The sequence below is a fragment of the Xiphophorus couchianus genome, chromosome 5, assembly GCF_001444195.1.
Source record: "Xiphophorus couchianus chromosome 5, X_couchianus-1.0, whole genome shotgun sequence".
Lineage (NCBI taxonomy): Eukaryota > Metazoa > Chordata > Actinopteri > Cyprinodontiformes > Poeciliidae > Xiphophorus > Xiphophorus couchianus.
This window is the reverse complement of record NC_040232.1, coordinates 20,566,548-20,638,636: the sequence shown is the minus strand read 5'-3', so window position 1 is coordinate 20,638,636 and position 72,089 is coordinate 20,566,548. Positions and strand designations below refer to the sequence as shown.

At 41.2% G+C, this 72,089-nt stretch overlaps 2 protein-coding genes, 2 long non-coding RNA genes and 1 other non-coding gene across 5 annotated transcripts; 2 read left to right on the top strand and 3 right to left on the bottom strand.

Moving 5' to 3' along the window:
- The first annotated feature begins 25,710 nt into the window (after positions 1-25,710).
- LOC114145018 (uncharacterized) lies at positions 25,711-30,014 on the top strand. Its single transcript, XM_028018339.1, has 6 exons — positions 25,711-25,883; positions 26,000-26,168; positions 26,297-26,650; positions 28,146-28,213; positions 28,800-28,843; positions 29,823-30,014. The coding sequence occupies exons 1-6, from the start codon at positions 25,863-25,865 to the stop codon at positions 29,923-29,925; spliced, it is 759 nt and encodes a 252-aa protein (XP_027874140.1). The 5' UTR covers positions 25,711-25,862; the 3' UTR covers positions 29,926-30,014.
- Positions 30,015-34,344: 4,330 nt separating this feature from the next.
- LOC114145020 (uncharacterized) lies at positions 34,345-35,386 on the bottom strand. The gene is made up of 3 exons (XR_003595594.1): positions 35,125-35,386; positions 34,810-34,986; positions 34,345-34,718 (listed from the first exon to the last, which is right to left on the bottom strand). It is a non-coding gene; the product is annotated as an uncharacterized LOC114145020 (long non-coding RNA).
- A 457-nt stretch (positions 35,387-35,843) lies between these two features.
- On the bottom strand, positions 35,844-38,625 carry LOC114145213 (uncharacterized). Its single transcript, XM_028018684.1, has 6 exons — positions 38,338-38,625; positions 37,925-38,157; positions 36,684-36,862; positions 36,492-36,585; positions 36,066-36,410; positions 35,844-35,963 (listed from the first exon to the last, which is right to left on the bottom strand). The coding sequence occupies exons 1-6, from the start codon at positions 38,453-38,455 to the stop codon at positions 35,844-35,846; spliced, it is 1,089 nt and encodes a 362-aa protein (XP_027874485.1). The 5' UTR covers positions 38,456-38,625.
- Positions 38,626-60,322: 21,697 nt separating this feature from the next.
- On the top strand, positions 60,323-60,394 carry trnad-guc (transfer RNA aspartic acid (anticodon GUC)). Its single transcript has one exon. It is a non-coding gene; the product is annotated as a tRNA-Asp (tRNA).
- A 10,935-nt stretch (positions 60,395-71,329) lies between these two features.
- Positions 71,330-71,918, bottom strand: LOC114144038 (uncharacterized). The gene is made up of 2 exons (XR_003595385.1): positions 71,762-71,918; positions 71,330-71,411 (listed from the first exon to the last, which is right to left on the bottom strand). It is a non-coding gene; the product is annotated as an uncharacterized LOC114144038 (long non-coding RNA).
- Between the last annotated feature and the right edge of the window lie 171 nt (positions 71,919-72,089).

The window sequence follows — 72,089 nt, the reverse complement described above, 5'->3', positions numbered from 1 at the left end:
CCATATAAATACGGACTGTGGCAGAACCACAGTGCTGGTTCTGTTGGACCTCAGTGCAGCTTTTGACACTGTTGACCATGATATATTACTGAATCGACTGGAGAGTTGGGTCGGACTCTCCGGTCCAGTGCTCAACTGGTTTGAATCTTACATAAAGAACAGGGATTTCTTTGTTTCAATTGAAAACTTTTCATCAAAGAGGTCAAAGGTCACATGTGGGGTACCCCAAGGTTCAATCCTAGGACCCCTTTTATTCAATATTTATATGCTCCCACTAACTCAAGTTATAACAGGAAATAATATTAGCTACCATAACTATGCAGATGACACACAGCTCTACATTACGATGTCACCAGGTGACTCGGAGCCCATCCAATCACTGAACAGATGCTTAGAACAGATAAATGTGTGGATGTGCCAAACCTTTCTCCAGTTGAACAGAAACAAAACTGAAGTTATTATTTTTGGACCTAAAGAGAAACGATCTAGAGTCAATGCACAGCTTCAGTTATTACAACTGAAAACCAGGGATCAGGCCCAAAACCTGGGAGTAGTGATGGACTCTGACCTGAACCTCCAGAGCCACATAAAGACAGTTATAAAGTCGGCCTTCTATCACCTGAAGAACATTTCCAGGATTAAAGGACTAATGTCTCAGCCAGATCTAGAGAAACTCATCCATGCGTTCATCTTCAGTCGTATTGATTATTGCAACAGCACTTCACAGGTCTGTCCAACAAATCAATCAAACAGCTGCAGCTGATCCAGAATGCTGCTGCTCGCGTTCTCACTAAAACCAGGAAGATAGAGCACATAACACCAGTTTTAAAGTCCCTACACTGGCTTCCTGTAGCTCAAAGAATAGACTTTAAAATACTGTTGTTAGTTTATAAATCACTGAATGGCTTAGCACCACAATACATTAAAGATCTGCTGTTGTTGTATGAACCTTCCAGACCTCTCAGGTCTTCCAGTTCTGGTCTGCTCTGCATCCCCAGAACCAGAACCAAACGAGGAGAAGCAGCTTTCAGCATCTATGCACCACAAATTTGGAACAAACTTCCAGAAAACTGTAAAACAGCTGAAACACTGACTTCTTTTAAATCTCAACTAAAAACCCACCTGTTTAGAATTGTATTTGAAATGTAATCAATTACAAATTTATTGATGGAACTTGACTTAATGCTTTGTTTTGATTATTGATTCTTGATAGGTATTTTCCTTTCGAACCTAAATAAAAGAAAGAACCACAGACAACGTATATGAATTTTATGTAGAGCTTTTGCAAAAGGAGAAGGCTCTGAGAACTCTTGGGAGAAGGCTCTGAGAACCTTTTCTCCGAGGAATCCACAGAGCATTCTGGGCTGCCCTTACAACGGCTCCTGTTTTTATTGTCAAATAAGGACAGGCAAGGGGGCAGTAAGGAAAAACAACCGAGGTCGTAAAGCTTCTAACCCAAACATCTAACAACCCAGGTCCAGATGTGATATCTGATCAAAGGTCTGAGCCCGGTTCAAATCTCGGTCAATACTGTCAAGAAAACAAAATACGACTGCTCACAGGTGGTTACTAAATTAGGGGGTGTTCTTGCAAAAGGGTTTAAAGTCTGAGAAACTCAGTGTTATCTATTTCTTGTAAAGTTGAACAGACAGTAGTGACCTCCAGGTCATTTAAAGAAGAGAACACTTTAAACAGAAAATCACAAAGATCTATAGACTTAATGTGAACTAGAGTACGAAAATAAAATGATAATACTAAAAAATCTCTAACAATTCTATGTTGCATTGTGTTTCTGTGTTTGTAATGATGTAAAGCACTTTGAAATGCCTTGCTGCTGAAATGTGCTATAGAAATAAAATTTTATTGATTGATTGAACGGCCTTACAGGTCACTTCGCCACGCCCACCTGCTCCATCAAAGCTGGTCGGGGTTGGAATCCACAACACACCAACATGTCTTCTGTCTCTGGTCACAGTTTCATGTTGATTTGGTCAAAGGGGTAAGATAGCGACTGTTCACAGTAAAATATGACACTTCCTGTTCTCAGGGGGCGTGGCCTAAGTGATGTCATCATTTGACCATAGGGTATTGTAGGACACCCGATGACCATCAATCACTGAAAGTTTGGTACCTCTATATGTTTTTGTGTAGGAGATATAACAGTTTCGTGTTTCATGGCGAGTAGGTGAACTTTGACCCCTGCTAACCCCCCTTCGGCATGCTCAAAAACTCACCGTTTTGATAATTTTTAATTGGCCATGCCTTATGATCAGACTGACTGAGTTTGAAGCCAATCAATCGAAATCCCTAGGAGGAGTTCGATCAAATACGAAGGATGTAAACATCAAAAATGGGGTCAAAATCAGAACTTCAATCCAAAATGGCCAACTTTCTGTGATACTTGCACTATGATATTAAATGTAAATTCTGAGCATTTTGTTGAGCTCTACAAGTGTCCTAAATTTCATGTTACTAGGTGGCGTTGTGGAGTCGTTTTTTTCCTATTTTTGCAATGACCTTAAAGTACATAAATTTTAAACAGGCTTGACATGTCCGCCAAGTTTTTTTGAGTTTTTGAATATGCTAAAAAGCCCCCAAAAAGGGTCCTCTTTAGGGGGGCAGAATAATAATAAACAGTACAAAAACAATAGGCCTTCGCAGCACTTTGCTGCTCGGGCCTAATTATTGCCATCCTGTCCCCCTGGACAGGTTTTTGAGGAGGAATGCTGAGATGTGGATATCTTGGTGTTGCTTGGCTGAGAGACTCTGGAAGTCCGTGGTGATCCGGGAGGAGGTCTGCTTTGATGGAGGTCTGCGGGCCAGCATCGGAATGATGTCACCGGAGATGTTGGTGCAGGAAACAGACGTTGTCTTTGCTTCTGAAAGGGATTCCTTTCTCATGTAGAGAGCATTGAAGACGAGCGACAACCCAGAACCTGAGGCCTCGACGAGTTGAGAAGCCTGCGGTGGAGCGCTGGGATGTGTTGGTGTTGTTTGGCAGGGTGACTCCGGAAGGCGGCGGTGGCCCACCTGTAAGCGGTCTATGGCCATGGGACTGGAATGGAAGGATGAACCTCGGACGGATGTTGAAATGACACCAATGAGGTGCAAGACAGAGCTCAAGTACCGAAGATGACAGTGCGCAGGCGTTTGCGACTTGGTGCTTGACAAATTACTGGAAGAGGAGAATATTCGGCAGCAGAGTATTGAAGATCGTCTGAATCAGAAGGGTAGAGCTGAATAGCCACGTCGCATTCCGTGGTGAGTTGAATTTAAAGATTTGAAATCGTAGCAAAATTCCGAGTCGATTGCTGAGTTGGATTCCGCTAGTGAGAAACAAGATGGCGAGCCGTAACCCAGGAACCCTGTAACTGCCGTCTAGCAGGAGCTACACCCCTCTGCTGGACATTGCAAATCATCCAAACTGGTATGACCTGCCCATGTTTTCCTGTTGACAAAACAGTGGATTCAGAGAATTGGGATTAACCCTTCAGGATCATCAGAGAGAAAAGACATTGATTTGAAGCACAAGTTATTCGGTCTTTTGCTGGATTGTTTCTGTTGCGTTTTATTGTTTTTCTTTTCTAGAACCACATTCAATATCCATTGTTAGTGTGTGGAATGTAAAATTGTCTGTTGGGTTATAACAGAAACAAGAAATGGTTAAAACAGGAAATTAAAAACCCATAACTTCTTAAAAGAACTCTAAATAACTAAATTAGATTTAAAAAAGATTAAACAACCAAACTGTAAATTAAATAGATTAACAGCATCAACTTGAACTTAAATAGAACTATAACCTAGGTTAAAATAAGTAGTTTCCTTTAATACCTAATGTTGGAGCTATTTATTCTTTATTTCTTTATGCATCTGAATTTTGTTAGTTTATTTTTTACATTTCTAGTTTTTTGTATTATTTGCAGGTTAATAATTGTCAATTCTATTTATCTTTTGTTTTTATTATTTGTTCTTATTTATTTGATTTCTGAAGACAGGAAGTGTGGTGGATCAATCCACTTTCTATAAGTGTAGGGGCCTGGTAAAGACAAGCAGGCATTTGGGTTTGGGGCCTATGGTTTTTACCAGAGCACCAGTGCAACAGGGCACCAGAGACAGAAGTAGATAGGAGTAACAAAGGAAAGTTTGAATGTTATAAGTGTTTTGCTGAAAAGGAAAATAAAAGCAACCAAGAAAATCAAGAAGTTTGGACATGAAACTTTTTGTGCCTGCGTGAAGAATCTGGACCCCAGTACCTCATAGTGGCGGATGGAACTTTTTATTGGATGTTTGGTTTGACAAACAATCGCCACTACACCTAACATTAGGTTTAAATTTCAAACAGGGATTAAGTATTCTGAAAGAACAGGGAAACTATTTTGGATTAAATTTTGTCTCATTGTACAGTACGTCAACTGTTTGCAATATTGTTGTTTCTTTTTTTTCCAACAAATAATAAGCCGGCAGTTTAAACGTATTTCCTGGTCTGTGGTCATTAATACACTTGCACATTTCTCTACTCCCATAGCCGAACCTAGCACTAGTCTGATTGTCTGTTTTATTAACTGTACACACATCAGAGTGTTACACAGGTCTGTGAGGTCAGGTGTTTTTCCCCCATCATGAAGAAGCTCCTGCGCTTCCATTAAATGGAGAAAATAATTTTTGATGCAGTGTGGCTTTTATTTTGTTAGCAAGCACGTGTTACCTGATAGTTGGCATTTAGGCCAGAGTTTGTGTCAGTGCAAGAGACAACACATCAGTCTGGCTTTCTGCATGCTCAAACAAATCCTTATGTTAGGATCTGCAAAGGTTCAACAGGTGTCGCTGCCTGCACTCTGACACTAAGAGTGTCTATAGAAAGTGTTCATTCCCCTTAATATTTTACGCTTTTTAGTGTAAAAGCATTAAAATGGTAAAACATCCAAGGAAGTGAATACTTTCTAAAGGTAATCCATACAGCCAATCAGCTTCCTGACCATATGAGCTCTCTCCATTAACCTACACTGAACTCTAGGGTTTCTTACAGTGATATAATCACTGTAAGCTTTTCAAACTGAAATAGACAAACAACAGAAGATGTTTAAATGAATTTTTGTAAACAGTCTGCTCACCCTGTCTGTCGTCTTCAAGTGACAATGAACAAAAGCATATTCTGTTTTTAAACTATACACTGATTCTCTCTATAACATATTACTATTACTGCCAAAATGAAATCTCCAATGCAAGCTATGTGGTAAAATGTTATTTTATTTTTTATTATTATGCTTTAATTTAGTATTAATCATACCTTTGTCCAAAACAACAAAATACCTGGTTCCTCAAAGGTCTCCTCTCACAATGGATTTCAACCAAACCTATAGAGATATCCTTTGCAAAACCTTCACTTCTCATCCCCTTATAGTGGCAGTGTGTTGGCCTGGGCCTTACAGTCATGGCCAAAAGTATTGAGAATGACACAAATATTATATTTTCACATGATCTGCTGCCCTCTGGTTTTCATGTGTGTATGTCAGATGTTGTCATCACATACAGAAATACAATTGCAATTATATTATGAGTAACAAAAGCTTTTAATGACAGTTAGAATGAGTTAATGCAGCAAGTCAATATTTGCGGTGTTGACCCCTCTTCTTCAGGACCTCTGCAATTCTCCCTGGCATGCTCTCAATCAATTTCTGGACCAAATCCTGACTGATAGCAGTCCATTCTTGCACAATCAATGCTTGCATTTTGTCAGAATTCCTAGGTTTTTGTTTGTCCACCCATCTCTTGATGATTGACCACAAGTTTTCAATGGGATTAAGATCAGGGGAGTTTCCAGGCCATGGACCCAAAATCTCTATGTTTTGCTCCCTGAGCCAGTTAGATATCACCTTTGCTTTATGGCAAGGTGTTCCATCATGCTGGAAAAGGCATTGTTCATCACCAAACTGCTCTTGGACGGTTGGGAGAAGTTGCTCTCGGAATGGTTTCAGGATGCTTTACAGTTGGCATGAGACAAGACTGGTGGTAGCGCTCACCTCGTCTTCTCCGAACAAGCTGTTTTCCAGATGTCCCAAACAATTGGAAAAGGGATTCATCAGAGAAAATAGCTTTACCCCAGTCCTCAGCAGTCCACTCCCTGTACCTTTTGCAGAATATCAGTCTGTCCCTGATGTTTTTCCTGGAGAGAAGTGGCTTCTTTGCTGCCCTCCTTGAGACCAGGCCTTGCTCCAAGAGTCTCCGCCTCACAGTGCGTGCAGATGCACTCACACCTGCCTGCTGGTAGCCCGATCCCGCAGCTGAAATACTTTTAAGAGACGGTCCTGGTGCTTGCTGGTCTTTCTTGGGCGCCCTGGAGCCTTTTTGGCAACAATGGAACCTCTCTCCTTGAAGTTCTTGATGATGCGATAGATTGTTGACTGAGGTGCAATCTTTCTAGCTGCGATTTTCTTTCCTGTTAGGCCATTTTTGTGCAGTGCAATGATGACAGCATGTGTTTCTTTCGAGGTAACCATGGTTCACAGAAGAGAAACAATGATGCCAAGCACCAGCCTCTTTTTAAGGTGTCCAGTGGTGTCATTCTTACTTAATCATGACAGATTGATCTCCAGTCCTGTCCTCATCACCACCCACACCTGTGTTAATGGAGCAATCACTGAAACAATGTTAGCTGGTCCTTTTAAGGCAGGGCTGCAATGAAGTTGAAATGTGTTTTGGGGGATAAAGTTTATTTTCTAGGCAAATATTGACTTTGCAATTAATTGCTGTTATGCTGATCACTCTTTATAACATTCTGGAGTATATGCAAATTGCCGTTATAAAAACTGAAGCAGTAGACTTTGTAAATATTAACATTTGAATCATTCTCAAAACATTTGGCCATGACTGTACACTGTTTGCTAATCATTTGTTGCATGCAACAGCTAATAATGAGTGAATCAGTCTGAAACACAGGGCCGGAAAAGGCAGACAGTATGTCAGTGTCGTTCCCTTTTAGCCTGCAGATCAGACAGCATGTAACACAAAGTGACAGGCAAAGCCGACTCCAGAAATCAAAGCCTCCTTTAGCTTCAACATGCTGTGAATGGAACTGTTTGAGTGGCTTAGAAAAACTTCAAAGCTGAGGAAGAGGGGAACTTTTTTAATTTCAGATAAGGCCCTGGAGCTGAATGTGAACTGCTGGAATTGTACAAGTTCACATCTTAATCGACATGACCAGTTGAATTGGACGAATGAAGAGCTCATCTTCAGACTCCTGTTTTACTTCCTCCCTACTCCTACTTCACTCTCATTTTTTGGCAAAGTTGTAAAAACAAAACCTTTGACGAGATCTCAACATTTTGAGAGTCTGACTAGGTTAGCACTCTCTTAGCAAAGCGGCAGCAGTATCATTAGCTTTTTTGACTTCAGCATTTTGCTGCTGTTATCAAGGAAATATTTCTCCTAATTTGGCTTCCATATGCATAAAAAGCAGCATCTGTCACATGCTTTCTCCCATCCTCACCTTGTTCTCTCCTCACATGAGCTGAAGGTCTGTCTTATTTAGGAGCAAAAAGGCCACAGTAACACAAACACACTAGCACACACTTCACTAGCATATCTTTGGAGATTTTCCCAAGACAAGCTTACAGAGGTTTGCAGAGATGTTGATCATCGTGCAATCTAGAGTTTTACCAGATAACTTTTTTCTATTAGGTTTTGGATATTTTGGGGTTACAGGAAGTTTATGACCATGAATCTGTATACTGTCACTTCAAGCATCTTTTCAAAACAAAAGTCAAACAGAGGAGTTCTGACAATGAACCACCATGCTATGTTATTAGCATGATGTTTATTACATCAACTTCATGCTATGATGTTTATACTTTCCACCAGAGACTGCTGGCTGGGAGATCTGTCAGATGCAGAGTTCAAGGATTTACCCTCACTGCACACACATACACACATTCTTCATGGCTATAAACATACACCCCCACACTCACAGCCTTCACTGGCCCTCCATTCTTATGTTGTCTATATGTTGCTTTATATGGGCAGAGGTTTTCTGCAACTCTTCACTGTGTCTCTTTGTACACAGTGTGGGATGTGACTTTTTTTCCTCATCCTTCCTAATGTTATAATTTTTGTCTTATTAAAGGGTGGCACCCTTTAATAAGTGCAGGCTGCAGCCTCAGGCACCTGTCTATATGTCATGACTGAAGTGTTGGTTTGTGTGTTGTTCTTGGACGGGTTGTACTGAAATGTAAATTTCCCTCTGGGATTCATCAGGGCTGTGACAGTACTACGGTGGTCCTGAGGTGCAAACCACTTCAACATTAACATAGCACAATTACATATTGTAAAAATTAACAAAACACAACAACATTACGAAGCACAATTACACATTCAAAAACACAACATTAATGAAGCACTACAAAATTAACAAAACAAAAAGGGTATGTCCCAGTTGGAGACCTGAGAGATTGCTAATTGGACGACAGTGCTTTTGAAGAGGAAGTTATCGCTTGAGCGGGTCAGCCCGTTGTTGTGATACGTTATACCATCCGTCATATTGAAAGTGGCTTATCTAGCAGCAAGCTAATACAAGTAAATAGACCGAACTTCGTAAAGTGCCGTTCTGCAAAGTATTTCAAATTAATGAATGCCACTAACACAGTCTCTCACATATTATTATATATAGGAATAAAAAAAAACAAAGGGCAACGTTTCAAACTTTTTGATGTGATTATTTAATTGTTTTGGGGCACAATAATTACATTTGATTGATATAGCAGCAAACCGCTGTTATATCAAACAAATTATTTTAATCTACATAAATTATTGAAACATCTTACAGGCAACTTACGTACCTTAAAGTAACCATGTTTGACCACAGACAAACAGCGATTTTTCTTGCGAACTTCTAGGTAACCATGGCAACAATAGGCAAAAGGCAAAAGTGGCCCTCACAGGTTTCTCATTGCTTCTCCCTCTTTAGAAAAGCTACACAGTAAAAAAAAACCACACCTATTTAAGACACCCACCATGGATTGCACTGTATCAGTAGAACAAGAAATAAGTACTGAATTAACACACTATGTTTATCTAGTTTGATGTTATCCTAAAGTTTATAACTGAATATTAGAACATTGCCTTCCTCAGGCCTCAGACTGGCCCTTGATGACCTGCACCAGATGCTCTGATGTTCCAGAAAAAATGTCCGGAGAGGAATCAACTGACTCACATTTCCTTAATCAGAAACAAAGATTTTGAAATGTTAACAGCATTAAAAGAGGATTGAATGATTCTTGTGTAACCAACAGAGGCTGACACACACTCCATTTATTACTGTTATACACTGATATTCACTGATGCATAAACAACCAATACATCTCATGTATCCATAATAAGAGCAGCAGAGAATCTGGCACTGACGTCATCCCCCAGTCTATTGCTTCCCTCCTACTGCTCTGTCTTCCCAGTCTTCTGGAGAACTGCTACTGGCCATGCAAAGGAGACAATGTGTGGTCTTTTCCAAATATTTTTACTGCATCGGGCTATTCTAGTAGCTCTTTGAGTTCGGAAGATGTGGCCATCTGTTGGCATCAGCCTGCAGCCCTCTCCTGGATCTCATTATGTTGGTGTGGTGCTGAATCTCAAACCAATGCCATACTGCTTACAGGAGCAACCACTGAGCCATGGTATTCACTGGCCCAGCCCACAAACTGTGGGACTGAGCATACATATACCATGTACACACACTCAGTTATTGGACTTAAGATCACTTTAATATTTAACTCCTGCTGTTAATTATGTTTTTTAAACACTCAGCTCTGATTATAAATAAGCTCATTTACAAGTTCATTTTGAATCTCATTTAACACACACAGACCTCTGAAGATAAAAAGTAGGCTTTCTGCTGCTGAGCTGCTGGGAGAACATCACTGCTGTTCTATGGCTTCTCTCAAACTGTAGCAGCAAAAAGATCTGGGGTTCAATTCCCGACCCAGGGTCTTTCTGCATGGAGTTTGAATGTACTCATGCATAATTGTTTGTCCTTTCAGTCTCCGTTTTGCCCTGTGATCTCTGGATTATTTTTGTCCCCTTGTTTTACAGGACAGTTTTTATGATAAGGAATCATAAATACTCTCAAAAACTCCTCATAACTTCATATATCAACATAATTTTCTTTGTATATTAATTGCCAGTCTTACTTCCTGGAATATTCTATATCGTGTTAATAAAATCCTATGTATCTTTATGTTTATTTGGATTTAATAAGTTGATATTAATGTCATCACCAACAAACACAATCCTATCTTTCACATTAGTAAGGTGTTCCTCTATCCCAAGGGTGGGCAATCCAGGTCCATGAGGGCCAGTGTAGTGCAACCTGGAGATGTCTCCCTGGTCCAACACACTTCAGTCAAATAGCTGAATCACCTCCTCAGTGCAGTCAGGTTGTCCAGATTTCTGCTAATGACCTCAATATTTGACTCAGGTGTGTTGAAGGAGAGATAAATCTAGAATTTCCAGGACACTGACCCTCAAGGCCTGGATTTGCCCAGCCCTGCTCTGTCCAATTTTTAAATAGGCTTATGCCAGAATATGGTGTTCTACAGACACAGCTTATGGCTATATTTTTTTGTTTTTCCCTATTTATATCAATTGTAATTGTGCACATTATCTACAAGAGTTGATGTCTGTTCCATCATTATAATTCACGTCCACATACATGGCTACACTACCACCCTTTGTTTATTCTGTTCATGCAAATCAATTCATAACTAGATATATCAAAATCCATGTCCTTATCACCATTTATCCATGTTTTTGATATTAATGAAGAGGTGTGTGAGCAGGTTTAAGTAACCCTTGCTCTTAGGAAAATTTGCATACAAAATTCTGCTGATAAAATAATTAATATTTTGTCTTCAGTTGTTAAAGTATTGTTAAATTGCTCAGCTGTATAATATTGAGAGTCGTTGATATGCAGGAGAAAATTATTTTCTGGGTAAATGTCGTATAAAATCATATTAAATGAACAAATGACTAAATGCTATGATATTACATGATTTACTGTCACATTATGCTTTTCTGTCCGTACGTTCTGTACCATGACCTGGGTCTGGATTGACATGATGTTTGTTTGACTGGAATTTGAGAAAAAGTATGCAACTATTATACTGCACTGAGTGAGAAGAACTGATACTGAACTGTCAATGAGATCTACAAGGTTACTCAGTTGCTTCTTATTCAGGCTATCAATTCCATAAAGTGGTTTGGCTGAACATGCAGTTTCAGGAAGTGATAGTTAACTTTGGCTAGTGAAAGTTAACTTTGGCTCAACCTCAATTTACAACTGTTTAATTTTTGTCAATCGGAAATATTTACCTTCAAACAAATTAAATGTGTTATGGAAGAAATCAATATTAGTGACTAATCTATTTGAACATGCCATGATAATTCTGAAGGTATTTACCAAAATAAAGGAGATATACCTTTTCATTCCAAAGAAAAAGGTACCAACACTAGTGGAAGTCTGTAAATTCTCAGTGTGAGACAAATAATTTAGTATCTAACTAGGAGGCAAAAGCACTGACATACTTGTTCATTATTTCTTCTGTTTAACATAATCCATCCATCCATCCATTTTCTTCCATTTTATCTGGGGTCGGGTTGCAGGGGTAGCAGCTTCAAAAGGGAGGCCCAGACTTCCCTCTCCCTAGCCACTTCTTCCAGCTCCTCCAGGGGAATCCCAAGGCGTTTCCAGGCCAGCTGAGAAACATAGTCCCTCCAGCATGTCCTGGGTCTTCCCCGGGGCCTCCTCCCAGTGGGACGTGCCCGGAACACCTCACCAGGGAGGCGTCCAGGAGGCATCCTGACCAGATGCCCGAGCCACCTCAACTGGTTCCTCTCGACGTGAAGGAGCAGTGGCTCTACTCTGAGTCCCTCCCGGATGACTGAGCTTCTCACCTTATCTCTAAGGGAGAGCCCAGATACCCTATGGAGAAAACCCATTTTGGCCGCTTGTATCTGCGATCTTGTTCTTTTGGTCATGACCCAAAGCTCATGACAATAGATGAGGGTGGGAACGTAGGATCGATCGGTAAATCTAGAGCTTCGCTTTTTGACTCGGCTCTTTCTTCACCACAGCAGATGCTGCGCCAATCCGCCTGTCAATCTCCCGCTCCCTTCTTCCCTCATTCATGAACAAGATCCTGAGATACTTGAACTCCTCCACTTGGGGCGGGACACCCCCCTGACCCAGAAAAGGCACTCTACCCTTTTCCGGCTCAAGACCATGGCCTTGGATTTGGAGGCACTGATCCTCGTCCCTGGCCGCTTCACACTTGGCTGCAAACTGCTCCAACGAGAGCTGAAGATCACGACCTGATGAAACCAATAGGACCACATCATCCGCAAAAAGCATAGATGCAATCTATGGACACATTGTGACTGCGCTGCATTTGATAAAGTCTGTCATATAACGTATTAATGAGAAAAAAAGAGTCGCGGTGATCTGTATTTGTCTGTGTTTAGTTTAATTCAAATAAAAATCTGTTTCCCCTGTCTGATAACTGTTTTATTCTTACTTACACCTTAAAATATTTTTAACATTTAGGATATTCTAGTAAAATGATTAGTGCATACATCTAAAGCTTTTCATTTTATACAGGTAGGATGTTCAGATGAAGATCTTCTTGTGGTTTTATCATGTATATAAATTGTTCCAATGCTAAGTTAACCATAACTCCTAAGTTCCACTTCAGTCCCGTCACTCAAATAATGTTATCCAATATATTTAACATTAACACAACCCGCTATAGTTTTCTATTTGTAAACATGACGGTAGCAGTTTTGTATGCGTAGCTATCTATCCGTGCTACAGAAGAAAAATCTGACGAGGTAGCACTAATAGTCAGATAGTCATCAGAACATACTGAGTGTTTTCTATTAAATTGAGTATTGTAATTTTGATTACAAGTTTATTTTTTTTTCTTCTTATTATTATTATTATTTTTTTTTTTTTTTTTTTAGTTTAAGAGTTTATTTGAGTTAGAAGTAATTGCATTTTTTTTTGCTTGTTTGAACTTTCTGAGAGCGTAGACTGTGGCTTTAAAAGCAGGGCTCTACTCTACAGGGAGTCAGTCTGTGGTTAAACTCCTGAGAAGTCACGCTGAAGGTGATGGACTCTTACATAGAAGGTACTGCTGTTTGTCTGATTTTAACCTGGCTTGGATGTCCTTTGTGTATGGTATGTTCTGCACCTGCCATATTTGTTCATGTGAAGAAAAGCATAATAAATTTCACTGTAGTGATCTCCGGCCTTGGCCAGTCATTTGTGGTTGTCCAAGTCATAATAGCACCCCGTCACACTTTACTTGGTCATGTAAAATTTAATATTCAGTGTGTCCAAGAATGTAGAAAATTACACAATCAGATTGAGTGTCCTGTTCTAGCTACCGTAAAACTAACTTAGTATTACTTAGCATTACAACATCTCTGCATGTTGCTTCTCTGCATCTCTGCTTAAAAGTGGACCATAAGTTCTCACTCTTAAATGCCACAGAGAGCCCAGAGACGCACAGACAGCGTGAGTCGAGTCGGTCGCTTGACACAGTGTGGGAGTTAGCTTGAGGTCTGGATGGACAACAGGTAAAGGCGTCACCTGACCGGACCTGGGAGCAGACACTGGGTCCTGTGGGGGCCAGCTGGTCCATGTCCGAAAAAGATCTGAACCTGACTGAAGGCCAGACCGAGGGGCAGAATATATGTTTATTTTCTGAATACCAAAGTTAACTGGTTTGACAAGTCTTAGAGGCTGAAAATTGGAGATATGGATATTATTATAAAGGAAAAATATGTTCTTAATTGAAACAACAGGCAGCTTTTCTCACAGAAGAAAAACCTAAAACTGTTGTATGCAGTTAGTTTAGCAATGCAGAGCTCTTCATAACTGCAGATGTAATGGAGAAACACAGATGGGAAGGAATAGAAAAGGTATGACTGACCAAACAAAAGCAGAGGCACACTCAGAGAAAACGGGATGAGGTAGAGTAGAGAAGGAAAAGGGAGGCAGCAATGCAGCAGCAGCTGCAGACCTGTTTGCCTGAGAGAGGCTTTTAATCAGCAGAGAGAGCACCGGCGAATTGGATAAAATGTTATCTTGGAGTTGAAAAAGTGGAGGTGGAATTTATGGTACATTATGTTTCCACCATAAACAAGTGCTCTATAAAATTTTGCTCACAGAAGTCATTCATCAAATACAGCTCAAAGAGATCGTTTCTTTTCCTCTTTCCTTTACACTCTAGCTGGAACCATGCCCAGACCTATTTGGGCCCCAAAAGCACAGAGTGCTACAAAAAGTTAATGGCAAAAAATAACACTATTCCATTGTTCCATTTGTGTTTCCCTTTTTTATCTGCTTTACGCATTCTATTTCTTGCCTGAGTTAGCTTCACTGCACACACCTGTGGAAGAAGCAAAGCAAAGAACTGATGAAGTCAAATATGAGCATTTCTACAGAAGCTTGTTAGAATGACAAAGATTAATGTGGTGTTGGTAAATATGGACATGAGATTAACCAAACATTGTGTGCTTGTTGTGTAAATATTTATAAGAGATATTTACAGGCTTTATATGTCTCATGGTGATATGTGTCCCATACACCTGGCAGAGCCTGGTGTATGGAATCTGTCACAAAAAAGCAAACATATTACAGCATGGAGCCATAACAGAGCCAAGCAGAGACCTTTGGAGGGGCGAGGGCTCAAAGTTAAACAGGGGCACATTGAACAAGATCTTAAAACACCATACAACAACAAAGAAACAACGCATATTAATCAAGAATCTAATATTTAATCGGATAATCAATCTCATGTACTTCTTGCTAAATGAGCTAATAGCAAAGAAACAACTGTACTAACTTTCCTTCATGACATTTTGTTCTAGTTGTAACTTTGTAGACTTTGATTTGTGACAATCAACCACACAGACTCACAGCACTAAGACCCGCCTTCTGGCTCTGATTGGTTGTTTCTAGTTAGCACTGGGAGAAGGCAGAGGAACTCCATTATTTTCACAGATTTTCTATCTTATGCCATACTGTCATGACATAGTGATAGTTTCAAGAAATATTAAAAAAATATTTTTCAGAAATGTTACAGCTGCAGTATGTTATTGGGAACATACTGCAGCTTTAATAATTGCAAATGATAAAAAAATAATCTACAGCACATTTTAAAATGATTAAATATACACAAACATGCAAAAGGCATCTGATTTCAGTTATTTTATCAGAGTTCTGAGGCTGCAGATTGAACCCAGGTTCATGACCAACATTTTCAGCATAGAAATAAAATAGGATAGGATGATGCTTTCTACTGTATTCGTCATGTAGGAGGAAAAGCTACTCACAGAACATGAAACTGCATAGTAATAAGCTGCAGTTCTCTATGACTTGCTATCAGGAGTTGATTAAGTCTCCCATCTCCAAATGCACCACAAAGACTTTATCTCCCGTCCTTCTTGACCAGCACTCTTTATTAATAGCTCCAGTGCATAAACATTCTGGGCTTCTATTTCAGCCTTTATTCTGTTTTATTCTTTTCCCTTTCTTGAATTTCCAGCCAGTTTTGATTTCCTGTGGTCTTGAGTGAAGGTCACCTCCTGAGCGAGTCATCTTTTATGAAGCTCTGGCAGTAAACGGCAGAGCCTCAGAAACAAGATGTGGCGATAGCAGGTTTAATGCAGAGAATGTTCAACATTAAAGATGGGTTTTCATGGTGGTCTGATGCAAGACAGCTACCATTCACAGTCTGTTATTTCCAGTTAACCTTGAAGACTGCAGCTAAAGAGAAGCAGCTGTGGTTTTCTCTTTGTAGACAAAAAGAAATCTCATTTCCTGTGGCCCAGGCCCAAAGGAACATTAATTTTCACCATTTGTTTCCTCCTTCATCACCAGTTTTGCTTACTTTCATGGTAGCACTCTTTTTACAGCTGAGGAACTATTGGGAACATGTGCTTTGGATATAAAAATCAGGCTCGACATAATGAATGTGATGGTCAGGAGGTACAGAGAACACACAGAAAAAACGTGTTGCTGGTTGAATTGTGAAATCATTAAACTCAGTGGGTCTGCTGAAGGGGAAAAGCTGCAAAACAAACTGCTTTTACCTCCACACTTGGCCTTTCTGTGCTGATGCAAATTTATTAAATCAATTCATGGATCTGAATTGAATTTTTTTACTTCAACTCTTTGGTTGCTAAGAAAATTGAAAAGCACTTTGATAGTGAAGTGGAAAAGAAATACAATACATGCACACACCGCAAGGTAGGTGACCCAGCAGCCAGCCTGAGTTTTACAGGAAGTGGTATACCTTCTATACCACTAACTTCAAAACTCTACGTATTCTTATTTGGAAAGTGATGAAGCCTCTGATTTATATCTGCAAATTGTTACCAAGATTTCATTTATTTCACTTCAAGAGAGATCTCCTGTTCTCACCGGTGTGAATAATACATTCCTTAGCCTCTTCAATTCTCATTCATCCTCAGTTATCTCGTCCAGCTAATACTTGTCATGATCTGTGTTTTTCTGTGTTTATTTAGAGTCTTCTGTGTCCTTAAGTCTCTTCGTTGTCCTGTCGTCCCCTTGATTGTTCCCAGGTGTGTCTCGTTTCTATGATTACCCTCCCAAGTATTTAACTCCACCTGTGTTCTTTGTTCGTCGTCGGGTCCTCGTCAATGTTAGTCTCTTCGTGTTCAGTGTATGTGACTGCTGCTCGTTGTTGGACTAAGTTATTTTCATTAAAACGTCATAATTCTTCATACCTGGGTCCGCTGCATCTGCCTCACCACCTCACACCGCACCGCTTCCTGAGAGAAGGACCCGACCAGACCGAAAGGTGAGGCTGCTATGATGGACCAAGCTGGAGTGAGGTTACCGCCTAAAGGGCAGGGCGGCCCGTGGCGGAGGTCCGGAAGGGAGGACAGGGAGCTGGCGGAGGCTCTCGCCGACTTGCAGCGGGAGCTTTTCCGGGGGACGAGACTGGTGTTGGCACCCCCCGGATACGGCCCCCGTCGATTCCTCAGTCCGGGAGGTCAGCGACGTGAGCCGCCGGCAGATCCGGCCCCTCGTCGTTTTCCTGAACCGCCACCTCCGTGACCAGCTCACAGACGGCGACGTGAGCCGCCGGCAGATCCGGCCCCTCGTCACTTTCCTGAGCCGCCACCTCCGCTACCAGCTCACAGACGGCGACGTGAGCCGCCGGCAGATCCGGCCCCTCGTCACTTTCCTGAGCCGCCACCTCCGCTACCAGCTCACAGACGGCGACGTGAGCCGCCGGCAGATCCGGCCCCTCGTCACCTTCCTGAGCCGCCACCGCCGCAGCCGGTTCCCAGGTTTCGCTCCGGTCCGCCGCCGCAGCCGGTTCCCAGGCTTCGCTCCGGCCCGCGGCCGGTTCCCAGGCTTCGCTCCGGCCCGCGGCCGGTTCCCAGGCTTCGCTCCGGCCCGCCGCCGCGGCCGGTTCCCAGGCTTCGTCCCGGCTCACCTCCGCAGCCGGTTCCCAGGCTTCGTCCCGGCTCGCCTCCGCAGCCGGTTCCCAGGCTTCGTCCCGGTTCGCCGCCGCAGCCGGTTCCCAGGCTTCGCTCCGGCTCACCTCCGCAGCCGGTTCCCAGGCTTCGTCCCGGCTCACCTCCGCAGCCGGTTCCCAGGCTTTGCTCCGGCCCGCCCCCGCAGCCGGCCCCGAGGCTCCGCCCCTGTGTTCCTCCAGAGACTCCCTGTGTTCCTACCCAGACTCCCTGCGTTCCTACCGAGACCTTGACCCCCTGCGCACCTTCCGAGACCCCGACTCCCGAGACCCTCTACGTTCCTTCCGAGACCCCAACTCTCTACGTTCCTTTCGAGACCCCGACGCCCGAGACCCTCTACGTTCCCTCCGAGACCCCGACGCCCGAGACCCTCTACGTTCCTTCCGAGACCCCCGGCGTTCCGACTCAGACTCCCTGTGTTCCTCCAGAGACCCAGACCCCCTGCGTTCCCTCTGAGACCCAGACCCCCTGCGTTCCACCCGAGACCCATTGTGCTCCGACCGAGACCCCCTGTGCTCCGACCGAGACCCCATGTTCTCCACCAGAGACCCTGCCTCGGGGGGCTCGTCGTCGCCGTCTGTGGGTGGCCCCCGGGGCTCATCATCGCCACCTCCAGGGCCGCGGACGGCCGCTGGACCGCCTCCTGGGGTCCCGCCTCCGGGGTTCCCGCCTGCAGCGCCGCGGACGGCCGCCGGACTGCCCGGGGTTCCCGCCTCCAGCGCCGCGGACGGCCGCCGGACCACCTCCGTGGTTCCCGCCGCCGCGGACGACCGCCAGACCACCTCCGTGGTTCCCGCCTCCTTTGCCTCCGCCCACCCTGTGGGTTCTTTTTTGTTGTTTAAGGACTCTTGGCCCTTGTTTTTCCGCCCACGATGGTGGGTTGTTTTTTGTTAGTTTGGACTCTGGCCCGCCGTCCGGCACCCCTCCACCCACCCTTGTTGGGTTTTTTGGTTGTTTTTTTTTTCTTGGGCGTCTGGTAGCCGCCCTTGAGGGGGGGGTACTGTCATGATCTGTGTTTTTCTGTGTTTATTTAGAGTCTTCTGTGTCCTTAAGTCTCTTCGTTGTCCTGTCGTCCCCTTGATTGTTCCCAGGTGTGTCTCGTTTCTATGATTACCCTCCCAAGTATTTAACTCCACCTGTGTTCTTTGTTCGTCGTCGGGTCCTCGTCAATGTTAGTCTCTTCGTGTTCAGTGTATGTGACTGCTGCTCGTTGTTGGACTAAGTTATTTTCATTAAAACGTCATAATTCTTCATACCTGGGTCCGCTGCATCTGCCTCACCACCTCACACCGCACCGCTTCCTGAGAGAAGGACCCGACCAGACCGAAAGGTGAGGCTGCTATGATGGACCAAGCTGGAGTGAGGTTACCGCCTAAAGGGCAGGGCGGCCCGTGGCGGAGGTCCGGCAGGGAGGACAGGGAGCTGGCGGAGGCTCTCGCCGACTTGCAGCGGGAGCTTTTCCGGGGGACGAGACTGGTGTTGGCACCCCCCGGATACGGCCCCCGTCGATTCCTCAGTCCGGGAGGTCAGCGACGTGAGCCACCGGCAGATCCGGCCCCTCGTCGTTTTCCTGAACCGCCACCTCCGTGACCAGCTCACAGACGGCGACGTGAGCCGCCGGCAGATCCGGCCCCTCGTCACTTTCCTGAGCCGCCACCTCCGCTACCAGCTCACAGACGGCGACGTGAGCCGCCGGCAGATCCGGCCCCTCGTCACCTTCCTGAGCCGCCACCGCCGCAGCCGGTTCCCAGGTTTCGCTCCGGTCCGCCGCCGCAGCCGGTTCCCAGGCTTCGCTCCGGCCCGCGGCCGGTTCCCAGGCTTCGCTCCGGCCCGCGGCCGGTTCCCAGGCTTCGCTCCGGCCCGCGGCCGGTTCCCAGGCTTCGCTCCGGCCCGCCGCCGCGGCCGGTTCCCAGGCTTCATCCCGGCTCACCTCCGCAGCCGGTTCCCAGGCTTCGTCCCGGCTCGCCTCCGCAGCCGGTTCCCAGGCTTCGTCCCGGTTCACCGCCGCAGCCGGTTCCCAGGCTTCGCTCCGGCTCACCTCCGCAGCCGGTTCCCAGGCTTCGTCCCGGCTCACCTCCGCAGCCGGTTCCCAGGCTTTGCTCTGGCCCGCCCCCGCAGCCGGCCCCGAGGCTCCGCCCCTGTGTTCCTCCAGAGACTCCCTGTGTTCCTACCCAGACTCCCTGCGTTCCTACCGAGACCTTGACCCCCTGCGCACCTTCCGAGACCCCGACTCCCGAGACCCTCTACGTTCCTTCCGAGACCCCGACTCTCTACGTTCCTTTCGAGACCCCGACGCCCGAGACCCTCTACGTTCCCTCCGAGACCCCGACGCCCGAGACCCTCTACGTTCCTCCCGAGACCCCCGGCGTTCCGACTCAGACTCCCTGTGTTCCTCCAGAGACCCAGACCCCCTGCGTTCCCTCTGAGACCCAGACCCCCTGCGTTCCACCCGAGACCCTGACCCTCTGTGCTCCGACCGAGACCCCCTGTGCTCCGACCGAGACCCCATGTTCTCCACCAGAGACCCTGCCTCGGGGGGCTCGTCGTCGCCGTCTGTGGGTGGCCCCCGGGGCTCATCATCGCCACCTCCAGGGCCGCGGACGGCCGCTGGACCGCCTCCTGGGGTCCCGCCTCCGGGGTTCCCGCCTGCAGCGCCGCGGACGGCCGCCGGACCGCCCGGGGTTCCCGCCTCCAGCGCCGCGGACGGCCGCCGGACCACCTCCGTGGTTCCCGCCGCCGCGGACGACCGCCAGACCACCTCCGTGGTTCCCGCCTCCTTTGCCTCCGCCCACCCTGTGGGTTCTTTTTTGTTGTTTAAGGACTCTTGGCCCTTGTTTTTCCGCCCACGATGGTGGGTTGTTTTTTGTTAGTTTGGACTCTGGCCCGCCGTCCGGCACCCCTCCACCCACCCTTGTTGGGTTTTTTGGTTGTTTTTTTTTTCTTGGGCGTCTGGTAGCCGCCCTTGAGGGGGGGGTACTGTCATGATCTGTGTTTTTCTGTGTTTATTTAGAGTTTTCTGTGTCCTTAAGTCTCTTCGTTGTCCTGTCGTCCCCTTGATTGTTCCCAGGTGTGTCTCGTTTCTATGATTACCCTCCCAAGTATTTAACTCCACCTGTGTTCTTTGTTCGTCGTCGGGTCCTCGTCAATGTTAGTCTCTTCGTGTTCAGTGTATGTGACTGCTGCTCGTTGTTGGACTAAGTTATTTTCATTAAAACGTCATAATTCTTCATACCTGGGTCCGCTGCATCTGCCTCACCACCTCACACCGCACCGCTTCCTGACAATACTGTCACCCTGGCTGTACAAAGACAAAAGGATAACACTCGTGGTGTGTGACTTATCTTCATCTTATACAATTTTAGTAGTGTCAGTGAGAATTTTAAAAGGGAGTGGAGAAATAACAAACCAGCAAATTTGGTTTACACTCAACCTGCTCGTAAGGTGTGGAAATACGCGTGCACGTAAAGTGATCATTATAAACCAGGAAAGACTAAAGTGTTTTTCCACAAACAAGAGATGTGATATTTAAATACAAGTAATATTATTTGTATTTATAATACAAATAATATGTTATATTATTTGTATTATATAATACAAATAATATGCAATATTATTTGTAATAATTTACCTTTTGCTACAGACATGCCTGTGGCAATCATTATCAGGCTTTAACAGTTTTGCAAATGCTTTTATTTTGGTGCTCTGCCACAACATTTGAACTTACCCGAGTTTGTCACAACATTTTTTTTAAACTATAGTACAGTACATAGCACATGGGATTGTATTTCTATAAAAAGAATATGTCATGAAGTCGGAGATTACCTTTGTGTTATTTGGAGCTGCCACATTCCATCATCACCCTCTCACTCTTTTTACCGAACTTAACAAATACCTTCTGTACCACTTCCTGTAAAATTCACCATGTCTGCCTACCGTACTAATCTTACTCAAGAAAACAATCCTCATAAACTGGACCTCAAATAATTGGGAAATAGCAGCAGTTTATTAATTAGACCTTATTAACTAAATATCAATGGAAAATTGGACAAAACACAACCTTTAAAGTAGAATTACTTGGGAGAAATGTGACTATTTTAAACACTACATCTTTGCAGTTATCCTGAGTTTCACTGGTGTGAGTGTGTGGTTGTCTGTTCAGTGTCTCATTTGGTCAAGACAGAGGGGATCTTTTCTTCAAGCTAATCTAGGATGATATTCTTAGAAAAGTTAAAAAATCCATCCATCCATCCATTTTCCGTTCACCCTTGTCCCTAATGGGGTCGGGAGGGTTGCTGGTGCCCATCTCCAGCTACGTTCCGGGCGAGAGGCGGGGTACACCCTGGACAGGTCGCCAGTCTGTCGCAGAAGTTAAAAAATTTCTAATAAATTTTATTGAATTTAAAATTATAATTGCAAACATTTTTGTAGTATAAAGTCTTTTGAGAATAAAAAAAAGAAAATGCTTTCTCTGTGCAAGGAGTGAATGATTTGGTGTGAAATGGCAGGAGAAAAAAACAAGTAATTCATAACTCACAAAGACCAATCAGGAAGTGTGTATATGTCACAGATTTTTAGCCACACACACCTCAGATTTCCACTTCGTATTTGTTAAACAAAAAAAGGCAAATTGAAAAGTTTATCAAAATTCTACAAAAGCCTGTTCAGAGTATCTACACTCAATGTTGAGCTGTAGTGATTGTTGGCTTCCCCGGATCTGAGAATCAAGCAGCTCAAGCAACAGGATGTTCACTTATATGGAGTGATAGGAATGTCAGAAACTAAACATCACAGCATAATAAAAACATGACAGCTTGCTTTTTCTCCTTGCTTTTCCTCTCAGTTGATCTGAATGGGTGATGGGTAGAGTAGCCACCACCCATTTACATAAAGGATATCAATTTATTTTCCTCAAACACGTGGTGATGACAGTGATGGCTGTTAATGTCACAGCTGCTGTTGTGCAGTTACCACTCGCACCTGATCATCATCCTCCTGATCTCCAGCTGCTGCCATATAAGGACGGAACTCTCCCTGCACGGCGTCAGATTGTTGTGAAACCCTCAGCGGTAACACCTTCAGACCTGCTACTGAGACTTGAGCTGACTGCCCAGAATCTAACCTGTCTGTCTGTCTCTCCCTCAGCGATCCCTCTCCTGTCCCTGATCCTCTCTGTTGGAAAAGGACCTCCTGGCTTCGACCCCCCCGGCCTGTCTGACCGGATACCCGTTTTCGACCTGGGCTCTGGACCCGCGGGCTCGGATCCCCTCTTTGCCCGGCCCGAAGATCAGGGGCCGCCTGATCCTGATTTGATTCCCTGGTTCTGACCCTAGCCTGTCTGACTAAGAGTTTGTCGACCTCCCAATAAATACCTGGTTGTAATTTTCTGTTCAGTCCCTGTGTCCATCAGTGCCTGAGCCTGACAGTTAATTTCATTTAAATCACAGAATTGAAATGAATGCTGCTGTGTGATTGTTGTGAGAGAGAGACCAACGCATTTCTGTTTCACTAGAATTGAAAATTGTCTGGGCTTGTGGGTTCTGCAAAGAGGAATACATCTGCTGAATATAACTTATGAAACTCTTGATGTTACTCATTACTACTACGAAGTAATTCTTTCTAAATGACTATTTTAACCTTCTTTTGTTTTAACTAACTCTTCCAGCATTCCCAGGTCAGACCAGACACATCATCAATCAAACCTGGCACTTCCTCTGGGTCTCCTCACTACCCTGGACTAAGTGAAACACAATGTTTCGGTCAATGGATGGTTGGGCTAACTCTCCAAAAAAACGTATTGGTCAACCTGCATCTTCCATCATTCATAGTACTGCTGACATCGCTCATGTTATAAAAGACAGTCGTAGGAAACAACTTCAGTATTCCTGGCTGTGTCGATCTTCTTCAACTGTGAAGCATTGGGGCAGCTGGCGGTGAACAATGAACCTGCTTCTGGTTCTTCTTGTTAAAGGAAAATTCTTCCTCTACACTGTTGTGACAGCCATGCTTGATATAACGGAATTCAATAGAGATATTTTTTGTGCGAAAGTATTTTTGCCTCGTATGAAGATAAATGCCAAACATAATTAAAATCACCTGGCTTTAAAATAAAGACTCCACGAATCAAATAAGGGTTTTAAAAAAATCTCACACTGGGCTATGGTTATTCTGCTACAGGTGTAGAATAATCTAGTCCAGGTTTCAAGAGTTTAAGTATTTTAGTTTCTAAGCTGGGTTGGTTTCTAGTGTGGTCCACATGTAAAAAACGGTTCTGAAATAGCCTTCTATTGGACTTTCACAAGTCAAATAAAAGTTTACTTCTGAGTTTTGTCTGGTTCTCAGTACCAGACAAATCTCAAACTGGGTTTGATTAGTGCCATGATCGTTGTAGAGCAACCTAGTCCAGGTTTGATGAATATAAGTTTGCTAATATTTAAATTAAAGCAGATTAAAGATGTTGAAGTGAAATTGCTCTTTAACCATTTCCAGAGTCAGGAGATTAAATCTGAAGCCAACTTCAGCTTTGTATCTCTCTATATCTGTGGTTCTAAAATGCAATCTCCGGCTGATTTTTTCCCAATCAAATTATCAATGTCTGCTCAGCTGAACACCTTACAGAAGCAGTGGTATTACTGAACAATATTTTGGCTTCAACAGGGACGATCTGGACCCTGTCATATGCAGCAGCAGCCACTTACAGAGACATTGAAAATGTTTACTTATTCATTTCTGTTCACAGTACCAGACCAGTCGGGAGTGAGAACGTGTTGTGAATGCTGTACGGCTCCCTAAACGTCCAAAACCGACGATCTAGGAACAAATAAGATGACGAGTCTGTTCTATTTTTGTAAAAGGCACACAATTCGTGCATAGCAGATGTATTTGTAGGTTTTTAACAATTTAGTTAATTTTACTTCAGTTTTAAAAGATCCTCCGGTTCTCTGAAGCCGCGATTTTATCTACATTTCTGTTTATTTTTTAACAGCAGACACGAATTACACCAGTTTCACTGATTTCATCGTAACTTCATGATTGTAAAGGACATAATATTCTAATTTTTACACAATAATAAAAAAAGTAAGGAATACGTATGTTATTTGGAGTTTATGAGGTTACAGATAATACCGGCATACACCTCCGAAGTCGTTTGCAGTCCATTAATAATTAAAAAAAAAATTTAATAAAAATGTTTAAAAAGAGTGAGGGTGCATTTCCTTTTGTGATTACATGCCAGACGGTTCTGTAAACGTTTGATTAAAATAAAAATAAGGACAGATTCCACCCGTCCATAAATCTAAGAAGAAGAAGAATAAGAAGAAGCTGACGTCATCGCATGCGACATTGGACCCCGGTGAGTACAAACCTGAATCTGTCAGAAATGGTTTTGTATTATAAAACAAAAGAAAATACTACAGAATGTGATTGCAGTTGTAGGACTTAATGGTAGTAGGACTGTGCCGCGAATGGTTGAAGACATTTGGACACGTTTGTAACATGTATTTTTTTAATTTTTGTTGCCGCTAGCTACATTAGCTAGCTACATTAGCTAGCTACATTAGCTAGCTACATTAGGCAAGCTACATTAGCTAGCTACATTAGCTAGCTACATTAGCCTCTTGGAGCCCAGATAGTTCAGCTGAACCTGCACTTAATACATTTAATTAGCCATGATAGAGTCACAGAATTGTTTGTTGTATAATTTGAGGGTTGCTATAACAACCCTAGGCTGTGATGATCCTAAAGGTTTTCTGAATACACTGATTGCAGCTAGGTCATGCATTTGAATTAAAAACGAACTTGGGTCATTACAGCCAAAGTTCTCTCCACCTGTCTACGTTGAAATAAATAACTTCCGAAATCTGAACATTTATTTTGTTTTTATGTCAACAGGTTCTTCTTTGAGATATTCATCTGACATACATTTCTGCTCATTCATAGCACCCACAAAAGGCACTTTTAAGAGCCACGTTTGTCATATCTCTTCATCATCTTTTTTGTCATATCTCTTCGTCATCTTTGTGTTCTTAATTTGTCTATTGTTCTTCACGTAATTTGTCAACAGTTCTGTTTGTTTGTTTGTCCATCATAAGTCTTTGCATTCTATTTTGGTCTTTGTCAGTGTTTTTTAAGTATGACACGCCCCAAATTCAGGCCATGCGCCATGTCAAACGCCCAATCAGGCAAACAGAAAAAGTTGTGTCGCCTGCCACCAGAGTCTTTACACCAAAAAAAAAATAAAAGAAAAGTTTCAGACATTCAATGATCAGTGGAGGGAAACAGTTTTAAAAAACAGAAATGTTTCCCGCATAATGGATTCTGCGGAAATTGCAGTAAGTAGAAAATTTTAGACTGAAAAAGTTCTGTTAATGAGCAAAATGATGAAAAACAACTGCTCTAATAGGATGGTGCGTTTTAGTAACTTGTAACATGTTCTTATCAATTGCAGGTTCGCAAACTTCATGCTTTAGGCTATAAGCCTATTTTATTTTTTGCTAAGGAAGATAAGTCTTCAAGCAAGTGGGTAGCAGATGTAATTACTCTTTTGGAGCCCACTGCTACTACAAATAATTTTCTTGAGAAGATTCAAAGGGCTTATGAATTTCTCCTCCCTGAAGGTAATGCATGTACGTGTGTGAGAGTGTGTGTACTTCTGTAGTGCATTATATCAAGTCCACAGAAAGCGAGCAAGATATGTGTCTATAGATATTTATTTCTGTTTTCTGTAAAATTACGTCTTTCCTAGCCACGTCTGTACCAGTGCAGCCCGACACCTCCACGGAACAGCAGGTTTTTTCACCCAAAGAGCAGTGGGCTGATGAAAAAGCTGAGAACCTGGTCTATGAACCAACAGAGACCATAGCTGAGGAAGAGCCTGTGATTGTGCTTGATCTGGTTCCTGTTTCTCCTCCTATTGTTCCTTCTTCTCCGGCTTTCCAGAAGAAGAAAAGAGCCAGAAGCACCTCTCCACCTGCCCCTCCTCCTACTCTGCCATCTGTCTCTCCCATAGACCAGCCAAATCAACATTCATATGAATCGCCTGCTGCCCATGCCATCTCGTTACGTCAGGGTGGCCTATTTGAAAATAAGAAGAGAAAGGGTAAGTTTTGTTTTCCTTAGTCCTGTGACTATTTCTTTTACATCCATCCATTTTCTTACACCAGGGGTCGGTAGGGCTGCTGGTGCCTATTTCCAGCAAGAGGCGGGGGTCACCCTGGACAGGTTGCCAGTCTGTCACAGGGCAACACAGAGACAGACAGGACACACAGCCATACACACAGACACTCACACCTAGAGAGAATTTAGAAAGACCAAAAAACCTGACAGTCATGTTTTTGGACTGTGGGAGGAAACCGGAGAACCCAGAGAGAACCCACCTTGCACAGGGAGAACATGCAAACTCCGTGCAGAAAGACCCCGGGCCGGGAATTGAACCCAGAACCTTCTTGCTGCAAGGCAATAGCTCTACCAACTGTGCCACTGTGCATTTAACGTACATTTTTGTTATACTAACCTCAAATTCTGAAACAACAATAATGCTTGTCTTGGCCTTGTTTGTGAACCTTTGGACAAGTACACAGTATTTGTTTTAAGTTTAACTAACTGCCCTGAAAGCATAACCCAAGCCTTTTGAAATTTGACACAAGTGAGCAGAGGGAAAAGACACGACTGGAGATGGAGATTAACAAAGATAGAGGCAAAGCTTATCCACTTTGTTGCTATCTTCGTACATTTTGTTCATACTCCTCTACAGACATTTTGTCAAAACAGCTAGTGATATGTGTAGCCACTCTTTTTTGTGTGTTTGAGACTCTTAAGTCAACATTGCTCTGCGGCCTTGCTGTAGCCTGTCTGGCCGGAGCAAGCAGCATAGATTGCTTTGATTCCCCCTCGCTTCTAGAAAGACTTGCAGTATAACAGTTGTCTGTCCTGCAGAATACCTGTGGCAGTAATCAGAGCAGAGCAGACCCATTCCAATTTAGTCAATATTACAAATAAATCACACATTTGTAAAGCAGAATGATGCTATCATCAATACTCATCACAATGCTTAATACTCCATACTCACTCACAACTCAACCACAACCACCGTGTGGGGCAGTGGGGCTGAGTGAGACGGTCATATACCAGAATGAGTCCTGAGTGACATGGTTATAGTATTATTTCATATTTTTGTGTTAATGACTTTCACTGTAACTATTAGGAAAACCCAACTACCGACTTAAGGAGTCAAGCACTAAAACAAAATTCTCACAGACACAGAAAACCTTGATAGACAGTTTATAAGCAACAAAAACTTGTTTTGGGTTTAGTTACACTTTAAGTATTAGTTTTTCCATTTCTGTGGCCACTCTAAAGTAGTTAAATATTAAAAATATTTAACTACTATATATTAAAAATATTTAACTACTAATAATATAATATCAACCTCTGACCTAATTTGAGAAAATGTGTAAATCCATGTAAAGAAGAGTAAAGTTTAGAAGGTTTATAAAATATGAGTCACCATACTAGTTTTCATTTTTCAGTGTACACTCTGACTTTAATTCTTATTTTGTGTTTCTAATTTTTTTTTTTCTTTTTTTCTCATTAAGGTTGCCGGAAATGTAGCAGACAAAAGGTGTTCCTGTTTGACTCAATCACTGGGCATAGGACTAATGCGGTAAGACTTGAAGTGTTACTAATGTACCCTCTCAAAGTTTATCTCCACCCCAGTCAAACATGCCAAGATACACTGAGAGACATTGCCTGTGTGGAGATGAATAGATGGGGGGAGGGGTGATAAGTGGGACTGTGGTATGCAAAAATGAGCACAGTTGTTTACTTATAAACCTTGTGGTTACATTTACTGACATTCCAGACTCCTTTTCTTTCTTTCTATTTGTCTATTGTTTTCTAAGGACAAAGAAGGGCATTACAATAGGAATCAGTAGTACTTATACCACATAAGTCACAACATCTCTGGTATTGCAGAGCGAAACAAATTCACACAAAAAAGTCAGTATTTGCACAGAAACATAGAAGCATAGAGATAGAACTCCAAATAACGAAATTAGGCCTTTTATCATAAAAGAAATGCTGATTTGGGAGTTATATCGTCTTTCTAAAGGAAACCCATGACCACTTATCATCCTTCAATAACATGTAAAAACCGCTTCCACACTTAAGTATTTTAGAAACAATTTATGAATATGTTGTGTGATGATTGCTTTAATTAATGCATTTCTCTTGTTTTATGTGGTGTCTAGGGCAAAGAGGAAGTAAAAATTCATTGGTTGCCCTGCTCTGCTTGGTGAGAAGTGTTTCTTTGCACTTATTAGAAATATTATTTTGCTATTTCAGGGGGAAGTATAATGGAAAATCAACTTTTGGAGCTGTATATCATGTTATAATGTCATCAAGCTTTCTGTGGCCTTTTGCCACAAAAGCTTTTCCTTGGCTTTTCAGTCTCTAGCTGAGATAGTGCCCTACAAAGCATACATCCCACATGCAACCTCTCAAAGCTAGTGGCAACAACAATTAGCAAACACCTGGTGGAACAGCCCCTCTGCTGAGCTCATGTGAGGGATCTTCTCAGGCCAACTCTACTAAGAATGGCTGTAAACTGCTTGGAGGAGTGATGTTGTGATGACATCCTGAAGGCAGAGTGTCAGAAGAGCAGGCGCTTCTTAAAGAAACAATGACCCATTTTCAAAGGGGTTTATTTGTATCTCCAATAGCCATTGCCTTAAACATGGCTATTCTTCCTGGGATCCATAATTTAAAGTGTGCAAATGGCAAAGTGACATTTCTTTTAAGTCATTTTTGATAGAATACCTATCAAACATGTTGCCTTCATTTTTTATAATAACTGAAGGTAACAGACTTACTTTATTATATTATGAAAAGGCACTATGGTCCTATAAATTATTTAATACTGTGCCTTTTATAATTCATACAAGCTGGAAATTAAATCTGAAACGGTCACTTTCTTTGTGTTTTATTTTTTTTAGACTTTTCTAAAAAACTAAAGCACTATGAGAGATTTTTCTTGTTTGTGTAATGGTAAAAAATGACTGTGCAGTCAGTTTGTCATTGGATACTTAATGATAATTCAAGATAATATTGTATCTTTGGGACACAACAAGATGTATGTACTAGCTGTTAATTGGGGGGGATTTAGGCAGGGAAAAGTCTTTGGCTACACAACCTCTCTTTTAGAAAGAGAAAATTGTCAACTTTACTGCACAAAAAATCCACCACTTGATTTTATTGTTGTTGATCTTTTCTAGCGGGAAAATCTGGGATGACACCTGGGCACCTGCAAGTGAATTCACACATGTTGCTGTCCCCCAAGAGCTTCTTCCTTCAGACAGCAAACAAGTCCTTCCATGATGTTGCTCTTTCTTTTTTTGTGTTACAAAGTTGTAATTTCCATTTTTCTATAACTGCAGTTTGACTATATTAAAAAGTTTTCTGTGTAATATTGTTTTCGGCTTATTTTGGGCTGTTTATTGACACGTCTTTGTCATGTTCTGTAAAAGACTGAGTGATGCTGGTTGAGTCACTGCATGAACAAGTTATTTTGCCTGTATTGAGGCTTCAAATTTTGAACAGGATTGTTTGTACATTTTGGCTTGTAATAGTTGACCTAATGTCTTAAATCCTTTAAACATTTGTTTTTGAGTGTTTTGAAGGTTGATGTGGATGTACAAAGTATAGTCTATTAAAATAGAAAAAAAATGTATAAATATAACTTAATTTAAATATAACTAATTGGAAGTTGTTTCATGCCAATAAGCATGAAAATTTCAACAATTCAACATCACCTTTTTTGTGTCATGTATTTTGTCAATCGAGATTGTATTTGTGAAATGCTATAATAAAATTGCTTTCAAATGCAGTGAAATTACTTTTTAACACAGCAACTTTAAGTGAAGTTACTGATGAAGAACATGATAAAATACATTTTAATGTCCAGATCAACTGACTATATAACACCAACACATTTTAATAAAATTATGTCACAAATGCCATGCACATGTTGAAGAACACACATACAAATATATATATATACACTGCTCAAAAAAATAAAGGGAACACTTAAACAACACAATATAACTCCAAGTAAATCAAACTTCTGTGAAATCAAACTGTCCACTTAGGAAGCAACACTGATTGACAATCAATTTCACCTGCTGTTGTGCAAATGGAATAGACAACAGGTGGAAATTATTGGCAATTAGCAAGACACACTCAATAAAGGAGTGATTCTGCAGTTGGGACCACAGACCACTTCTCAGTACCTATGCTGTCTGGCTGATGTTTTGGTCAGTTTTGAATGTTGGTGGTGCTTTCACACTCGTGGTAGCATGAGACGGACTCCACAACCCACACAAGTGGCTCAGGTAGTGCAGCTCATCCAGGATGGCACATCAATGCGAGCTGTGGCAAGAAGGTTTGCTGTGTCTGTCAGCGTAGTGTCCAGAGGCTGGAGGCGCTACCAGGAGCCAGGCCAGTACACCAGGAGATGTGGAGGAGGCCGTAGGAGGGCAACAACCCAGCAGCAGGACCGCTACCTCCACCTTTGTGCAAAAAGGAACAGGAGGAGCACTGCCAGAGCCCTGCAAAATGACCTCCAGCAGGCCACAAATGTGCATGTGTCTGCACAAACGGTTAGAAACCGACTCCATGAGGATGGTATGAGGGCCCGACGTCCACAGATGGGGGTTGTGCTCACAGCCCAACACCGTGCAGGACGCTTGGCATTTGCCAGAGAACACCAGGATTGGCAAATTCGCCACTGGCGCCTTGTGCTCTTCACAGATGAAAGCAGGTTCACACTGAGCACATGTGACAGACGTGACAGAGTCTGGAGACGCCGTGGAGAGCGGTCTGCTGCCTTCAACATCCTTCAGCATGAGCGGTTTGGCAGTGGGTCAGTAATGGTGTGGGGTTGCATTTCTTTGGAGGGCCGCACAGCCCTCCATGTGCTCACCAGAGGTAGCCTGACTGCCATTAGGTACTGAGATGAGATCCTCAGACCCCTTGTGAGACCATATGCTGGTGCGGTTGGCCCTGGGTTCCTCCTAATGCAGGACAATGCTAGACCTCATGTGGCTGGAGTGTGTCAGCAGTTCCTGCAAGATGAAGGCATTGAAGCTATGGACTGGCCAGCCCGTTCCCCAGACCTGAATCAGATTGAGCACATCTGGGACATCATGTCTCGCTCCATCCACCAACACGTTGCACCACAGATTGTCCAGGAGTTGGCGGATGCTTTAGTCCAGGTCTGGGAGGAGATCCCTCAGGAGACCATCCGCCACCTCATCAGGAGCATGCCCAGGTGTTGTAGGGAGGTCATACAGGCACGTGGAGGCCACACACAATACTGAGCCTCATTTTGACTTGTTTTAAGGACATTATATTAAAGTTGGATCAGCGTGTAGTGTTATTTCACTTTAATTTTGTGTGTGGCTCCAAATCCAGGCCTCCATTGGTTAATAAATTTGATTTCCATTGATGATTTTTGTGTGATTTTGTTGTCAGCACATTCAACTTTGTACAGAACAAAGTATTCAATGAGAATATTTCTTTCATTCAGATCTAGGATGTGTTATTTGAGTGTTCCCTTTATTTTTTTGAGCAGTGTATATATATATATATAAACTAAACCTGTAATGTATATATAAATCATTTATATCTATATCTTGATATATATATATTCCAGAACTGATCTGTCAATACCAAAGAAGTGCTTTTTTTAAGTACTGGATGTTGCTGGCTACATTTCCTTAGATGATCCAACGTGAAACAGTCTAAATAAAGCTGTTTAGACTGAAGTACCTTGACGAGAAACCTGTTTCAGACCTGATCTTCCATAATGTTTTATTATAAACCATACAAAATATTTCTGAAGCATCACAGCTCCGCATAGTTAGTTCTAGAATTCTTGTACGGCTGATCGGCAGGAATTTGAAATGGAATCCAGCCATTATACGGCAGACCGAGTAAAAGAAGAAAGGAACACATCGAGCTCCATCAACACATTGTACCTTACAGGATTATCTCGGGGGAGAAAGGGCACAAATGATGTTTGACAACCTTATTTGTCAGTTGTGAAATAAGGTCAAGTTAGTGGTCAACGAAACACTCTGAAATGTTCCCTCAAAATGTAGTTAAAATATGCGTATGTTACAGAAAGAGTCATAATGGGATTTATAAAAAAATTTTTAAGTTTGCCCTTCTCAGTGACTGACAAGCCGGCTGCCGTTAGAGGTTGGTCAAGTTTCCCCTATGTATTGTCTTGAAGGCATGACGCCAGGTTAAACTGTACAACTGATTGGTTTCCTCCACACTTGCAGAAGTGTGTGAAGCTATGTTATGTTACTTATGTGTTTCATAGATAGAGGATTAGCCAGCTGACTTTGAGGAAGGAAAGAAATTAAAGCATAGATGTGGGTAAGACAGTAACAAGTGCAGTGCGCTGGACAATAAATGCGCACACAGCTCCACCGTTACGCTCAAATTAATCACACATCAAATGACAAACGCCAAATAAATAAATAGTTACACTACTTACGCTAATGGTAGTCTAAAAATCTAAACCAGTAAAAACTTAATTGAGATAATATGTCGGGTCCCCCCGGCCCCCGACCAAGGACAGAGTGCAGTTCACTGGTTTCTTATCCAGACTGTCGTAATGCGCACCTGAGCACTTGGTGCGTTGACATTTTCCACTTAATGAACAGAGAACAATTGCGGAGCTCACCATCAATCAGTATAAGAAAAATATTTGTCAGACTATAATTTGTGATCGGGACGCTGGAGCAGGCGCTTTGTAGCGTCTAGCGCAGTTGATGCGCTTCTGCGAGAATTTTCTCCTGCAGAGAGGAGTGTGTGCGGCATCAGGTCTTATCGACTTCTGATTACTTCATTTGGTGAAATGTTACCCGATTTCAAAAACGTTCTCACTGTACAGAAAAAGATAAATGTTCAGCTTGATGACTAGATTCTGTTACAGAAATTAATCCTGTTAGTTCTATGTATGCAATTATAATTAATTTTCAAATGTCCTTAAGGGGTACCTAAAAGCTGAAAAACGTATTTCTTAAAACCACTTTTTGTTATGTTTGTCCAAAATTTTAATGTGCTTCATTACTGGCTTTTTATCAACTAGTGGATTCAGAACATATCCTACTTAGTAAAGTGTCCACTAAGCTAGATGCTTTTTAGTTTATAAAGTCATGCTTGATGAATTTCTTGTATAAATGTATGTAATTAAAATCAGAACCATGAGTACTGCATTAAAATATCACATTGATATGTACTGAAACTTTGCAACTCATTTCTTTTTAATACAGAAATTGACAGAAAAATTGAACAGAATTCAAGTGACCACAGACAACGAAGTGTTCCACCACTATACACTGTGTGTTTATTGAATTAAAAAATAAGTCAGAGCTGCACATGTTAATAAAAAAAGAAAAGAAAAGTATAATATCCAAAAAGATGTCTTGGTTAGTGCAGAACCACTGCGACTGCTTAATGTAGTGTTGTAGCCATTTTTAAACTGCTAAACATAAGCACAACTGCTATTACTCCATTTGAAGTAAAAGTAGTAACTAAAATGATTAACTACAGTAAAATTACTCTTACTATTATCTGGAAATACAGTAGATTTGGAGAAACATAATGAAAAAGAAACAAAATGAATGACATGCCTGCGCAAGTAATCACAGCCCTAGTAAGACCTTTTAGAAAGTAAAAAGGCACAAACATATTAACTACTTTAAAAAAAGAATCACCAAAATAAAACACTGCCAATTTGGAAACATGAAAGCACAAGAACAAATTTAAACAGAATTGTGTCTCTTTGTGACTTATGAGCAAACATACTTTACTTGTGACATATTGGTCAATCCAGAAGGAGCCGAATACTGTCACGCTAGTGTAGATCTTTGTCAGCAGTATATGCACAAATGATTACAGACTATTATCAGAAGCTTCCGAGTCACTACCAAAGTCGTCATCAGAAGTATCATCAAAACTAACACTTTCTGCTCCTGACAAAGTCTGTAGATAATGTTCTCTTGCCTGCAGTTTCATTTGTTTTAAGTGCTGTAGCTCTCTGAGGATGATGCTCTGGAGACCTCTTAGAGCTTCATCAGTTAGGGAACAGGACGAACCTTTAAAATTGAACATAAGTAAAAATAACAATTAATAGAAAATTTAGATGTTTTAACTCTTGATAGGTTTATACATTACTTAAAAACATACTTTTAAATTTGCCGCTCGATAACAGGCGGGGAAGCTCCTTTAGAGCATCTTCATAGGATGACAGAGATTTCCAATGACGGTCCATCTCTCCTACGAGGATCCTCTTTTCCTCTTCCAGTCTCTTTACTGTCATAATGCCATCGAATGCCCTCCTTTTTGTGGCAAGACTGACAGAGTCTGAAATGCATTTAGGAAAAAGACAAATTAACTCAGTTTGAATTTGTAATAAAGTTTAGGTCAACACCTGGAGTATCTAGCCACATTATCTGTCAGGTATGATGACAGTATAAAATGTATTAGTGTATGTTTATTTACCACTGTCTGATTGCTGCCATGGCAATGTTGTGTCACCGGACAGGATCTCTTCTAAAGATAATGCTTCTGTGCCTGTAACAGTCTTGTAGTTTTCTAAAGCCAATGCTAAGATGTTTTTCTCCTGTCTTATTTTGCGACGAGCCTTGGCACGAGCTTTGTTTCCGTCTATGTCTTTATAAAGACGCTGAGATCGCCTTTTGATGCTCGCAGCCAGAACCTCAATTCTGCCTGCCAAGGAGTCCGGATCAGTTGTGCTAGATGTTGCTGATGATGATAAATAAGAGAAATGCAGTTAACATAGAAGTACTTTTGGAACTTCCTCTAATTTTTGAACTCTAATAGCCCACCTTAATATCATGGACCCAGTCATCAAGTTGACTGTCAGTCACCAAAAGCTCAATTTTTAAGGACTCCAAGTTCTGATGTTGTTTTTGAAGAGCTTTTGTGGCCTGCATTGTCAATTTCAAAGAAATAAAAAAAAATCAGATCACAGCATGGAATTATAGGAATTAACAAACATCAACAGTTTCACTGTTTCACTACCTTCTGATATCGACGGGTTAGTGAGGTGGCCAAGTTGTCAAGTTTTTGCTGATTCCAGCGCATGGCCATAAGAGTCAGCATGTCTGTCCGTTCTGCAAACAGAAAGAGGCCCACAATAGTAGAGTTTTCCTTTATCGTAATTAGTTAAAATTTCAGGAAAGAAATCTTTGGTCTTCTCACCAGCTTTTGACATGTTTTGTCGTAACAGCAATCCTTGAGAGAAATGCATTGCACTGCTCAACTTCTTCCCCTAGAGTCAAGCCAGCACCATCTTGATATGCTCCACTCCACTTAGCCTAAATAAAAGCATGCACGCACAAACAATATCAACTGAGTCAACGATGTTCATGCAGTTATGTTCTAGCAAGGTTATTCCATGTCTAGTCAGTTTTCCTTACCTCACATTTGAAGTCATGGGCTTTGGCATGGAACACGGAGAGGAATGGCTTCATTTGAAGCAGGTGTTGGAGCTCAGGACAGCTTTTTGATACTTTCTCAAGATATGGCCAGTACTTGCATGTTACATCCATGCAAAAAAATGTGATCCGTCTGTTGGCCAGCCTTTGCTGCAAGTACAAGGGGTATGCAAATATCTCACCCCTATACATGTTCAGAGCACAAAGTAGCACCCCATGTCTGCACACCGCTAGCTCCAATCCCTCCTCGTCCAGTTTGCTGCTGGATCTGTGAGAGGTCTCTCTGGCTGCTGACCATTGCCCACCACAGACACCTCTTCCAGAAGTCTAGAATGCATAAAATTAAGTCAGGCACGCCGTCAGGCTAAAAGGTTACTGTCGTTATACATTTATAATCTGCAGTCTTACATGTTTGGTTGATTTGTGTATATAGTCCACAAATTGTCCTACGTCTTCATCCTTGGCTATGAACAGGTCCTGAAATAGGGCCTGTTCCTCCGATCTGAAAAAAAAAAGCACTTAATAGGTGTTATGGTCCACAGGTGGTGAACATCACTAACTTATACAAAGAATTGTTATATTGAACACATTTTACAATACCTTGCTGCATTCTTGAAACGGTAATGCTTGCGGTTTCCATCCACTGAAACTGCAAGCATATCCGGGGTACAAGCTTGACACTTGAAGGGATCCTTCCTTAACATTTTATCCAACTCATATCTTATAGCTTCCCACTCAAAAAAACTTTTCGGGAAGCTGTCAGCTGATATCTTTCCTGTCTGATTTAAAATTAGAGACAAATAATAATAAAAAAAAACTAAAGAAAGGACATAGTTGTCCAAATCCCAGGTATCAGGATATGTGTTCTTCAAGTTTTAGGTGTGTCTCTGGCACAAAACATCTCATTCAATAAATTTTGATGTTACTACATATGATCTGAATGCTGAATGAATGAGGTGGTACCTCAGCCATTTGATTCAAGTGTGTTTAACCAGTTACATCAAAAGGTTGAAGAACATAACTACTGTTACATGCTCGTACTTTGCTTCCGCCTCCTCATTGTTTATTTTTGTTTTATTGTTGGCACCTTTGACGGTTCACCCTTGGGGGGCGGGGCTTAGCCAGCCCAGGTGTTTTAGTTGGGCTGGTGGCGCACCTGAAAAATGATGAGTAATGGTGGCGTGTGTGAGGCTGCGGTAGCATCGGAGTTCGACAAAGAAAAAATTGATTAAAACGGTGCGGGAAGGCTCTGGGAAAAGAGTACCTTCACCTCGGGACGGATCCACCCAGAGGGGAGCGTCGGAAGTTTTGGCCGGGAGGAAGTTTATCTTCGTTTGTTTGGATTTGTTTATTTATTTTTTTTTCTGTTTTGAAAACCGGCTGGACGCTAGGAATTTAAGCACCGGGGAAGTTACACGCCTGCCAAGACCAACCACCATTGAAATCACCAGAGGTGCGGATGTTTTAAGGAAAAGAGAAAAGAAAACTATATATATATATCTACATATTTAAAGACAAAGAAAACATAAAAACTATTAAACAAAACGCCTGACGTATGAGGAATCGCGAGGGCTGGCCTTCTCCATGGATGAGTTCTGGATTGAGGAACGTAACGTTTAAGGTAAGCCCCACCACACTGTGTGTTCCGTCAGGTGCCCTTTTGTTTCTTTTTCTCGGTTTCTTTTGGTTGGAAAACATTACGCACTTAATGTTGCGGCCCCTCTCTCCCGTAATCTGTATAAAGGAACTAAGAACGAGCCAGGGTGAGGGTAGCGGGTCGTAACACTACTCAAGAATTAAGTCAGATGGCCCTTATGGGATATGTACGTCAAAGTACTCACACGGCCAAAGCGGACGGTTCGTTGGTCTAACATGTTAAGAAATGCTTGACAGGAGAGACCTGGTGCTGCCATCTTCATTTCTTCAAATGTAAAAAGCACATCAGTTGCATATAGAGTGGAAAAGTGAAGGGTAGCTGGCCAGTAATCAGTTAAATTTAGATCATGTACTCCACATGTCCAACTAGCCTCACATCCCTCACACCTCAGCTCTGGCATGCTGAGATCATAACGACCTAAAACACCAAAAAAATGTAAAAGTTGTAATACTTAATTATTTTAGTGTCAGGTTGACATTGTGTCACAAACAATTCCTTGTAGTCAGCAAACAAACATACTTAATATTTAAATTTTGCTAACATTGGTTTTTATTATGTTTTGATTTTGATTCATGAAAAAAATAAAGTTATTCATACCATTGATTGTGACGACAGTGACAGCCTTTCCTGCTTTGATCCTCAAACACTCTGATGGACAATCACAAATTCTAACTGGGATCTCCACAGGTACGAATCGTGCTAAAGAGGTTGACATGTTTAAAATATGAATTCACCTAAACTGTATTAACACATTGTAACTAATATATGCAGAACCAGATGACCTAAAAACCAGAACATTCAAAATACAGTCAAAAGTTAACAGTAAGAAAAACACTCTGAGGAGTGTTTAAACAGTACAAATAAAAAGCTTAATTAATACCTTGAACTTACCATCATGGCAAAGAGTTGTATTTAAAACATAGGTAGTTGGAGGCAATGGCTGGAAGAACCCAGCTATGATGGTTTCTCTGTTGTGAAAGACATGTTTGGTGTGCATCATCACATCACATTTTTCACAAAAGAAGGGGTGTGGTAGGCAATCACGACACCGAAGTGCAGATGGATTATTTCCACAATGCTGGCATAAGTGTGCTGACACACTTTGCTGAGCTGCCATGGTGTTAACCAGACGGGGTCTTTCTGCTTTCCAACTCTCTGAAAAAAGGCTTTTTCTTCTGCTCCAGTTTGTGGAAGCCAGAGGAGGTTATGGCACTACTGGTTGACCTGCAGCATCATTCAGTGAGCTCTGGAGTTCTTGTAGAAAAGACTCTTTTAAAAAATAAAAACATTTTTTACATATTAGAAACGTATGGCACATAGAAGATGCTTAGAAGAAATACAATAAGATCTACTACAGACATACCAACAGTCTCTGGAGCAAAGGCAACTTCACAATGAATGTTAGAGGGTTGAGAGGGACAGCTGGTCTTCCGACGGTGGGGCGCTTTAAAAATAAAATAAACAAATATAAAAGTAAGGAGTATATCTAACATCTTACTTAAAGCAACATTTCGAACTACAATTTCAATTTAATAACTGTATTACATTCCCATATCTTAAGATTAAAATTTGTAGTAGAAACCGGTTCCTACCGGTAACTAAAAAATTAAGAAAGTAATTTATACTGTCAGACAAATGGAGGAACAACACGTTTGTTTGTAACCTTTTGTAACAAGGTATGTCTCTAAATACATATACATCAACTGCTGGAAATACATTCACTCTGTTTCAACTGCATTCTACTGAATGTCAAAACAGAAAAAATCCTCACTTAAATAACTAACATGTTCTATGTTGTGGAGTCATTTCTATTCAGCATACTATTACCGTATAATTGAAAATAATTATGTGCTGGGGAAAGTTATCAATCCTCTAAGAAATAGTGATTTGTTTCAAAAAGCAGATAAATATCAACATTATAGATGTAAAAACAAACAGAATAAATTACTTGGTTAAAAAAATATATATTGCCAAAATATCAAGTAATGAATGCATTAATTTAGTGATATATGTGTCAAAAATGTGTCATATATGTATATATGTGTCATATCTACATACATGTTTTAAAAGAAGTACTTACTCTTACGTAATTGATTTCTTGTTGATCTAGGCCTCTTATATAGTATGTTTCCATCTTTGTCCCTTTTTCTCCACCTTACTGTGGGTTTAGGGATCTGCGTAGGTACTTGATCTTTGTCTTTCTTCAGATCAACAAGTAAGTCATCAAGTTTTTGAAGCTCAACATTTATTTTATGCTGATGTATCGCAGCATCCAGGACCATTAATGGATCAGGGATGTTTGAGACACTCATGGTAATGGACAAATAAACAAACAAACAAAACAAACAAACAGAACTGTTGACAAATTACGTGAAGAACGATAGACAAATTAAGAACACAAAGATGACGAAGAGATATGACAAAAAAGATGACTCAGAGATTTGACAAACGTGGCTCTTAAAAGTGCCTTTTGTGGGTGCTATGAATGAGCAGAAATGTATGTCAGATGAATATCTCAAAGAAGAACCTGTTGACATAAAAACAAAATAAATGTTCAGATTTCGGAAGTTATTTATTTCAACGTAGACAGGTGGAGAGAACTTTGGCTGTAATGACCCAAGTTCGTTTTTAATTCAAATGCATGACCTAGCTGCAATCAGTGTATTCAGAAAACCTTTAGGATCATCACAGCCTAGGGTTGTTATAGCAACCCTCAAATTATACAACAAACAATTCTGTGACTCTATCATGGCTAATTAAATGTATTAAGTGCAAGTTCAGCTGAACTCTCTGGGCTCCAAGAGGCTAATGTAGCTAGCTAATGTAGCTAGCTAATGTAGCTAGCTAATGTAGCTAGCGGCAACAAAAATTAAAAAAATACATGTTACAAACGTGTCCAAATGTCTTCAACCATTCGCGGCACAGTCCTACTACCATTAAGTCCTACAACTGCAATCACATTCTGTAGTATTTTCTTTTGTTTTATAATACAAAACCATTTCTGACAGATTCAGGTTTGTACTCACCGGGGTCCGTCGCATGCGATGACGTCAGCTTCTTCTTCTTCTTCTTAGATTTATGGACGGGTACGCCATCTCACATCTCAAAATGAACAAATCCCCTGGAATTGATGGCCTGAGTGCTGAGTTTTACAAACACTTTTTGTTCGACCTCGCTCCCTTTCTTTTGCAAGTTTTTAATGAAAGTATAGAAAACGGTTCGCTCCCTACAACCCTTACTCAGGGTTTAACCACTCTGATACCAAAACCAAGAAAAGACCCTTTACTTCTAGATAATTGGCGTCCCATTTGTCTTCTTAACAATGATTACAAAATTTTTGCTTTAGTTGTAGCTAAAAGATTAAAATCTGTCCTTCATTCAATTATTGATGAAACTCAATCCGGTTTTATGAAAAATAGGCATATCACAAATAATATAAGGTTTGTTTTGGATATTTTAGATTATCCTGATCTTGTTTGTGATAATGGTTTTATTTTATTTCTAGACTTTTATAAGGCTTTTGATACGGTCGAACATGAGTTTATTTTTCAGAGTCTAAATAAATTTGGGTTTGGGAAATTCTTTACTTCTGTTGTTAAAACCTTATATCAAAACAACAACAGCTCCATCAAATTAAGAAACGGCTCCTCTCCTAGATTCAACCTCTGCAGAGGAATCAGACAAGGCTGTCCCGTCTCCCCATATTTGTTCCTTTTAGTGGCTCAACTTCTGGCCGATCATATTAAAACTGGTCCTTTAAAAGGAATCACTGTTGCTGATAGAGTGGTTACTTTAACACAACTGGCAGATGACACTACTTTATTTTTAAAAGACCAGAGTCAAATCTCTTTAGCTATTAAGGAGATTGGTACTTTCTCCAAAGCTTCAGGTCTTTCTCTTAACCTTAAAAAATGTGAGATAATGGCCATTAAGGACTGTTCTATAGCCTCAATTGAAGCTATACCAGTTAGGAATGAGGTTATTTATTTAGGTATAAACATCACGAAGGATCAAATAAAAAGAAGCTCCCTAAACTTCGACCCGCTAATTCAAAAGACTAAAAAAAGACTTAATCAATGGCTAGTTAGAGATCTTTCTTTGCGTGGCCGTATTCTGCTTCCAAAGGCTGAAGGCCTCTCCAGACTAATTTATGCTGCACAGTCATTAGACATTGACAATAAAAATGAGAAGGAAATTGACAAACTGCTATTCAACTTCATATGGAAAAATAAGACTCACTATATTAAAAAATCTACTCTAATGAATTCATATGAAAACGGAGGACTTAACTGCTTATCTTTCTCTATCTTAAATAATACGTTTAAAATAAATTGGATCCGTAATTTTTTTAATTCTCCAGCGTCTTTCTGGAATATTATACCTTTTCATATTTTTTCCAAATTTGGTGGTCTAAAGTTCTTTCTAATTTGTAATTTTGATATAACGAAACTACCAATTAAACTCTCTAATTTTCATCGGCAGGCTCTTTTATCATGGTTACTCATCTACAAGCATAACTTCTCTCCTCACCGATACTTTATTTGGAATAATAAGGACATTCTATATAAGAGGAAAACTATATTTTTTGATTCTTGGTTTAATAATAACATTGTTTTGGTTGACCAATTGTTCAACAATGATGGTCTGTTGTTGACTTATGAAGAATTTCTCTGTAAGTTCAGTTTTTCTGTCTCTCCTGGAGAATATGCCAATGTTTTTGGTGCCGTTTCTACAAAGATCTGTATGTTATTTCGGCAGAAGCCGAGAATCCTTGATCACTCTCCCATTTTATCTCCCATAAATTCTCCTGTTGGCAAAAATTTGTTTGAGTCCTTTTCCTTGTAACAATAATAAGTCAATCAGATCCCTGTTTCTGAAGGACGTGACCTCTACTCCTGTGGTCGTTCATTATTGGAATCGCTTTCATATTACTGTGTCTTGGAAATTTATCTGGCTGCTCCCTAATCTCTTTCTTCTCTCTAACAAGATAAAGGAAGTTTCTTTTAAACTCATTCACCGAATCTACCCCGTTAAAGTCTATTTAAAGAAATTCAATTCTAACATTGATGTGAACTGTTCCTTCTGTGTTGTTTGCCCAGAATCGGTGACTCATTTGTTCTGGTTGTGCCCTCATTCTAAAATATTTTGGCAACATTTTTGTAACTTTGTTGATTCCAAAATTTCAGCAGGCTTTCAGTTATATTGGGAAAATGTCTTATTTGGATTTCAACAAAATGGAGGAATGAGTGTAAAGAGTCTCCTTATCAATTTACTAATTATTAAGGCTAAATTTCACCTACATAAATGCAAATTTTTGAAGAAAAAACCAAATTTTTTAGTTTTTTTGATCGAACTTAAACATTATTTATCAACAATTCAATCCTCCACTAATCAAAAAGCAGAATCAACAATACGGGCTTGTAATCAACTTGGAATTTTGGATTATCTTTTATGTTAATGCACTGACATTTGGCACACGTATCACAATTTGTGCTATTTCCTGTATACATACTTATATTTATTGTCGTTTTCTTATCTTCTTGCTTTATTTTATGCTCCCCCTGGTAAATTATTGTTATCTTCCTGAGATTTGTTCACAGTACAATTGTATTGTTGTTTATTACAATAAATAAAGTCTAAAAAAAAAAAAAAAAAAAAAAGATTTATGGACGGGTGGAATCTGTCCTTATTTTTATTTTAATCAAACGTTTACAGAACCGTCTGGCATGTAATCACAAAAGGAAATGCACCCTCACTCTTCTTAAACATTTTTATTACATTTTTTATTTAATTATTAATGGACTGCAAACGACTTCGGAGGTGCATGCCGGTATTATCTGTAACCTCAAACTCCAAATAACATATGTATTCCTTTCTTTTTTTATTATTGTGTAAAAATTAGAATATTATGTCCTTTACAATCATGAAGTTACGATGAAATCAGTGAAACTGGTGTAATTCGTGTCTGCTGTTAAAAAATAAACAGAAATGTAGATAAAATCGCGGCTTCAGAGAACCGGAGGATCTTTTAAAACTGAAGTAAAATTAACTAAATTGTTAAAAACCTACAAATACATCTGCTATGCACGAATTGTGTGCCTTTTACAAAAATAGAACAGACTCGTCATCTTATTTGTTCCTAGATCGTCGGTTTTGGACGCTTAGGGAGCCGTACAGCATTCAATGAGAGAACCCTTCTCGTCAATTATTGACGCGTACCACGCGTCAATATGTGACGCTGAGGGAACCTGCCCAAGCGTCAATATATGACGAGTCGGGAGTGAGAACGTGTTGACCAGACAACTACGAATTTGGCAGTTATTAAATTACAGTAAAACCTGTTTGCTCCAAGTCATTTTTTCTTCTTGTACCACTGGAATACATAGAAAACTGAAAAAGCCTTAAGTTGATCAACTGCAGTTATATTGTTGAGCTTTATTTCTGTAGAAGAAAGAAGATTTTACTTCTCCTTTCTGAAATAGCAGTTTCGTTTCATTGGTACAGTAATCAGAATATCTGAGGTGAAAACCTCTCCATCATGAAGTTATGTAGACATTCTGTCTCTTTTAAAGTCTTCCAGTGCAGTTCTTTTGCAGTATTTTCAGAGCACTCCCACATTATTATTTACTATAACCTAGCAGTGTATGTTCACTGGTGTGTCACTGGTTCAGGAAATTACAAACAAATTGTCAACAGGAGAACAAATATGCCCCAGCTCAAATTTTCATAAGGCTGATGTATGAGAGCAGATGCCATTCCTCTCACTTTGCCACTTTATAGATGTACTGACTACTTTATCTCTTATAATATAGGCCCATTTAAAGCAGCATGAAAATGACATTTCCATTACTGAGCTCCCACTGCTGCTATCAGGCCAAAGTGCTAAAAAAGCCCAGCCAATTAACTAGGGAGCACTACAAGGTTTGCGCATTCAAACAGCTCTCCTTGAGAGATGAGGAACCCTGAATGAAAGCGCTTATGAAATGTCAAAAAAGTGAGGCCCTCTATCATTTCAACAAAAACCTCCCCAGAGCTTTCTGTACCATGTTGCTCTCTACTTTTAGTAAACAGGAAGTGCATTTTCATATTGTGTTACAAAATAAAACCCTGACTTAAAGGACATATTTCATTGTATTCTGGGAAAACATGACAACAAAATGTGGGTAATCAAATTCAACCTTGAAATGGGAACTGATGATTATTTTTCATCTCAGCAAACTATATCAGTGCCCCTGAAATAGCATCCTGCATGGAGTCCACATTCAGACCGCAATCAGCATTTCTTGACTTATTCTCAAGAATAATATTAATATAATATTCTTGAAATATTGAACATTTATTCATTTTACACATTTGTACCACGCCCTGGGTCTACTTTTTACATAGATACTGTTCGGGTCAATTTGACCCAGAAGTCAAGTTGAAGTGAAAAAAAAGATTAAAAAATGTACAATTCTATATGTTTCCTTGCAGCTATGAACCAAATTTCACCACACACACACAAACACAACACACCACTCACACACATGCACCCCCACACAAACCCAGTTTCCCACTATTCTCTTTATTTCACTAGAAAACTGCGAGAAAGCAGGTGTTCATACAACTTTTGACGGGAATCTTTTCTGTTCTCGTGGACAAACTTCACCCAGTGGAGGAAAACATAAATACAGTACTTTCTGCCTGACTCATTTATCTTCATTTTAATCAGCGGGTCAATTTGACCCTGAACAGTATGTGTGTCTACATACAATATTTAGAACATCATATTGAAATCTGTTTTTATAATTCTCTCTTGATAATTTGAACACAAGAGTCTGTGATTGCAAAGGGACAGGTCAACCTTTCCTTCCAAGAAGGTGTGCAGCTGCAGGCCAGGTATTGCCCTAATAACAGCATGTACGATTTATGATCCTGGATAAGATTTGCTAAAGCTCTTGTCTATTTAGCATGCCAAGCTGGAAAAAAGATCAGTCTGTGCTTTTGTCCAAAGATTAAAGGATTACTTCTCAAACATACATCAAATAATCCAAGCAACACTCCAGGTATGTTTATAATGAGGGAGTAACATTATAACATGCTGTAAAACTCATACTACTTTTCCATTAAAGTTTTCTCTTCGTGAAGGACTGGGGAAGCTTCAGCAGAACAGTTTCAATGGTTTTTGCAATTTTGCTGACAAATGTTGTTGTAAGCACAAACAATATTTTCTCAATAAATGGAGAACCTCTGCTTCTTTTCTATTCTTTTCTTTTCTTTTTAAGAGAATTTTAGTTAGTGTGGAAGCAAACAATGCCAGCAAAAGGTCTCTAAAAACGGTTCCATGAAAAAAGAAAAAACAGAAGACTTCTATTTAATTTTTACTTTTCTGACTTTAATTAGACATTATGTATATTTAAGCTGTAATAAAACTAAAATATTATATATTTGATATTTTCATAATAATGCATTATTACAATGATTCTATTTGGTAGATTTGTTTACAGTGTTTGGTTCATTTATGTTAATTAATTAAAAGTTTGATTAATGTTGCCTACTTTTATAATCAGACAAATGCTTAAAATTAGGCAAACATTAAAAATGTATCATTACATACAAAAAATTTATCATTTGCAAAGTCAACCTAAAATATGATGCTACAGATGACTAAGAGCAGTTTGGGAGCCCAGAGAGCAGGCAGTGAAAAGACAGACTGAGGGCCTCCATCAGAGAATGTCTGTCTGTCCCATGAAGACGGAATCAAGGTAGGCACAAAAATGCATCCACTGGGTCCTTTATGTTTATGTATATCATCGTCATAATAATGTATAGATGAATAAATCTGGCATTCAGTTTTAAATTGCATATTTTCTGTTTGACTCTGTGGAGGTTCCTCCCTAGATTTCCCAGTGTATTTATTTCAATGTTTTCACACAATACATTTATAATTTAACTCTTTTTGTGTTTATTGCATTAGGTTGTTTACTATTATGGGTGCACACATTTAGTAAACTCCTTTTGTTTATTTGAATTATTAACTACTTTGTTTTGCTGAGTTTGAAGGACTGGCTGAGTGAGAGGACTGGTTGAAAGGCAAACCAGGAAGTGGAACAAACCATCAGGCTGCTGGAAACAGGGGATTTGATGTTAAAGAACCTGCCTCTCTCTCTATTAATATCATAAGTCCTTAAACACTTTTGGTGTTAGGTTGTTTTGTTTTTATAGTTGTTTTGTAGTCAAAATGTGTTGGTTTAAATTACTTATTTATGTTTATGCATTGTTTGTCTTTGTCTCATTTCCCACCCCTCGTTGTTTGTGTAGGCTAGCCTTTGTGTATAAATTCCCCTGTTTGTTCATTGTGTGAGGTCAGTTTTTGGTTTGTTATCCTGAGTTAGGTATGCCTTAGTTGATTTCTGTTGGGCCCATTTTGTTATATATTTTTTAGATTTGCTGTTGAAAGGCTTTTGTTAAATCTTTTTTTGAAAAATAAATAGAAAATATTTTTTCATATATGCCTTTGTCCTTGTGCCTTACTGGTCGGACCGTAACAGACTCTTAATTCATGCCACTATATTTTTGGCCATCAGGTTGTCTTTGAGTGTTAATCTCTTCTTTGGAATGCCTATTCTCAAGCCTTATTTGCATTACTAAAAGCTTCTAACATTGTTTTTGTTGCAACAGCTTAATAGCTCACAACTAGCTCAAAGCTTGTGGTGAAATCAGAAATGGATCCTAAATTGAAATTGTGTTTTTCATTATTGCTTCACATACCCAATACAGATGGAAAGAGGTTACAGCAAATGTCACTTATTGTTTCCACTATGTGGCTTTTTTCCTCTAACACACTTCATTAAAGCTTTATTTGTTTGAGAGATGCAATCTTTGTGTTTTGAGCACTGTTTTCTCAGTCTATGGAATGGATGCACTGGGGGGGCTCTGCCAGCTGCTCACAATAAATGAGATGTGGCATGGCAATCTGTGGTAAAAGACTCGGGTCATAATAAGTGCCCTCATACATAAATTACCTAGTTAAGGCATAACTAATCACAGAGACACAAGGCGGCACCCTTTGATGATGCGTATGTGCATTACTGTTGCAATAACTAAGATTGGCATCCATAACAAAACTTTATTGATGAAGCTTACATTTGCATCCATAAATAAAACATCCAACTAGTTTCTCTAAGGAAAACAAGAATTGTGGGAAACATTTGTTTGTAAAGAGGTCAAATATCAAAAACGATACATATTAAGGTCATTTCTTATAACTCCTAAAGTACATATTTTCTTTTGTGTTAAAATAAAAGATTATTTCTAAGACCATCATGGCCTTTTTCAGTGTTCTCTCCCTAAATGTGCGTTCTTGCTCAAAGGACAAGCTTCAAGTTTTGGAAAAGGGTACTTCCATTTTACCAACAAAAAATAAAATGTAAATTGGTTCCAAATATTGCACCCTGAAACTGAATAACAGATATCAGTTCACGCTTCCTCCACACAGATGCAAACTAAGTGCTTCCTCTTTTGTTTCTAAAGCTGTAACCATTAACAAGAAATGAAACCAGCTTCATATAGCATATGATGAAAACCCACACATGAAATGTGCATGTAGACATGTAGGTGAAGATTTTGTCTGTAAAAGGATTGTGAGGATGTCTTAAAATAAGGTTTTGTGAGAAGAAATTAAGAGTTATCTTGCTTGCATTAGATAGCATTTCTGGTGCTGGAAACAGAATCAACTGGCCAGAGAGATCTCAGGACAAAGGGATCTTGTTAAAGCAATTTCAATATCAAAAATCTCATGGTGATTTATACAGACAATGCTTTATGTTTATCAAATTCAGGTTCATGTTGGCCAAGCTTCTAAATATTGAGTTTACTTTAACAGCCACCTCGTTAGGATCAGCACTTCTCTCATAGTGGAGGATGGTTGTTTACAGAGCAGATCACTTCCAGTAAGCTTCATTAAGTTGAACTGGTGCATTACATATATTACAGACAAACATTAGAGACTGGCTAACATTTAAAAGTTTAACAGAGTCCACGCTTCCAGGAAGTGGAGTCATTTGAATCATTTTTCAACAGCAGAGCTTCCAGATCTTCTGTACAAAGCAATTAAAGTGTAGAACAAGAGGGTGGTTTTACCAGCCTAATGTTATGAAGCGAAATGACATCAGTTATATAGCGGTTCTCAAAGACGCATTACAATGAAATCAGTCATTCCCATTCACGTACACATTGGCACACTGATAGCAAGCCACTGAATTGTAGCTACAGCTGCCCTCTGGCAGTCTGACAGCAGTGAGGTCTTCATTTTGCACAATCAACTCTTCTGACCAGCTCCAGCAGGCTAGGAGGGTGAAGTGTCTTGCCCAAGGACACAACAAATATAGAGGCGGGTGAATCAAACAGGCGGATTGCAAGGCCAACTCCTACAATAGTCACCACAATCACAGTGTTGGAGTAAACCTGCTGAGAAAAATTTTTATTTTGTGTTGATCATTAAAAAAAAAGGTCATAAATGTTAAACAACAGGACAAACTAGAGGACAATATGCCATTAGTGTGACATTGATGGATTCAGTTCTGATTCCCAGAATCTGCTGTTAAAACCCTAGAACCAGAAACAACAAACACTGATGTAGAATACATCTTACTGCAGAATCACTCCTCCATGCCTCACTGTAGACATGTACACTTGTTCCTTATTGTTGAAATTGTCAAAACTTAAAGACAAAAAAAAAATAAAACTACAAGTTTTAAAGAAATTTGACACTGTGCATTCTGTAGAAAGCTGCATAAACTGGATCAGAATTTACACAATCACTTCCAGAATACAGTGAGACAAACTGGAGCTACTGTATATCTCATTATATTTTGTTTTTGTCCCACTCTGTGTTTTACTTTTTAATTTCTTCAATATTCACACTGCTGAATTTTGCATTTTGCTATGGATTTAGCTTTCGTAAAGTTGGCTGTTTGAGTACACACGCACCCCACACCCCGACGGCCACGCACACAACAGAATGAGCAAATTCTCAAGGTAGCCCTATCACATGCATCGACATTAGAATCTTTGCCTGAGTGTTGCAGATGAAATGGAGAGGGTGCATTGTGTGTGCAGGGTAAGGAAGATGATGTGAGTGGAGGCTGCAGTAACAGCCTGACAGTGCAGCTTAGAGCGAGCCCTGGGGTGCTTGGCAGCTCCTCAATAGAAGTGTCAGACTGGCTTATGAGGAGGTTTTACCTCCACTCTCATTCGGTAAATGTCCACACTCCATCGAGGAAGCGCAAAAAACACAGATGTACTTAAGTCTACCAAGTGTGACAGTGACAATGACATTTTTCTCTGCTGCTCACACAGAGCTATTCTATTCTGATGAGACACTTTTTATGCATTCCAGTCATAAATTATGCAACACTGAAAACTTATCAAGAACTTATTAAGCTAAACTATAAATGTGTAACCACTACTTAACCGAATACACAATAACCTCAGTAGTAAAGTTACTTATGCTCTAGGGTCACACAGGAGGATGACTGCAAATAAGTTTTAACAAGTCAAGTCTCTGGGTCAGGGGGGGTGTCCTGCCCCAAGTGGAGGAGTTCAAGTATCTCGGGATCTTGTTCACGAATGGGGGAAGAAGGGAGCGGGAGATCGACAGGCGGATTGGCGCAGCGTCTGCCGTTAAGCGGGCGCTTCACCAGTCCGTCGTGGTGAAGAGAGAGCTGAGCCAAAAAGCGAAGCTCTCGATTTACCCGTCGATCTACGTTCCCACCCTCATCTATGGTCATGAGCTTTGGGTCATGACCGAAAGAACGAGATCGCAGATACAAGCGGCCGAAATGGGTTTTCTCCGTAGGGTGGCTGGGCTCTCCCTTAGAGATAGGGTGAGAAACTCAGTCATCCGGGAGGGATTCAGCGTAGAGCCGCTGCTCCTTCACATTGAGAGGAGCCAGTTGAGGTGGCTCGGGCATCTGGTCAGGATGCCTCCTGGACGCCTCCCTGGTGAGGTGTTCTGGGCACGTCCCACCAGGAGGAGGCCCTGGGGAAGACCCAGGACATGCTGGAGGGACTATGTTTCTCGGCTGGCCTGGGAACGTCCCGGGATTGCCCCGGAAGAGCTGGAAGAAGTGGCCAGGGAGAGGGAAGTCTGGGCCTCCCTTCTGAAGCTGCTACCCCCGCGACCCGACCCCGGATAAGCGGAAGAAGATGGATGGATGGATGGATGGATGGAAGTCAAGCTTATTTTCTCCCCCCACCCACAAAAAAATAAATCCAGCTACGACCAATTACCAACCAAAAAAATTTAAAAAACTTAAATTGTCCACCCTTATAGAAATAAAGTTAATGTTCAAACATCAGGGTAGTTTCGTTACCTTTTAGTTTTAAAACTCATTTCAACAATTTTCTTTTTTTTCCCAAGAAAATTACATATAGTCCATCAGTATAACAGTTCAGTCAGTCAGCTCAGTCAATGTGCACATAACTAGTCAGTTTTGAAAATGTTTTTGAACAAATAGTTTGTGGAATGAAAACAATTAAATGATTGAGGGCCCACTTTATTCCAATAAGCTTATCTGTTGTCTAAGCAAAGCATCGAGCTCCAGCAGCACCAGTTTCTCCGCATCGTTCCAGACTTCAGTCCGAGTCACAAAGATGGCGACAAGAAACTCCTGCTTCTGCAACTACACTGGCTCACTCAGATATCGGCTGTACAAAAAAACCCAAACCTGCATGTAGAGCATTAACTGATCATGCAGATATATGGAAATCAGCGAGATCTTACTTCTTTCTCATTGAAAACTGAATTAGTGTTCAAAATAAACCAAAAACGCCCAGTAATAAAGAATTTAACATTAGCAGAAATGGTTACAAACATCACTTCACCATAAAACAGCTTCATTTCACAGAAACCGGTCATACAGGGACCTGACAGCCCTTATCAAAGGGCCCGGTACCCCATACTCCCGGAGAACCCCCCACAGGGCTCCGGTCTACATGTCCACAAAACACATGTAGACCGGTAGGGCAAATTCCCACACACCCTCCAGGACCCTGCTGAGGGTGTAGAGCTGGTCCAGTGTTCCACGACCAGGACGAAAACCACCTCGGCAACCTCGTCCCCAAAAATTGGAGAGTCTGACCCAGAGTCCAAAGGCTCAGCTTATTCAATGGAAGACATGTTGGTGGGATTGAGGAGGTCTTCGAAGTATTCTGCCCCCCGGCCCACAACATACAGAGTCGAGGTCAGCAGCAGACCATCCCCACTATATACAGTGTTGGTGCTGCACTGCTTCTCCCTCCTGAAACACCAGATGGTGGACCAGAATCGTGTCGAAGCCGTGCGGAAGTCTTTCTCCATGGCCTCTCCAAACTCCTCCCACACCCGAGTTTTTGCCTCAGCAACCACCCGAGTTGCTTCACCTGCCGGTACCCATCAGCTGCTTCCAGAGTCCCACAGGCCAAAAAGGTCCGATAGGACTCCTTCTTCAGGCTGACAGCAACCCTCACCAAAAGTGTCCACCAACGGGTTTGAGGGTTGCCGCCACAACAGGCACCGACAATCTTGTGGACACAACTCTGATAAGCTGCCTCAACAATGGAGACACGGAACTTGGTCCACTTAGACTTAATGTCCCTCTCTTACCCCGGAACGTGTTCAAAGTTCTCCCGGAGATGGGAGTTAAAACTACATCTCACTGGAGACTCTGCCAGACGTTCCCAGCAGACCCTCACAACACGTTTGGGCCTGCCAGGTCTGGCTGGCATCCTCCCCCACCAACGGATCCAACTCACCACCAGGTAGTGGTCAGTGAACAGCTCCGCACCTCTCTTCAGAGGCTACCCTCTCATTCACCGGGGTAAACCCCAATGTACAGGTGCTGAAATGGGGGGCAACAAGTATGGCCACTTCTGCCCAGAGCCTCTCACCATGGGCAACTCCAGAGTGGAAGTATGTCCAGCCCCTTTCGAGGAGACTGGTTCCAGAACCAGAGCCATGCATCGAGGTGAGACCGACTATTTCTAGCCGAAACCTCTCAACCTCACACACTAGCTCCGGCTCCTTCCCCACCAGAGAGGTGACATTTCACTTCAAAAGACCCAGCTTCTGCAAACGAGGATCAGATCGCCAGGGCCCCCTCCTTCGGCCACCACCTATCCCACACTGCATCCAAACCCTTTGGCCCCTCTCACAAGGGAGAGGGGACCCATGTCTCCTCTTCAGGCTGAGCCAGCTGGGCTCCATGGGTAAAAGCCTGGCCACCATGCGCTTGCCATCATGCCCCCCCTCCAGGCCTGGCTCCAGAGTGGGGCCCCGGTGAGCCGCGTCTGGGTGAGGGAACACCAAATCCAATGTTCACATCAATCAAAGGGGTCTTCAGGCTGTGCCAGACACCAGCTGCTGTCTGGTTCTGGTGTACAGATATTTGTCCAGTGCTCCTTTCTGCAAAACTTTACATTCTTTTTCACTCTTTCATATATTGATTAGTAGCATTAGGTCTTAAAATAATAAATAAAAACCATAGATAAGTTTACCTGCTTTACGTTGCCGAAGTAATAGTAATAGTAGTTTGTGTGATTTCTGTGTGTGTTTTTGGAAAATTTAGTCCCCATGTCTGTGTGTTTTGACTTTCATTGTTCCCAGCTGTGTCTCGTTCCCCTGATGTATTTATACTCACCTGTGTTTGTGTTTCCCCATCGGATCCTTGTCTTTCCTGTTGTACTGTGCCATCATCCTGTGTGTGTGTGTGTGTGTGTTTGTTTGTTTGTTTGTTAAAACCATCTGGAATTTTTTTTAAAACTTTTGCTAAGAGGGGACATAAGTGTGTGTGAGTGTGTCGAGTAGATGCTCAACAGCGCCACAGCAGGTTGGGCCAGGAATTTTAACGGCCCATTCACACACAGTGCTTTTTCACACACTGCACTTAATACAAAGGGGCCTAAAGAAGCTTTTCACACTATAGAGTGGCTGAAAAACAGGCTACTTTGAGATCAATCCAGGATCTAGAAACACCCTTTGGTATTTTTTGTAGCAACATATAAGAGTTTAATTTAAAGAGGAATTTAATGGCAGTACTTGGAAAAAGAAATAAGAATAAAATGTAATGTAAAAAGGTCAGAAGTAAATTTTCTTCTTCTGTGTTTTCATTAATCAATTTTTATGTTAAGATAGAGATCTTAACATAACAATATTACATTTGTCCTCTGTCTACATTTAAAGGAATACATTGCATTTTTAGTTTACAATGCTGGAAAACAGTTATTCTTGTTGTGTTCCGGGGTTCTTCGGTTTTCTTTGTGGGTTCCTTTTTGCTGCTAATCACCATTCAGCCACGAGATAGTGCCAGACTCATCTCTCTTCGGAGTTTGGTGCCGTCATCTTGCACACCTGAGTTTCATCAGCTCATCAGGCAGCCTGTACAAGAGGAGTGGACTGCCAGCACTTCGATGCCTGAGTGTTAACCAGTAACGGTACCTCTCAGCCTCCTAGAGCTTGTCTCTGCGTTCCTAGTTGTTCTGATCACCTATTAATTTCCTTGTTGCTTTCCTCTGTCTTCAGGTGACCCCTCGAGACTCCCTGGATCCTCCTAGTGTGGATCAAACCTGGTTTTCCTGACAAAGATCTCCTCGTTGACACCGTGGAACTTACCCACTGGTCGCCCGAGTTCCATACCTACCTCCTCCGTCTGATCACAAGGCCCTCCTGGGTTTCCTGGTTGGCAGTCGTGCCATTCGTCTGTCCCCGCTGCATCTGAGCCTACCTGTCCACCCTCTGTCTCACTTCCTCATTGCCTTCTGGATTTCTGTGGTCAAGCACTGGACCATCTGGACCCACAAGGTGGCCAAGACCCCGGACCCTTCAGCAAACCCTTCCAAACTCCGAACCTCCATCTAACAAGTAAGATCGCTCCAATTATCAGTTGTTACTCTCGTCTCCGATGGCATTGAACTCGCCATCTCGCCATTCTGCCTCTGACAGTGAACCGAGCATTTTGTGAGCCCGTTTCTTCCCTGGACTAGACCCGTCACTTCACTATTTCCCTAATTTGTGTTCTCAATATACTGTACGTCTCTCCTGTGTTCTGCATGTGGGCTAGAAATATTGAACCCAACATGACAGAACACTCAGGCCAGCAAATAAGCCCAGCAGATGCAATCAGGAGAACGCTAACTGAACAACACACCCTGCTACAGTCACACAAAACCGCTTTAAGAGAATTTAGCACACGACAAGCCGAGACCAACTGACAGCTAATAGAAATTGCTAATTTTCTGAAAAGCTCTGTTCCTCCAACTCCTTCTCCAGATCCTGCGTCTGTTCAAGACCCCCCGGACCGGCCAGTCCAATCCACGTTTTCCCAGATCCATCCTCCAACCCCAGAAAGATTCACCGGTGATCTGAGCAAGTGTCAGGATTTTTTGTTGCAATGCTCTATCATATTCAATCATTCATCTCAGAGTTTTGCTCATGACAGTGCCAAGATTGCTTATGTTTTGTCCTTGTTGTCCAGGCAGGCTTTAGCTTGGGCCCAGGCCCGAATTCCGTCACCAGCCAGTTATAACTGCTCGTTTGATGTATTCCTGAAAGAGTTTTGACAGATATTTAGTCACGACTCTGATAAATCATTTAACTCACACGAGTTAATGAAAATCAAACAGGGCCAGCGATCTATAGCAGACATTGCCATAGATTTTAGAATTAGTATAAATGCCAAATGCCACACAGGACTGAATTCTGAGTGGAAAAAACAGTTTTTATTCAGGTCTGGACAATCAGAGCTAACAAAGGCTTTCGCCCAGTCCCTTCCCCCACCACCAAGACACATCCGGAGCTGGAAGAGGTCTCAGCATGAGCTGAAGAATCTTTCAGCTACCAGATGGAAATGATTCAAGTGAAAGAAGCCATGCTTTCTGTTGTTTTCTCCTTCATGAAAACCATTCCTCTTGTAACATTTGATAATTTTTGGCATTAAACCTGCTTTATATCTAACCAAATCTAATTATTTCTGAAGGTAATGACTCAGAGTAGTTTTGGTCAGGTTTTGGAACTGGTAAATGGATCTGGGTGTTGTACTGAAGGGAAAATGGTGCAGCACAGCACCATTAAGCCTACCGTACTTATTTTTTGAGCAATTTTTGAGTTTGTATGTCATTTTTAGGCTAACTCAGTGGGAACATGTGGCATTATTTACCAGTGTTATGGATAAAATGATTCTATATCTTTTCCTTATCTCTCTTATCTGTTCACATCCAAATGTTCAATATTAAATCTTCATAAATGCCCCATTATAAATTCTCCCAAATGTCCCATATTAAATCCTCCTAAATGTCGCATTTTAAATCCTTCCAAAGGTCCCATGTTACATCCTCCTAAATGTCCCATAATAAAACCTCAAAATGTCCCAAGTTAAATCCTCCCAAATGTCCCATTATAAGTCCTCTGAAACATCCCTTGTTAAATCCTCTCAAATGTCCCATATTAAATCATTCCAATTGTCCCATTATAAATCCTCCCAAAAGTCCCATATTAAATCCTCCTAAATGTCCCATTATAAAACCTCCCCAATGTCTGATATTAAATCCTAAATGTCAAATATTAAATCCTCACAAATGTCCCATTATAAATCCTCCAAAAATGGTCCATTTTAAATCCTCCCATATTTCCCATTATAAATCCTCCCAAATGTCTCACGTTAAATCATCCCAAATGTCCCACGTTACATTCTCCCAAATGCCCCATATTAAAACCTCCAAATGTCCCATGTTAAATCCTCCCAAATGTCTCGTAATGAATTCTCCCAAATATTCCATGTTAAAACCTCTCAAATGTCCCATATTAAATCCTCCCAAATGTCCCATATTAAATCCTCCCAAATGTCCCATTATAAAACCTCCCAAAGATCCCATATTAAATCCTCACAAATGTCCAATATTAAATCCTCCTAAATGTCCCATTATAAATTGTCCCAAATTTCCAATATTAAATCCTAAATGTCCCATATTAAATCCTCACAATTGCCCCATGTTAAATCTTCGGGGAAAAAAAACAAATTAAATCCTCCCAAATGTCCCATTATAAATCCTCCAAAAATGGGCCATGTTAAATCCTCCCATGTTTCCCATTATAAATCCTACCAAAGGTCCCATGTAAAATCCTCTCCCATGACCCTGTAGAAACTCCACCCAAATGTCCCATATCAAATCCTCTCCCATGTCCATGTAGTCACTCCATTCAAATGTCCCATATTAAATCCTCCCAAACGTCCCATATTAAATCCTTCCAAATGCCCCATTATTAATTCCACCCAAATGTCCCATATGAAGTTCTCCCAAATATCCCATAATAAATCCTCTACCATGTCCCTGTAGTCACTCCACCTAAATGTCCCATATTAAATCCTCCAAAATGTGCCATATTAAATCTTCTCCCATGTCCCTGTAGAAACTCCACCCAAATATCCCATATTAAATCCTCCCAAATGTCCCATATTAAATCCTCTTGCTGAGGAAACATTTCAGACAATCTGTGGGATCTGTAGTTTATATCAACTGAAATAGTTCAACACCTTAAGTTGTTTTGATTCAGCTTTCATATTTTTTTGTCTTAAAAATATTAATTCATCGAATTTCTTCTGGAGTGTGATTGTCGCTCCATCCTATCTCAGTGGGGACTTGTCTCGTTTTGCACCAGCCAACAGCGGACCCCTGTTGTTCTATGCAAACCAAGTGGGGACCTTTGCTTTATAATGCAACTCAAGGTCCCCTCTTTGTCTGCTAAGAATGACATGGCATCACCACTTTGAATAGTTAAAGACAGAGGAGCAACTTACCACATTAAGAGACAAAAATGGTTATTAAAAATATACATTTGTTGTCTATACTGCAGACCTTGTTATTAATTCATTGATTCATGCCATCATTAAATGCCATTCAAAAGTTTGTGGCCATAATTTCACTCTTTGGGCAATATTTGTATTGTAAAGATTTAATTAAATAATATCACTCAAGTTAAATAATCAATTTCTTAAGAGTTAAAGTAATTCATTCTAGTATTCAAATACTCTTCAGGTCAAGAAATGTGTACAGACAGTTCTATTGCAGTAGGTTAAGATCCCCACTTGGATATACTCCGATTGTTCCATAGTTTTACTCTGCTTCAAGTCCTTTCCAACCTAAGTCATAACATATCCTCTACACCTTCTGCTTCATTTCTGTGTGATTCTGATGTATGCTGGGTGGTCCATAATGTTTGCAGTCTCAGGTGAACACATCCTTGAATTTTGAGAAGGGTAGACTCTGATAATAATATGAAGAAAGAATCCTGATATTTTATTCATAAACAGCTCAAATGCAGCAGCCTAAGCTGCTGGACTACACACACACCAAACAATCTGGAGGTCACCTTGGTCTGGTGACACACACTGCAGGATTATCGGGATTCCTACAGAAATCCTAGGAGCTGATATCAGACTACAGGTGTACAGTTAAAATAGTAAATGAGCAATAGAAATGCCACCTCCATATACTGGTTCTTCACATTTCCAAACAGAGACAAAAATAATGAATAAGTTACTGTGGTCCCCAAACTGTGTTTTAAAATGTACATTATTGATTCAAAACGAACTCCTTCACTAAAAGGAAACAATAACTTTTTTTACGTGGACCCATATTGTTTTGTTTTGCTTTTTTCCCTAGTACATAAAATCATAATTTGAACATGAATTTTCTGTATTTATTCAAGTTATATATGTCTAAACATAACACTTTGTTTCATCCACTGTTTGGATCCACTGGATCACTGATGAAACACTATTCGGTGTTTCATTTATATGGGATCCATGCAGGTCATCCCTGCATGGCCATAGGGAGTCTGGTGCCTGTCTCCAGTGGTCAGTGGACATTTAGCTGTTGATCTAAACTACTTAAGAGAAACAGAAAAAAAACACACCAAAGAGGGAATAATACATAAGCATAAGTAACTTTAAAAAAAATATTAATTCATGTCTTAATAATATATACTGTGCCATTTATTATGCACATGATGGTCTACCTAAACAGCCAGATGCCTCTTTCACTTTCCTTCAGCACCTAACTGTAGCAGGCTGTGCAGCTCAGTGTGAATGAACAGCACATCTCCTGCAGGGCTCAGTGCCGGACATGACAGGGGAATTTTGAGTCAAATAGCTTGCTCTCCTCAGAAGGATGCTAGACTGTCTTTGAAAAGAAACGGCTCCTGAAATGGGACACAGCTAAAGCTAACTCTGATGAGCTTCTGCCAGACTGCCTGTTTTTATCTTGTAGTAGGACAGTTGAAGCATCCAAGCAATACAACAGGAAAGACTTACTGAAAATTAAAAATCTGACATTATGATTTGTATATTCAAAGCAGGATTTTATCCCACCGGAGCAAACGGTCAGATTAGGGTTTTACTTATCATGCAAAATATACTTAGCATATAAGTATAAGAAAGTCACAACACGTGTCTTAAGTGCATGCTCTCCACTGACAATGTTTAACCATGTTTTCCATCCACAACCATGACTGCAGCGCATTCGTAATGAAAAACCCCAATCATCTTAATTCCTCCAGAATCTCACTACATCCTCAAAAGCAGCTAAACAAATCTCCTCTCTGCTTTGCTATGTCCATTCACATATCACGATGCAGTGAGTCTGGTTTCATCCAAATCCTCCCAGTTAAAATCTATAATGATCTTCCAGTTACCTTTACTGGTGACGCAGCTCTCAACATCTTGTATGTACAGTACAGACCAAAAGTTTGGATACAACTGTGTGTCCAAACTTTTGGTCTGTACTGTATATTAATGCAGGACTAAATGTGCAATCCAGGGATCCATCCATAACCTAAACGTTCTGTTGTTGGTACAGTTCTTCTGATTTTTGAAAGCTGTGTGATGGTGCACTTGTGTCTTCCAATTGGTCATAGTCTATCCATGAGTATTTTCCTTTCCAGCTAGCTTGAAAGGTCTGCCCTTTTTATGCTTCACATCTGCACTAATACTGTCCAGAGTTGTCTTCTATCACAAATATGCCCATTTTTTCTTTTTTAGCTAAATCAACCACTGAGCAGGTTGCTGTCCAGTACTGATGGGTAATTTAATCAAAAGAGCTGGCTGCCCACATTTTGTTCTTTTCCTGCTCAGCACTTTCAGTGGCTCTGCCTACTTCATGACAGAACTTTGTTTTGATTGGTAGCATGACGGCCAATCACATGTAAGGATGTGGGATCATACCATTATGTGAAGACAGAGAGTAGGACAGTATAGAATCTGTCCTTCCCCTCAGTAGACAGCAGTGAAGAGGAATCCTATAAGTATGACTGACACCTGTACACAGAGGTACAGCATTATTTATAGACTTTATACCATAAAGTAATGATATTTTATGGTAATAAAGTATTATTACAGTTCTGTTCGATAGATTTGTTTGCAGCAATTTTTTCATTTGTTTTTGTGTTAGATAAAAAAGATTTAATTAAAATCTTGCACAACAGTAAACTGTACCTGTTTTCATAACAAAACAAATCAAATTAGCCATGTGTAAGACTCCTCATAAAACAATCAAAACAATAATTTATATCTCCTCGTTAGTACAGTGGTGAGTATCCCCGCCTGTCATGCGGGAGACCGGGGTTCGATTCCCCGACGGGGAGTGAAGTTTATTTCAGGTCCCTCTTGAAAATGAGATCTAGATCTCAATCGGGTTTACCTGATTAAATAAAGGAATATTATTATAATAAATTAAGAGCTGTTTGGGAGCTTTTAGCTTAGCTTCTTTGGAAGCTAAGCTAAAAGAGCTGCCACTCTGAACCCATCACTACTGTCAAGACCAGGGGCGCTGCCAGAAATCTTGGGCCCCATGACAAAAAGTTAAATTGGGCCCCCTCTTTGCAGATGCTGCTACAATTTCTTGAGTCTATCTGACCCATCAAACATCACAATTTTAAAAGCTTGCAACTGTTGCTTTCTTTGGTCCAATACTGATACTAGCTCAATATTCACTAGTGAATAACTGTCCACATACTGCATGCAAATAAGTTGCTTAAACTTTTTTAATTATTAGTTTTAGCTTATTGAAATGTCTCTCCCCTCCAGCAAGAGTAACAGGCAACGTGCAAAATATACATGGAGCAATCCAGACTTCTCAAAGAATGCTATGTTGTTGCATTTTGTTCAAGCTGCATTCTGTTATTCTGCTGTTATTCCAACAAATAACAAATATGGAGAAATAATTTTTTATTAAAGCTGTCATCATGTTCTGACAGTTTGCTATGAAACAGATAATTTGTGAAAAAATCTATGTCCTCCACCTGTTCCCTGAGCTGCTACAGCTGTCTAAAAAATGCACTATTCTGACCAAAAACAACCAATCAGAACCAGGTCTTAGCTCTGTCCGCATTCACTCATTGCTAAGTGTGCTAATGGAAGATTTTATAAAAAATATTTGAATTTATGAGTAATAAATAATTTTTGTTGTGTAATTGTAAAAAAAAAAAAAAAGAAAGTAGAGAGACAGGAAAAATCCACATAGACTCCCTGGAATGATGCTAACCAGCTTGTCATTGAACACAGTGTTGTTCACCTTTTTTACTGAGACAGGGGTTAAAGGTTATAAGTGGTATCATAGCTAGAGCTGCTGCTGTCTGACTCATCTGTTGTTAAGTGTGTTAAAAGGTAGAGAGACAAGTTAAATATATGAATATGATTTTAAATTATTTCCTTAATTCGTTGAATTAAGGAAATAGTGAAATGCAGAGGTGGGGACTCGAGTCACATGACTTGGACTCGAGTCAGACTCGAGTCGTTAAAATCACGACTTGAGACTTGACTTGAAAAAATGCTCAAAGACTCGGACTTGACTTTGACTTTCATGCCATTGACTTGGGACTTGACTCGACTTGAAGTTGTTTACTTGAAAAGACTTGATATCTTTTACTCAAAGTCTTAAAATTTAAAACACATTATTTATAAAGTGGCGTCATTAATTAATTTCACTCATTCCCTATCAATATGCGCAGACCGTCACTATGGTTTTCCTCTCTCCTTATGTATGTATGTGTACGTAGCTGCAGCACAACCAATCAAATTAACAGGATTTGGACGTTTAAAAAAACGCTGCAAAGCTACAGAGCTCAGGGAACGAAATACGAAATAACCGCTCGAATATGCTAGTTTCTTTTGGCTACGTAGGTTATGAACTTTCGACTAAAAACCGAACTGCAACTTGTAAAACATGCAAGAAGAGAATATCGGATGGAGATGCCACGACGTCCAACTTTGTCCGGCATTTGAAGCTTCACAAAGATCGGTAGGTGGCGCTTTTCTTTTGCTGTAAGATAGTTGACTTTAGCTAACTTCGTGTTAGCATGTGTACTCCGGGTTAAATTGGTGATTATTTACCATAAATCCGGTCCTTCAAATGCCTCCACAAATAATGTGCACCGTGTTAGCTCAGGAAGCCGGTGGATAGTGAGCGGGGCTCCGGAACAGAAAGCAGATTCTGGACCTGAACACAGGGAACAGAGTCTCTCTGTCCCATCATGATGATGAGCCGGGTCTAGTATCATCTAAGGATGGTTGGTGTATTTGAAGACATCTACGTTGGGAAATTATATTGACAATATATTGTTTTGACAGGTCAGAGAAAAGAGGAAAAAACTGCTGTTATGGTTCTTTGTATTGTGCTGTGGAAATGTCAGCATTTTCGTCTTTTTTTATTGAATATCAAGTTTAACAGAACTGGGCAATAAAGTGGTCCAATTTAAAAATGTTTTTTATACTTTGTGTTCAGCTACACATGTTCTATCATTTGAGATAAATACATATTTTAAAACGAACAAATGGTCTATTATTTGAATTTTATGTATAATTGCAAATTATATAAAAATAAAATAATAAAAACGACTCGAAATGACTTGGAAATTAAAGGTTCCTGACTTGAGACTTGACTCGACTTTTGCCTGTCTTTACTTGAGACTTGACTCGGACTTGAGGACAAAGACTTGAGACTTACTTGAGACTTGCAACACAGTGACTTGGTCACACCTCTGGTGAAATGTACTTCAACGGTTTTTCCCTTTGCCGTGGAGCATAGCACGAAATTAATAATACCTACATGTCCAAGTTTCATTGAGTTAACGGAGTTATTCTACCGCGCGGCAGCTCGGCTATCCCCAAAAAGACAATTCATGTCTTGTCCCCAAAAAGACATGAATTGTCTTTTTGCCCTCCAGCGTTGTCCGCATGCGAGAAATTTCTTTATGTAAACAATAACATGCAGGTGGTATACATTTGTATATCTGATTATAATTGTAGCCTGCGTTATATTTTGGGTTCATTCATTTCAATTCCTGTGAACGTTAAACAAAAGGGGGAAAAAAGGGTTAAGATGTTTAAAAACGTTTAAAAAGCAATTTCCAAACACTAGTAATATTCCTATGTCAAATGCCTTTGTTATGTACAATTTTGTATTTAATCTGTATGTAATAATTGCCAAATTATTTTACTAATTTCTAATTGGTTAAGGATACTGATCCTTGAACTGTTGCGCAATTGGAAGGGGAGGAAAAAAAGAGAGTTCGACGGAGGGTGGTGAGGAGACAGTCTGCTGGGTTGTTCCTCCCAGTTAGCATATGCTAAGCTAAAACTTTCCCAGCTAAGGAAAGGCAGCTGCAGTCAAGTGTTCGGCCAGGACATTTATTAAAGCAGTGGACTTGGTTATGTGCGGTGGGACACTTTTCCTCTGTTTTATTCAAGAAGTCGCAGCTTGGACTGTTGTGAAAACTGACGCGACATACGCGAGAGCACGCTAGGTTATAAGACAGTGAGGAGGGTTGGCTACCGCGTTGGGGAGCTACACGACTGCTGTTCCTTGTGAACTTGGAGGCGAGAATCGTCTTGGACACCGGAGGGGTTGTGGTTTCGTTTGGAAAAGGCGACCGAGATCGACTACACGGTGGGGACCGGGAGATTCAGTGCTGCGGGAGTCCATGCAGGAGGCGCGTGCGGAGCCACGAGCCACGACAGGTCCACGCTGTGAGCACGTGAGCGCTCTACTCTTAACTTCTAAACGCAACGAGTCAGGTACAGAGTCAATTTCTTTTGTTTGCTCATTGAGTGAAGCGGCCAGTGTTTAAGTTTCCAGGCCCCAACGCACTCAAGCGACGTTCAGGCATGCAACGGGTACTTTTTTGGGTCATTTTAGTTATTATAAAGCCGGCATAGCTTAGGATTTGCTAATGACTCTGATGATTTTGCTTGTTGTGTTTGTTAATGCCCTGAAAGTGACTGATGGACACCGAGGATTTGATTTTTGAACTGTAAAAGGAAACTTTAATTGTAAGGTTTTGAGTTGAGACACATTCCTTATTGACTGTACATTGCTATAAAGGTAATTTGAGTTATTTTAAGTTGTGCCCACTCCTTCGAATGTGTTTATGGTTTATTTACAAATGTAAGATATTTCATTTTACTAAATTCAGGGTAATTTCATTTGAAATATATTTTCATTTTAAAAAATAGAAAGACATTTACTGTTTCAATTCATTATTTCATTAACAGATTCTATAAGGGAAGGCATAACTAATCTGATAATAATGACTACAGATTATCACCTTTTAATGATAGGAATTCAGGGCGCCCCGTATTTGGTTATTTTATATGATTTTGGACGTTTAGCCAGCAATGTAGGCAAAGGGGCGCTACATAATTAAGTCAGTGCCTCACCAGCTTTGCACCTCACCCATGTCACTGAGCTATATATATATATATATATATATATACATATACAGGGGTTGGACAATGAAACTGAAACACCTCTCATTTTAGTGTGGGAGGTTTCATGGCTAAATTGGACCAGTCTGGTGGCCAATCTTCATTAATTGCACTGATTCAAAAGCGCATTCAAAACCTTTGGTAGAAATGGCATGTTTAATTCCAGTCTCCATTACAGACCAGAAAAAACTAAAGAGAATGCAACTTTGTGTTAATCCATTTATAGTGTAAACAGAGGAGCCGGCAGTTTATCTTGAGGAAATAAATAAATAAAGGTGCGAAAGTTAATTAGGCTATAACATGCGCAGTCCACTGCACAACCAACGCGAATGGTGCTGCGAAGAATTAAATTTAACTCACAATGCGGTTTTACCAAATGGAGCCTTCTGGGTGCACATTACCTTCCCGTGCCCAGAAGGAGCGCGGCAGATGTTCGGGAAAGCGAAACCACGCAAAAAAATCCTCGTAAAAGCGCACTCCCGGACCGAGCACAGGGTAAAAAAAAAAGTTCAATTGATCGGTTTGGATCAGACAGATCTAACTAACTGAATTAGTGCAGATTTCTCTGCAGATGCAACCAGGAGGAATTTGTGAGGCTGTGCGTTCAGACCCCAGCAGATGAAGTGCTCGTAATTTAAGTGGAGTTGTTTAATTTCATTTATTATAAGTTATTAAAGTTATTTCATATATATGTATATATATATATATATATATATATATATATATATATATATATATATATATACACTGCTCAAAAAAATAAAGGGAACACTCAAATAACACATCCTAGATCTGAATGAAAGAAATATTCTCATTGAATACTTTGTTCTGTACAAAGTTGAATGTGCTGACAACAAAATCACACACAAATCATCAATGGAAATCAAATTTATTAACCAATGGAGGCCTGGATTTGGAGCCACACACAAAATTAAAGTGAAATAACACTACACGCTGATCCAACTTTAATGTAATGTCCTTAAAACAAGTCAAAATGAGGCTCAGTATTGTGTGTGGCCTCCACGTGCCTGTATGACCTCCCTACAACGCCTGGGCATGCTCCTGATGAGGTGGCGGATGGTCTCCTGAGGGATCTCCTCCCAGACCTGGACTAAAGCATCCGCCAACTCCTGGACAGTCTGTGGTGCAACGTGACGTTGGTGGATGGAGCGAGACATGATGTCCCAGATGTGCTCAATCGGATTCACGTCTGGGGAACGGGCTGGCCAGTCCATAGCTTCCATGCCTTCATCTTGCAGGAACTGCTGACACACTCCAGCCACATGAGGTCTAGCATTGTCCTGCATTAGGAGGAACCCAGGGCCAACCGCACCAGCATATGGTCTCACAAGGGGTCTGAGGATCTCATCTCGGTACCTAATGGCAGTCAGGCTACCTCTGGTGAGCACATGGAGGGCTGTGCGGCCCTCCAAAGAAATGCCACCCCACACCATTACTGACCCACCGCCAAACTGGTCATGCTGAAGGATGTTGCAGGCAGCAGACCTGGAACCCAGGAACGATCCTCCGGACTGTAGCCCTCCCAGTCGACGAGGTACTGCCAGCAGCGACCTCGCCGACGGGAGTCCACGATCCGGCGGACAGTGTAGGCCGGGTGCCCGTCCACGTCACGGGCGGGAGGAGGGTGCTCGGAAGGAGGGCACAAGCTACTGGTCTGGATGGGTTTGATCGGGGGGACATGAAAGGTGGGATGGATGCGTAGGGTGGAAGGAAGACGGAGGCGGACAGCAGAAGGACTGATGGTTTCAACTTCAAACGGACCAATAAACCTGGGGGATAGATTCTTAGACATAGCTTTTAAAGGAATATCACGAGAGGACAGCCAAACCTTCTGACCGGGAGTGTAGGTGGGAGCTGGAACCCGTCTTCGGTCAGCGAGGCACTTATTCTGGGTGGATGTGTTATTGAGGGCGTCGATGGTGGATCTCCAGAGGTTTTTGCAGCGACGGATGTGATGTTGTACAGAGGTGACAGCGATAGTGTTCTCATCTGAGGAGAGCAGTGGTGGCTGGTAACCAAGTGAGACTTCGAAAGGGGATAACCCTGTGGCTGCAGAGACATGACTATTGTGAGCATATTCCACCCATGGGAGAAACTGGCTCCAGTCAGAGGGATTAGAAGAGGTTAAACAGCGGAGTGTGGATTCCAGTTCCTGATTCAATCTCTCTGTCTGACCATTAGACTGTGGATGATAACCTGAGGTGAGAGAGACTTTGGCATTAAGGGCAGTACAGAAACATTTCCAGACTTGAGATGTGAATTGTGGTCCTCGGTCAGACAAGAGCTCCAGGGGAATACCATGTAGTCGGAAAACGTGTTTTATTTTAAATGTGTTGGGCCGTTTGGAGAGCAGTGGGAAGTCGTCTAAGGGGTATGAGATGGCAAGATTTAGAAAAGCGGTCAACAATTGTGAGTATTGTGGTCATACCTTTAGATGGAGGAAGTCCGGTAACGAAATCTATGGCTATGTGAGACCAGGGATGTTTGGGCATGGGCAACGGTTGTAGCAGACCAGCGGGAGGTTGATGAGAGGACTTGTTCCTAGAACAAGCTGAAACATATTCTTTGACATCCTTGTGAACTGATGGCCACCAAAATTTATGATTTATGAGGGCTATAGTTCTGCTTATACCTGGATGGGCGGAGAATTTGGACGAGTGGATCCAGTGTATAAACCGGGGGCGGACAGCGGAGGGAACGTAGATCTTGTTGACCGGGCAGGCCTCAGGGGCTGGTTCTGACTGTTGAGCCTGCCTTATGAGGTCCTCAATCTTCCAGGAGACGGCTGCAACAGTGCAGCTGGGTGGTAGGATCGTGGCATGAGTCTTCTCGGAGTCATCGGGAGAATGGATACGGGACAGAGCGTCTGGCTTAACGTTTTTGGAGTCTGGGCAAAGTGAAATAGAGAGATTGAACCTAGAGAAAAACAATGACCAGTGGGACTGTCAGGGAGCCTCTTGGCCGACTGTAAGTATGAAAGGTTCTTGTGGTCCGTCCAGACCAGCACTGGATGTTCAGCACCCTCCAGCCAATGCCGCCACTCCTCCAAGGCTAGCTTGATAGCTAGTAGCTCCCGGTCACCCATATCATAATTGTGCTCGGGTGGTGATAACCTGCGGGAGAAGAAGGCACATGGGTGAGTCTTCTTATCAAGCTCATAAATCTGTGACAAAACTGCTCCCACTCCAGTGTCTGAGGCATCAACCTCTACGATGAATTGTTTGGTGGGGTCTGGCTGAATCAGTACTGGTGCGTTGGAAAATAGAGATTTTAATTTTTTGAAGGCTGCATCTGCCTCCGGGGTCCAGCTGAAAACAGTCTTGGTGGAAGTTAAGGCGGTTAAGCAGAAGTTAAGCAAATCTCAATCTCGTAATCTGTTGATGACCATGACAAATAAATCTTATCTTATCGGTAATGCCGTTTGGCTGTAGTTGCGGATGAAGCGACGATAGAAGTTAACAAACCCGAGGAATCTTTGAAGCTGCTTTCTAGACTCAGTGATAGGCCACTCCACCACAGCCCTGATCTTCTCCTCCGTTGGCCTTACCTGTCTGCCCTCAAGAATAAATCCTAGAAAGGAAACAGATGTTTTGTGGAATTCACATTTCTCAGCCTTGACATAAAGTTTATTCTCGAGGAGACGTTGCAGCACCAGACGAACATGACGCTTATGTTCGGTCAAGGACTTTGAATAAATCAGAATGTCGTCTAGATAGACGAAAACAAAAATGTTCAGAAAATCTCTTAGGACGTCGTTGACTAGTGCCTGAAAGAATGCTGGGGCGTTAGACAGACCAAAGGGCATAACTAAATATTCAAAATGTCCGATGGGGGTCTTGAAAGCTGTTTTCCACTCGTCGCCCTGACGAATGCGAAGGAGGTGGTACGCGTTTCTAAGATCCAGCTTAGTGAAAATGATGGCGTCATGAACCGGTTTGAATGCAGAGGATACTTGTTTTTGACGATTATTTGATTTAATCCACGGTAGTCAATACATGGTCTGAGCGACCCATCTTTCTTTCCCACAAAGAAAAAACCCGCCCCCAGGGGAAAAGAGGACGGGCGGATTATGCCTGCAGCTAGGGCTATATTATATATATATATTTCTTTTTTTTTTTTTTCCATGGTTTCTCGTTCAGGTCTCGAGATATTATACAAACAGCTGGTGGGTAGTGGAGCTCCAGAGAGAGGTCTATGGCGCAGTTGTACGGCCGGTGAGGTGGTAATGAGAGGGCTTTAGTCTTACTAAAAACAGGAGCCAGATCGTGATACTCAATTGGAATAGTAGATAGGTCGGGTGGGTCTGCTGCTTGGTGGTCTGCCGGGGGAGCTCCTGGGGGAACCGCTGAGAGGAGACAAGAAGAATGACAATGAATGGACCATGATTCTATATGCAGATCAGCCCAATTGGTGTGGGGATTGTGCTGCTGCAACCATTGAAATTCCCAGAATTATGGAAGAGTTTGCTGACGGGAAAACAAAAAATGAAATAAGTTCCCTATGATTTCCTGAAATGATAAGATTAACGGGTTTAGTGAGTGATCTTGGGTAAGGCTTTCCCGTCTAAAGCTGAAACACGGAGAGGAACAGGTAAAGGGATGGTCTCCAGTGACATCTGCTGGACGAAAGATGAATCGATCAGATTCTGTTCACAACCGGAATCAACTAGAACTGACAAAGGTTTTCAAAGAGCAGAGTAGCTGGCAACAACAAACGAGGAGATTTTCTTTCCTGCAGATGGTCCGCCAGTCTTCTCATGGACCCGGGGGTTTGATCGGACCGGGCAACAGGCGATGAAATGGTCCGGCGAACCACAGTACAGGCAGAGACGGGAAGTAATGCGTCTTTGCCGCTCTTCAGGTGAGGTTGATAATTACCCTCCTCTGTAGCAGTCCTAAAATATTCTAAAATTTGATTTCTTATTATTTCCCTTAGAGCTTCATTTTGTAAGAAAGAATTATTAAGTTTCCAATAGGCTGGATATCTCTGAGTTGGTTTGTTTGGTGATGAATTTAAAGTTAAAACAATTGCTTTATGGTCTGATAAGGTCAGGGGAGTGGTTGACCTCTGCTGACCCCTAGAGAACATTTTTCTTAATATCTTTAGAATGATAGTGTAACCCCCATAAACTATGCTGATCTGTCTGTATCTTTGATGTGTTTGTTTTGTTATGTAACCCAGGGTAAAAACTGCCTTAGTCCCACCTTTGCTACTTCATTGGTTAGAGTGACAGTCAGTCACACAGTGCAATCAGCCAATCACTGCACCTGAAGTAGGTTTTTCAGGCCTGCTCCAGCTTTCCCAATCAGCTGTGAGAGGGAGAGCTGGAGACAAAAGAGCTGCAGGTTTGTGCTGTCAAACAATTGGTTCTTTCTTTGTTTGTATGCACTTTGTTTAAAAAACTCACAATATAAACCATGTAGATCTGAATATCCAGTGAGCTTGGAGCCATGAAGCTGCCATGCACTGATCTTTAAAAGGAATTGGTGAGTAGTGAACATGAATGTTTTGTTTGTTTGACATATTGATGGTGATAGCCAAATTGTGTGATCATCAAACACACAATCTAACTTTTAAATGCAATATATGTGTTTAAGATGATGTGATAAATGTTAAATATATTTGTCTTAAATAATTGATTGTAGATATAATTGCATTTATTTATGTATAATTGCATTTATTTATGTGTACAACTGAAACAAGTCTAGTTAACTAGCAGGCTGGTAATTGACTGGTCCTGTTTATTTTAATACAGGCCAGGTGATTTCCCCTTTTTGGGGTTAAAGGATGGCGAGATTCTAAGATCTGGCTGGAGCCAGGAGAACCAAATTTCACTCCATACTGGTCTGGTAGGAGTTTGATGGTCCATGAACTTTCCCCTCCTTCTCATTACACAGACACACTACCCATTATTCACCCTTTCCATCAGAGCTGAATTGCGCTTGGACATTTTCCCTTAAAGTTTCTGGATAAACAAACTATGGACTTTTAAATGTGTGTCGGTCAGACACTGTGTTGACCAAGCGGGGAAAAGTGAAGGACTCTGTGCACATTAGAACATCAACTGCAGTATTGTGTATATATTTATTGTATTTTGGTTTCCATGTATGTTTTGTGTTTTGTATTGTTTATTTAATTTTTTTCTTTAAAAAAATACATAGTATTGAAAACAGTTACTCTCTTGTATTGTTTTATTGATTTCTGACGACAGCTCCAGCGGACGAATTTAGTTTTCTGATGTCAGAAGCTATTTAGTCCTTCAGTGCATTAAGTACTGCTACATTATAAACATCAAATAGTGCTACAGTTCTTAGAATGTCCTGTAGAGGGCACTCGACCCACATTTCTCTTGTGTCGGTAGGAGAGGAAGAGTAAAGAAGAGGGAAGAAGAAAAAAGAAATGGCAAACTATGCAGACTAACCACATTTCAGCAGAAGTAGAGAACCTACTACGCATAAATGCCGCTGTGATATGAAAGAAATCTGTTTATCTTGAACTGGATAATGTAGACTCCGGTGAGTCTGTTGTTTTATTTTCAGATGCTTACTTGCGCAGAATGGCTACCTAGCTGGAGCTAAGGTTGCTCAGTTCTTTCAAACTGGCAAAAAAGAACAACCAGAGTATAAAGTGTCACTCTGTAAGTAGCATAGCTCTGTGAAATGAGACTGATCATGATAAAGTGATGTCTATTAAGTAAGTTCTTCATTACTGAGTGTTTTTGGTTTATTTTAAACGCTAATTTGGCTGTATACCTGCAAGATCTGTTAACGCTCTGCATGCAGGTTGGTTTTTTTTGTACGACCGATATCTGAACGAGCCAGTGGAGTTCCAGAAGCAGGAGGGTCCCGCCGCCATCTTTGTGACTCGGTCTGAAGCCTTGAAAGACGGAAGGACTGGTGCTTCTGGAGTAGATATTTTGCTTAGACAACAGATAAGCTTATTGAACAAAAAGGGGGCCCCCAATCCTTTATTTTTTTTATTCCACAAACTATTTGTTCATGAACATTTTCAAAACTGACGATTTATGTGCACATTGACTGAATTGACTGACTGAACTGTTATTTTGAAGGACTAAATGGAATATGTAATTTCTTTGTTGAAATTAGCTTTAAAGCTACAGTTTAGAAAACCTACCCTCAATTTTCTGAATATTAATCTGATATTTTTTTATAAGGGTGGACAATTTAAGTTTTATACCTTAATTTTATTAAGGTAATTAGTGTTACCTGGATTATTTTTTTTGTGTGTGTGGGGAAAGAAAAATAAACTTGAGTTGTTGAAACTTATATGCTTATCATCCTCCTGTGTGACCCTAGAACAAAAGTAACTTTCCTACTGAATTTATTGCTAATTAAATTAAGTAGTGGTTACAATAGAAACACAAATGAAACTTTTTGCTGCACAAATGTAGCTGAGTTGATTGACACCTATTTTGTTTGATTTTATAAAAGTGGGGGGCCTGGTTGACCTTTAAACTTTCATTAATATCTTCAAAGCCAAAGCAGCACAAATAAAAATTTGTACTGCACAAACCAGCACAACTGCAACTTCACT

Bases quoted from the DNA above. Each gene is read 5' to 3' on its own strand.
- LOC114145018 (XM_028018339.1), top strand. From the start codon at position 25,863: ATGGATTCTGCGGAAATTGCA. The intron at 25,884-25,999 runs GTAAGTAGAAAA...TATCAATTGCAG, and splicing joins TGGATTCTGCGGAAATTGCA to GTTCGCAAACTTCATGCTTT. The intron at 26,651-28,145 runs GTAAGTTTTGTT...TTTCTCATTAAG, and splicing joins TGAAAATAAGAAGAGAAAGG to GTTGCCGGAAATGTAGCAGA.
- LOC114145213 (XM_028018684.1), bottom strand. From the start codon at position 38,455: ATGTCAACCTCTTTAGCACGATTCGTACCTGTGGAGATCCCAGTTAGA. The intron at 38,158-38,337 runs GTATGAATAACT...TTGGTGTTTTAG, and splicing joins CACTGTCGTCACAATCAATG to GTCGTTATGATCTCAGCATG. The intron at 36,411-36,491 runs GTAAGACTGCAG...TATGCATTCTAG, and splicing joins TACACAAATCAACCAAACAT to ACTTCTGGAAGAGGTGTCTG.